General features: G+C 35.7%; 6 protein-coding genes, 1 non-coding gene and 3 pseudogenes across 14 annotated transcripts; 7 read left to right on the top strand and 3 right to left on the bottom strand.

Moving 5' to 3' along the window:
• Positions 1-9,564: 9,564 nt before the first annotated feature.
• Positions 9,565-10,200, top strand: LOC147940786 (F-box/LRR-repeat protein At2g43260-like; annotated as a pseudogene).
• A 2,964-nt stretch (positions 10,201-13,164) lies between these two features.
• On the bottom strand, positions 13,165-17,485 carry LOC104704245 (uncharacterized). 7 transcript variants are annotated; one of them, XM_087458236.1, is made up of 10 exons: positions 17,194-17,485; positions 16,644-16,777; positions 15,970-16,108; positions 15,543-15,875; positions 15,313-15,460; positions 14,256-15,224; positions 13,913-14,151; positions 13,747-13,820; positions 13,555-13,663; positions 13,165-13,462 (listed from the first exon to the last, which is right to left on the bottom strand). In XM_087458236.1, exons 2-10 carry the CDS (start codon positions 16,697-16,699, stop codon positions 13,427-13,429), a joined length of 2,103 nt encoding a protein of 700 aa, XP_087314362.1. In that variant the 5' UTR covers positions 16,700-16,777; positions 17,194-17,485; the 3' UTR covers positions 13,165-13,426. The 7 variants fall into 7 exon arrangements, with proteins under 7 accessions (XP_087314362.1, XP_087314364.1, XP_087314366.1 ...); XM_087458238.1 differs by having other exon boundaries at positions 15,543-15,870; positions 17,194-17,447; XM_087458240.1 differs by having other exon boundaries at positions 15,313-15,456; positions 17,194-17,426.
• A 1,717-nt stretch (positions 17,486-19,202) lies between these two features.
• LOC147940785 (uncharacterized) lies at positions 19,203-20,386 on the top strand. Its single transcript, XM_087458269.1, has 3 exons — positions 19,203-19,463; positions 19,570-19,652; positions 19,801-20,386. The coding sequence occupies exons 1-3, from the start codon at positions 19,203-19,205 to the stop codon at positions 20,384-20,386; spliced, it is 930 nt and encodes a 309-aa protein (XP_087314395.1).
• A 2,563-nt stretch (positions 20,387-22,949) lies between these two features.
• On the bottom strand, positions 22,950-25,287 carry LOC104700154 (AUGMIN subunit 2). Of its 2 annotated transcripts, none has more exons than XR_015560876.1 (6): positions 25,069-25,271; positions 24,600-24,725; positions 24,366-24,470; positions 24,089-24,157; positions 23,559-23,942; positions 22,950-23,467 (listed from the first exon to the last, which is right to left on the bottom strand). XR_015560876.1 is itself a non-coding variant. In XM_010415619.2 (6 exons), the coding sequence occupies exons 1-6, from the start codon at positions 25,189-25,191 to the stop codon at positions 23,126-23,128; spliced, it is 879 nt and encodes a 292-aa protein (XP_010413921.1). In that variant the 5' UTR covers positions 25,192-25,287; the 3' UTR covers positions 22,950-23,125. The 2 variants fall into 2 exon arrangements, 1 of the variants encoding a protein (XP_010413921.1); XM_010415619.2 differs by having other exon boundaries at positions 23,829-23,942; positions 25,069-25,287.
• Positions 25,288-39,316: 14,029 nt separating this feature from the next.
• On the top strand, positions 39,317-39,422 carry LOC147940784 (small nucleolar RNA R71). Its single transcript, XR_015562966.1, has one exon. It is a non-coding gene; the product is annotated as a small nucleolar RNA R71 (small nucleolar RNA).
• A 5,604-nt stretch (positions 39,423-45,026) lies between these two features.
• LOC104700153 (endoglucanase 11) lies at positions 45,027-48,237 on the top strand. Its single transcript, XM_010415618.3, has 4 exons — positions 45,027-45,530; positions 45,897-46,310; positions 46,412-46,666; positions 47,381-48,237. The coding sequence occupies exons 1-4, from the start codon at positions 45,282-45,284 to the stop codon at positions 48,047-48,049; spliced, it is 1,587 nt and encodes a 528-aa protein (XP_010413920.1). The 5' UTR covers positions 45,027-45,281; the 3' UTR covers positions 48,050-48,237.
• A 119-nt stretch (positions 48,238-48,356) lies between these two features.
• On the top strand, positions 48,357-50,808 carry LOC104700152 (uncharacterized). Its single transcript, XM_010415617.3, has 5 exons — positions 48,357-48,873; positions 48,987-49,032; positions 49,271-49,677; positions 49,866-49,968; positions 50,253-50,808. The coding sequence occupies exons 1-5, from the start codon at positions 48,401-48,403 to the stop codon at positions 50,580-50,582; spliced, it is 1,359 nt and encodes a 452-aa protein (XP_010413919.1). The 5' UTR covers positions 48,357-48,400; the 3' UTR covers positions 50,583-50,808.
• A 6,438-nt stretch (positions 50,809-57,246) lies between these two features.
• Positions 57,247-59,306, top strand: LOC147940783 (uncharacterized; annotated as a pseudogene).
• Positions 59,307-64,908: 5,602 nt separating this feature from the next.
• LOC147940782 (uncharacterized) lies at positions 64,909-65,788 on the bottom strand (annotated as a pseudogene).
• A 1,288-nt stretch (positions 65,789-67,076) lies between these two features.
• On the top strand, positions 67,077-69,486 carry LOC147940781 (uncharacterized). The gene is made up of 5 exons (XM_087458268.1): positions 67,077-67,751; positions 67,857-67,929; positions 68,201-68,727; positions 68,838-68,943; positions 69,163-69,486. The coding sequence occupies exons 1-5, from the start codon at positions 67,099-67,101 to the stop codon at positions 69,433-69,435; spliced, it is 1,632 nt and encodes a 543-aa protein (XP_087314394.1). The 5' UTR covers positions 67,077-67,098; the 3' UTR covers positions 69,436-69,486.
• Positions 69,487-70,517: the final 1,031 nt, after the last annotated feature.

Below are 70,517 nucleotides of genomic sequence, written 5' to 3'. Positions count from 1 at the left end.
TTAATTTCCTATTTAAATCTGATTTTCTGATTAATCGCTAGACTTTCATTCACCGTCCAACTAACGCCAAATGATTTTTAAACGAGGGCTAGTAGCTAATTAATAGTGTTACAATAACATAATTAAATTTTATGAATGACCTACACGTAGCTAGAATACTGTCAAGTGTCAGTCGTTGATGAAGACCAGAGCCAATTTTAAATGTGATTTTATATGTAAAATACATAAACACTTCACAATCAGTATATATATGCGTATGCGAATACTGAAAACGTGCATGCATACTCAATATTGCGTATGCGAGTACTATTGCGATATCCTTGATGTCACCACTAGTGAATGGCGGAAAATTTGGAAACCAAGTCGTTACAAGGTTGATCTTAGAAGAAAATCTGCGTGGGTCAACGGGTCAATCTACTGGTTATGAATTTATGTCAGCGGCTCAATATCCTACAAAATACTAGCCTTAAATCTTCACACGAAAGAGTTTCCATGCTGTCCCATGTCCGCCTCTTCTCAAGGGCATCATCATGTTTGAAGCACAGATTGTCAACATTAGGGATCATCTTGCCATAGCCATGCCCGTTTCCCATCCTCTTCACCAATACGAGCTAGGGATATGGAGTATGGATGCACCTAGTAAAGAAACATGGACCAAGACTCACTCCATTAGTTTAGCTTCACTTAATATGGTGGAGTCTAGGTCGTTCACACCCGTGACTCTCTCTAATCAAGGGGATGTTGTCTTCTGTGACAATGACAACTACCTGTTCAAAGTATATTTCAGAGACAGACAAACTCCATAGCCTCCCTGATGACATATGTGTCATATCTCCTTACGTTGAGAACTTGGTCCCACGTCCGGCTCAACAAGTCGAGTTAAGGATAGGAATCACGTGCCTCCATCCGGAGACAGAAACAACGGTAATGAAAGGAAGGAAGTGTATATATTTACAACTCGCTAAGTAGAGTTATTGGAAATATTACCAACTATTCGTCTTACTAATTTTTTTTTTTTTTTGAATAATTTTGTGTGTAGGATTGGATTCAAGTTCAACCAAGAATTGTTGGCGAGTATCTCCTAAAAAAAATCAGAGGTCAGATAATCTTCCAAATCTGATTCACCAGATTTTTATTATTATTATTATTATTACATGTACATATGTTCTTTTTGATCATGCGGTTTGCTATATATGTGATTGAACTCTAACAAGTCTAGGTACTTGGGCTATGGAGAAACAAATTCGAAGTCCACATGCTTTTTCTTTACTCGCATGGCTCGATGCTTTTTCTTTTCTCGCACTCGCTGCCTCTGCTATGCCATCTACGTTCTGAACCTGTGGAGGTGACATATCAGACGTCACTTTTTGTCTGACTGTAGATTTCATCCGCCGCTTTATGTGAAAGGCTGAGTCGGTCCTTAAACTGTTAGAACATATAATATAAGTATATAACACATGCGTCTTTCAAATAATATATATATATGTATTTTTTAATTTGTAACATTTACACAAATTTATATAAACAAAAAAAATAAAATAGATATGTTATTTTGTTAACATAAATCGATATCAAAAACCGCAAGCAAAACACTGAACAAAATCAGCTGTTTAAACGCTACTCTTTTTTACGGAAGGAGGAGCCAAGATAGTCTCCGGTTTGAATTGTTATTACCATCTTCATCTTCTACTTCTGCTTCGGTTTGATCACTGTTTTGTCTCCTTGTGGTCTGAACAGCTAAGTCGTCGAAGCCTTGACTCTATTATCCCTTGCGGTGGAGTCGCACAAATCTGGGTCCCTATGCGTCATTTCGTGATCTCCTCGTGTTGTTGGTAAAGAACTGCAGAGTGATATATCATGGTTTTTACGGTTTTTAACAATGATATAAGTGTGCTTTTGAGTCTTATGATTTGTTTTCTATAATGTTTTTGAGTTTTAACAGGTTTTCTAGGATTTTGGCATAGATGAAGCAAAGTAGAGCAATTTGGATCGTTTTGTAGCATTAATCCGGAGGAAATCAATTTGGAATCGATTCAGAGAGATGGTGTCGATCGACACTACTCTTGGTGTCGGTCGACACCCCAGTAACCCGACAGAAGAAGACCCAAGTTTTGGAAGTTTTACAAATATGCCCCAAAATTTTCCATAATTGCATCATAAGTCCCTGACGTGTTTTAGGACATATATATAGTATTTTTAGGTCTTACAAAACCTTGAAGTTATTTTTCTAGCAGTTTTTGAGAGAGATATTGAGAGCTTTTGGGAGAGAGATCTGAACTCCTTCGAGAGAAAAATTCCTGAACTTCTTTTTACTTTTAATATCTTTTGCATGTTATTCAGAATTATGATTTGTTCTTCATTAAACATGTATGAGTAATTTGCTTGTTAGGTTTAGGGTTTTTCACCGGGTTTTTATGACTTATTAGATCTGTTATTTTTAGGGTTCTTTATCTTTTATGATCTTCATCCTTGGTTGTTCTTCTCAATAATTCTTGATTGATCACCTAAAATTATTATCTTAGGAAAATAAATTGATATGAGAATATAATTGATTTTCTTGATTAAACCAATGATGAGCAAAATTAATTTTTACAAAGAGATTTGATTTAGTAATTTTGTGAACTTATCTAATCCCGAATTTAAAGCTGATTTTTAACCTAGAATTTTACAAAGAGATTTGGATTTTCTGGTTTTAAATTTAAATAATATTTGCAGTGATAACTGATTTATTTTACAAATTGTGTTTAAAGTTCTAGATCTTATTTTAATTGCTTGAATCTTAATTAATTTATTGATTTAATATTTCCTAATTACCTAAGAAATTCCCTAGGCCTAACTTTTTGATTTTCTGATTTCACAACCCTTTGATTTAATATTCTTCTTTGTCTTCTTTCGTTTTTAATGCAACTTAATTCGTTTAGTGTAATAACAAAACTCTACAATCTATTGTGTTTGATCTTGAGTCTCTGTGGATTCGACCCCTAAGTACTACAGTGATCTCTTGTTTGAGAGAGTAGCTCCAGGGATTAATTTGAGCTTATCACAGAGTAACCTACTCGAAGATCTTGAAGAGAATTTAACATTTACACCCATAAAAAAGAAGAAGATCTTGAAGAGTCACAAATGATTCTCTCATCGCAGACATGGCCTCAAAGAATCTCGTGCATGACACTCGTGCCACAAGTACTGGACGAAACATTCCTGTGAATTTGAGGGAGAAGAAAAGTAGAGAGACAAAAATTATAGCATGTGAAACCAATAAAGCTCAGGACTGGTCCAAGACTCCAAGTATATAGTCATGTTTACGATGAATGTTTTTTTATCTCTATTTAAATTTATAATGAATAACTAAATTGTCTAAAGCATTTTCATAAATAACTTCTATTTTGATATTTTATATTGTCCTAATGAATGATTGTAAGTTATTTTATTGCATAATATGGTTTATAATACAAGACTTAAAAAAAAAAAAAAAAAAAAAAAAAAGCTGGAGAAGAATAAAATTTTTTTTTTTTTTTTTTTTTTTTTTTTTTTTTTTTTTTTTTTTTTTTTTGAGAAGAATAAAATTTTCTCTCTATATTTTACCAAAAACACACTATCCGAATAATCACCTCTTCGGGACTATACAATCTTGTGGTCAAAGTTTCCACTCCCATGATCCCCAAACTCCTTTGACTATCTTCTCTCAATCGGGCCACTCACAATCCAGAAACAAATATTAAATCACTCCTTCACTCATCTGAGTCATCTCCATATATAATTATAACCCCCTCCTCTGCTCCACACTCTCTCAGACCCCTAAATGGCAGGAAGAAGAGTTGTGACGGTGTACGGCGAAGGAGCCATGATTAGAACCAAAGGTGAGGCATGTGAGGAGTATGAACGGAGCGACTCGTTTTCTCCGTAACATGGACGGCGACGAGGTTTTCACTTTCGCTAAATAGATCGCTGCGCCGTATGATTTGTTCGGTGCTACATACAAAATATAAACCATAAAAATACGACTACGTATGAACTTTTGGCCATAGGGGTTGGCATAAACGGTTGAAGAGTCAAGCGTCGTGCGTGTCACGTATAAATATTTGATTGGAGACGTTTGGGTCTTTCGTTATCGGCAATACTTGTTGCTGCTATTAATTTTAGGATTTCACTGGACAATTCGATCGGCATAGCATATAGTGATTGGAATTTTTTTGATACCATTACTAATTTGGGATGTAATTAATATTTGATGATGGAGACCAATGTGTATGATCCTAAAAAAAATTCATGTTTGTCTAGCTAGAAAACATCATAAGACCAGCCAGAATAGTTTATCTAAACACTTTTTTATTTAACACACTATTAAACCCACAAACTTGAAGAATCAATACAAAGACATGTCAATGATGTCATGCTTTTTTAATTGGTGAGGATTAAATAATTTGCTAAAAAGAACATTTCATAAATTGTCAGAAGTTGCTAGCTAGCTAGTTACTAACGTTTTGATCTTGGAGAAGAGGTGTTAAGCTGTTTAATATGCATTTGGAAATCTACTTTTATTTGGTTATAAGTTATAACCACTATTTTTTTCTTATATTATATATATTTAAAAAATCGATAACAGTTGCATGTGCTACATTGTTAGTTGTTACGTTGGGATACGTACGCAGAGAAGCTCTAGTCTTCAGGATCAGTATCACTAGAAGAAGAAGAAGAAGAAGAATAGTCAACAACATCTTGTCCTTGTGAGCTTACGCTTTGGTCCATAGGCTTTCCTCCATCTAATCGGGTTGTACATTCAATTATCGAGCTTGCACTACAAAATAGCTTTTCTGATACAGTCTCATCATCATCAGGACGTACTTATAGAACATTGCAACCTCTAGATTTAAAATAATATTGAAAACACCCATTTAAGAAGATCATCCATTAATAAAGAAAAAGAAGCCTAGCTAAGTTACAATTATTTTAATAAAAAAATTAGAGTCTTTTTTTTTTTTTGACGAATATTGATTCTCATTTTTTTATTTACTATTACTATACTCAAAATACCTGTTTGATTTTAGAATAAAGGAAATTAACTGAAAAAGTCCAATCGTAAAGTATCAATTAGGAAACGTACGTAGGCCTAGCGTGCTAGTGTACAAGACTACATGGGATCTGTAGTGAAACCAACGCCCCTCCCTCTTGAATAGTGATGTTAAAATAGGCTTGCCCTGCCAATTAAAACCCACCCCATTAAAACCCTGCTCATTAAATAATATACCCGTTTGGGTCTTGCCCATTTAACAATATACCCGTTTGGGTCTTGCCCATTTATTTTTAATATTGTCTTGAAGCCCATTAACATAAACTGTTAAACAAGTCCTAGAACATGAGCTGGTGGTACTTGGTTAATGTAAATGAACCAAGAAACGAGTAAAGGGGTAACATTACATCAACTGGTAAAACCCAAATAATCTACTAGAAACATGAACACAACAAGGAAGTAGTAGCAAACCCTGAAACATTCTTCTTCATCATTCTTTAAGATCCGTAGTCCATATCAGCTGAAACACACACAAACAGAACTAATGGTATTAGCAAAGATTAACAGAGACACCAATGGTATTACCTAATACGGTAACATCGTTTAATAAAAGGTGTATACGGTCATGAGGAGATGCTAATACGCAAAGAACGATGTTAACAAACCTATCATGAGGAGATGCTTGAACAGCTTCATCACTAATCCTGATTACTCCCTGTGTTTTGAGCATCTTTTTCATCTTCTTCGTCTTCTATGTTACCTATTAAAACTGTGAATTAGTTGCTAAGTCACTAAATTAGATACATAAGTTTTGTGGTAAGTCTTACTCGTAAGTTACCTTCATATTCTGCAAATCCTCTTAACCAGTTACGAGTACACAATAGAGCTTGAACGTTCTTTGGAAGCAACCGGTTTCTGTATGGAGTTAACACTCTAGATCCGATGCTGAACGCCGACTCTGAGGCAACTGTAGTGATGGGTATACTTAGCAAATCACGTGCCATACATGCTAGATCACCAAGTCGATGTTGGTTGTCTTTCCAATAAGACAAAACATCCAAATTCGGGAAAGACTTCCTCTCTAATCTTGGCTCATCTAAATAGATATCCAAAAGTGTCTTTGTATTGTCCACCCCAACTCCAATGTTTCTTTCAAGCTCAAAAAGATCCTGCAGAAAGATTCACATCATCATTATCCTTAGTCAAGCTACAAAATTATGATACAAAATTATGGCAAAATTAGTATTGTAAAGAAAGTACACTTACGTAATCGAAATCATCATCAAGTGGAGACTCAGAAACTAACTCATGTGGAGTTGGAGCTACTGAAACACCTGAAGCATTTGCCATAGACTTAGCTTGATAATCTTTGTAGAGCCTAACCAAATTTGCTCTAAGCTCATCTTTTTTCAATTTAGAAGTTGTTGGATCCACTTTCTCATAAGCCATTTCAATCATCTGCAGTTTCATTCTTGGATCTAAAACAGATACCATGGCCAAAATTATGATGTAAGCTTTCCAGTACTTGGAGAACTTTTTTTGCATTTTCTGAGTCATCTGTTCAACAGCTTCATCATCACAAGTTGCATATTTCCTCAACAACAGCTCAATTCTCCATACTTGTGTGAAATAGATATTGGCAGTGGGATACTTTGATCCTGAAAAATGTGTAGTGATGACACTGAACGGTTTCAACAATTCACATATTTTTTCTCCACGATTCCATTCATTTTCTGACGGCAATGTCTTGTAATTTGTGTCATACCATTGCAAGCTAACAAATGCTTTCCTAAACTTTACAGCCCTTGCAAGCATCTCATATGTAGAGTTCCAACGATGAGGAACATCAAGTGACAGACCAGCTCCACTTTTAATACCAACTCTCTCTACACAAGCTGCAAAAGCTTCTTTCCTTGAAGAAGATGTTTTAACATATCTAACACTCTCTCTAATATTGTGCAAGATATCATTCGCTAGATCTAAACCAGCTTTTACTATGAGATTCAAAACATGAGCACAACATCTAACATGCAAAAAATCACCATCACATAAGAGGCCACTGCCACTAATCATCTGAAGTTGACCCTTAAGTATCTTCTGCATACTATCATTATTCGTTGCATTATCTAAAGTTACAGAAAATACCTTCTTCTCCAGACCCCATTCTTTCAAACACTCCACTATCTTAATGGAAATTTTTTCGCCAGTGTGAGGAGACTTCAGTTCACAAAATGCTAGAATCATACAGTTTAAGTTCCAATCATCATCGATGAAATGAGCCGTCAAACAAATATAACTCATAACTGTGGCACGAGCAGACCATAAAACTGAAGTGAAACACACACGACCTCGATGTCTTGCAACTCTTTTACTTTAACCTTTTCGATCTCATACCTTCTATAGACATCGGCTCCAGCAGTTTATCTACATATCGGTTGGCAGTCCGGATTAAGATACTTGTCTCTTGCTCTCACTTTTTCATATTCCACATAGCGAAACGGCAGATCATGATAGATAATGATCTCGCTAGTCATCTCTCGATCTTTCTTCGGATCATATGGAGGCATGTCTTCCTTTCTAGGCTTCTTTGGACACATCAACAAATGGCGATGCAAACTCTTTGTCCCATGTGTTTTTGTATTAATCACCAACTTCTTACCACAATGGATGCATTTGCCTCTCTCCTTTTTATCTTTTTCTATCCCGACTGATACAAATTCCTTCCAAACTTGTGAAGTTAAACGTCTCTTTCGTGTAGCTTGAGTTGTTGCTTGAGACACTGTGTCACTTTGCTCTGGTTCTTCAATTTCTGTTTCTCCCTCATCCATCTCAATGTCTTCATCTTGAGCATCTTCCTCATTCATAATGATATAGTCATTCTGAGCATTAAGCAATGCCATTGTATATTGAGACTCTAAGTCCATTCTGTAAAAACAGAATGGACATATATAAACCTCCATCGTTTATACTTTATAGCTATATAAGAGTATCCAAACCGAGGACTTGAAACAAAGACTATATAAACTCAACAAAGACTTGTTGAGTTAAAGCATTAAGCAGCAGAACAGTGAACAGAGAAAAGTTTTTAAATAATTTTATTAAATTTTAGAAATCTGAGGATAAGAACAGAGAAAAGTTTTTACATAATTTTATTAAATTTTAGAAATCTGTTTCCAATTTTATTAAATAAGACTCAAGTCTGAAAGACTGAAACCATGAACAATAACATACCTGAGGATAAGAACACATGAACAATGACATACCTGAGGATAAAAACACTCCCGTAGCTTTCTAGTTGGAGGAGTTAGTCCCCACCGGATACAGTATCTGAAAAGAAAACCAATCAAAAGTGTACCAAAATCAGTTTTAAGTATGAAGTATTGATTTTGTAAACAAGATTATTGAACTACAATAACATACCTCAGAGGATAAGAACTTGAGGATATGACGAAAGAGCTCAGTAGGAACACTGCTGAAAACTCCACTCTCTATTCTCTATGAATCATCTTTGTTACCATCTTCCTCTACCTATAACAAAACCCAAAGCATCAATATGAACACACCCGATATGAATGAACACACCCAATATGAAAGCATCAATATGTTACACACCCGATGCTTTGTTATCTTACTATCTTAACTATTCTTCAATTCTCGTTTCTTCCCCAATGTTCTGCAAAAACCTGCAAATACACACACAAAACACTATAGAATCAGCTTTTGATTCTTGGAAATATCTTCGAGGATCTGCAAATAGAGAGAATAAGAAGAAGAGAGCCCAACAGATCAACACACACATCAAATTAAAAAGCTAATTTTGGCTACACTTAACATCACACACATCACACATGCCTCAGACTCCGATTTCGATTTCAATCAATCAAAAGCTACAATAGACTTCCGATATACACATGAAAGACAAAACCCACAAAGCCAAATGAATCATAAACACAGAACGTGACAGTGGAGATGGGTTTTGAATTGAGGGATAAGAGAGAGACCTCTGAAAGTGATGGTGGAGAATCTGGAGATGATTCGCTGTTGAGATGATCTCGGAACGTGACGGTGGAGATGATTCGCCGTTGAGATGATCTCGGAACGTGACGGTGGAGATGCTGAAGATGACCTCGGAACGTGACGGTGGAGATGACCTTGGAACGTGACGTCGTTCGAGTTCAGAGAAAGTGAATCTGACCAAACGTCGTCATTTTACTTCAAAAAGTTCAGAAAAAAATAAATAAACGGGCTGTCCAGTTTAAATTAATTACGACCCGTTTATAAACGGGCTTAAAGAGATATACCCATTTAACATTCTTTGTTTTTTAAATGGGCTCGGGTCTAAAAATAATATACTGAACCCATTTAGGCTCGCGGGCATACTACCCATATTAACATCACTACTCTTGAATACCCGCCCGAACTCCGGTACGTTTGGGAAGGTACAATCTATTTTTTTTTTTGCTTTTTTTTTGTAGGATCATATAGGGTCGATTTAAAGCTATGATTTCGAATTTTCAGAATTATAGACGACTTATTTCCTGGAATATTGTGCGATGGGATTCGGTAGAGACAGTGTTAAGGGTTGCTGTAAAGTAGTTTGGATCTAATTCCGTAATCCTAACTATTGCGATATCCTTGATGTCACCACTGGTGAATGGCGGAAACTTTGGAAACCAAGTCGTTACAAGGTTGATCTCGGAAGAAAATCTGCGTGTGTCAACGGATTAATCTACTGGTTACGAATTCTTGTCAGCGGTTCAATATCCTACACGATACTAACCTTGGATCTTCACACGGAAGAGTTCCATGCCGTCCCACGTCCGCCTCTTCCCAAGGGCATCATCACGTTTGAAGCACAGATTGTCAACATTAGGGATCATCTTGCCATAGCCATGCCAGTTTCCCATCCTCTTCACCAATACGAGCTAGAGATATGGAGTATGGATGCACCCAATAAAGAACCATGGACCAAGACTCACTCCATTAGATTAGCTTCACTTAATATGGTGGAGTCTAGGTTCTTCACACCCGTGACTCTCTCTAATCAAGGGGATGTTGTCTTCTGTGACAATGACAACTACTTGTTCAAGTATATTTCAGAGATAGCCTCCCTGATGACATTTGTGTTATATCTCCTTACGTTGAGAACTTGGTCCCACACTTCCTGCTCAACAAGTCGAGTTAATTAAGGACAGGAATCACTTGCCTCCATCCGGTAATGATTCAGTACTCTTTCTTCTTAACAAACCTGGTTGTCATTCAAAAAGAATTATTTCATTCCACATTTTCAATACGATTTCTTAAACTTAAGTTTTCTAATTTACCTAATTTAACCCAAAACCATTTTTATTGAATTTCATTTTTTTTTAAATAGACATACATGATATATAATTCAAGTTTCTTTTACTTTTTTTGAAATGTGTCAAAAAAACACTACTTGTGAAGTTACAAATAGACATACTCGTTAAGTGAACTTATTGGAAATATTATGAACTAGTCGTCTTACCGTTTTTTTTTTAAATGATTTTGTGGCAAGTATCTTCTTAAGAAAATCAGAGGTAAAAGAGAATCTTCCAAAAGTTTTCAACTTATATGATCGACCAGAATTTTTATGACATATGTATGGTTTTTTGATCATGCGGTTTGATATGTGATTCAACTCACAGATCCAGGTACTTGGCTATGGAATAACAAATTCGGCGTCGGCATGCTTTAACGACACACTCAAACTGGAAAATACTGAAAATCCTTTAACAACACAAACAAATTCTCCTCAGACACTTTGCTTCATTTTCAAAGGTCTTTCTTTATACACTCAAACCTGAAAAGGTGCCAACATAGTCCATAACTCAGAATTAATTCACATATGACAAAATCCAACACTCAAATGATCCAAAGTGCAAGAGCGAGAATTTGAGCCAAAACTTACCAGATTATGAACCTGGAGGAGTAGACTATTCAGAGCTTCAACGGAATGGAATCTGACCACTCGAATATGTTGGAATGCACTCGAGCATTACCTAAATCAGATATGGTTGCTCCAGCAGCAGCTCTCAACACATCTTCCAACATCTCAAAATTTCGCATTATATCTATGTGGTACAAACTCCCTCACATAGACCTTCATGCCTCACGGATTAAATCTGGTTCTCCCTCTCCATCTCTTATACACCTTTCTTCGTCATGCTCCGCACTAGATATTTGAAAGTGGATGCAAGTATCCTTAGATTCATACACGTATCATATCATTGTGTATGATTTAGCAAACATAAATCCAATGTATAAATTCAATATAGTTCATTTGTGCATGAATGAAAAAGACGATTCGTTTTAAGAGTTTTTTTTCTTGTCTTATATCTCAAAAAAATAAATTCCTTTTGATACGTAATAAATAAGATTCTATAAATATTATACTTCCTAGGATTTTCACATAAATTAATAAAAATATATAATTTTTAGCTATAAATACATTATTTATTCATAATAACATATTTTTAGAATTATTAATCAATAGTTATTAATCAAAAAATTTAAATTATCAATTAATGATTCTTGAAATTTAGGATTTCCTAGTATCAATTGATAAAAATTTACAGCAAAACAATCTTATGATACAAGAAAAAAATCATAGAAAGTCATATTTTATAATATAGTGGCATTATTGTATTTGTGTGTTTTTAAGATCAATAACACAAAATTTAGAAACTCAGAAAAAACTAATCTGCACAACCACCAAGACCCATGAAGCTGAACAAAATATATATTGAACTAACTAGTAAATGTTTAACATATACTGTATAATAGTAACAAAAAAATGGTTCATTATATTGTAACTTGACCAGCATATATGGCTTATTATTGCTGAAAAACACACCTCCTTAAAAAAATTTGATCAAATAAGCAACTGCCAAATAGGATTCAATAAAATAAAAGATTTTTTTTTTGAGAAAAACAGTTTTTTTAAAGAAAATTAATGTAGTTATACCTTCTAAAAGAAAAGTGAACAATGAAGGTAGTTGATACTTGAATTTGAGATGATAAGTTTTGCTTTTGGTAATTGATAATTATCTAAAATACTAACACAACAACAAAAAAGTTCATCTGAAATATGAACTGTTTGCTTTTGGTAATTGATAATCATCTAAAATATTTTTTGCTTTTGGTAATTGATTATCATCCAAATACTTTTGCTTTTGGTAATAACTGAGAAAAGTATTGGTATGTATTTTTTTATATGCAGAAATCAAAACGAATTTGAACAAAAAAGACACTTAGATGGCGAGAAAACCAGACTTAACTGTGTTAATTTTCCGTCCTACGTGGTAAAATATGTATATATACAACCTGTTGAGAAGTGTTCACGAAAGTTTTGGTGTGGCTTGTTGGTATCTCATGAGATGGCTGTCCCTCGAAACCCGGGTTCAATTCCCCTTTCCCACTAGTTCGAAACTCTTGAGCAAGAATCTGAAGCTGTGGAATCAACGTGTGTTCAATTACTTTGACAATTCCCTTTCCCACGATTTTTTTTATTTTATTTTAATTGCAGAACTCGTGGTCTCTAGAGAAAAAAAGAGAAATAAAATTAGCGTTGTAGAGGTAGTCCGAATCTCTTGAGCAAGAATCTGAAGCGGTGGAATCAACGTGTGTTCAATTACTTTGACAATTTCCTTTCCCACAAATTTTTTTTATTTTATTTTAATTGCAGAACTCGTGGTCTCTAGAGGAAAAAGAGAAATAAAATTAGCGTTGTAGAGGTAGTTCGAAACTCTTGAGCAAGAATCTGAAGTTGTGGAATCAACGTGTGTTCAATTACTTTGACAATTCCCTAATATAGTAATATTCAATGATTTGATAGATCCATAGATAAGAACAACAAACATATTCTCAAGTGTTTTCATTTTACTCTGTTTTCTATTTGTAAAATCTTGAATCGATGAACTGTCTTGCAATGAAATCCATTCAAGTATACAATTTGATATATACTCGTCTGCACGTAAATGTTGATCTTCATGTTTTGTTTTTCTAAGAATCCTTTTGTGTGGTTACTTATCCTCTAAAACTTGAAGTTACATGACTCATGTATAGTGTAGCGCAAACATCTACTCTCTTTGATTATTGTTTTAGCATATTGTGTTACATGTGCTGTTCATGTATTTACAGGGCAATAAATCGTGTGTATTTTAGGTACCATGTTCGGCTTGCGGACGTCAAAGAGAGTCAGTGTGTGTGAGTTTGTGACTTTCTTTCTTATATACAAATCATTTGGCAGATTTGGGACAATGCTAGCTCTTGACGTATGCGACATTGAAGTATAAAACCTATCTATATACCCTAAGAACCTATCATATCCGGTAAAAAGAGAACAAAAAAAAAAAAAAAATTGAAAAGAATTAAGAATATGGGTTTTGATCAGTTCTATGCAAGGTGCAATTTCCTTCTAGTTCCGTCTCCCTGCAAATTGCAAAACATGATCAGAACCGGGTATGAGAAACGCAGATACGTCAAGTTGAGAAGAACATTAATTACTTTGAGAGAAAACTTACTGTAGGTTGATTGTTCTTAGCAGACTTGCCATGTCTTGAGTCTACAGATTCTGGTCTCGTGGTTCGTCTGTGTAGTCTCTCCATAAAGTCTTGTATGTGATTATAAGTACTGCAAAGAGAAACCAGATCACAAAAATATGTCAGAACTACTCATATAAAAAAAGTGTAAACGTGTGTGGGATAATGCTTTACCTAAGCCGATGTCTGTTACAGGCAGCAAAGAAAGCAACAAAACCGTTCAATATACTCCTGACAGCACGAAAAACCTGAAAAATGCAGCAAAACAAACACATTTAGTAATGTATCGAAGTAGCAAAAGATTCAGATACTTTTGATTGTCTTCAAACTTTTTACTGACATGAGAAAAGAGGTCGTTCCAAAGTGTACGCCACATGGAGACTTCATAAGTCTTCACAGCTGCTTGAGAATCTGATGCAAGCTGAAGTATGCTGCTCATATACCTCCATAAATCTCCAAGAACATCGAATATGTATGAGAAGGATAAAGCTAAACAGTTGGCCAATGCAGCAACCACTCTGATTGGTGCATATACCACTTCCCATATGATCCAGAAAAGAGGCAGTAAAACAGTATTTGCTGTAGCATCGAAAAGACAAAAAGAAAGAGATCATCAGTATTATGATTATTTTCTTAAAAGATAAGAGAATAGTAGTGGGCAAGGAGACGGTTAATATACTTACTGACGTTCCAAACTAGTGAGACGATAAACAAAATGGGCAAAAGCACCAACTCTACCACATCACCAACAAGATTGCAACCAGACTCGATCACTATCCAAACTACTGAAACCAAGCTCGCCACTGTCTCTGCCAATGAATTCCATAACGGTAGGAGCAAACCAAGAGCGTCTAAAAGAGGATTCACCAGAGGCATTATGAGTAAAGAAACAAATGGCTGCATTGCACGTGCCATCGTTAGAGCCCACTTGACAGCTTTCTGAAAATTGTGAAGAAACAACATCGTTCCCAAGTACTTTATCCGTGATACCATGTCCCAAGTTTCAATCCAATCAAAGAGTGGGCCGCATAACCGAGATGCAGTGGCCTTCAGAACAGGGACATTTTTGTAGAGGTCATAAAAACCAATCACAACGGTGACGACTGATATCATCACATATAATGCTCTGGCGAAAAGGCACATCCAGGGTCGATAAAGATGACAGAAACCGGGATAAGACTGCAGAAACAAGACCCATGAAGGGAGACCAGCTTCAAGTAAAGTAAGCAAGCGTATGTCAGCCATTATAACCTCTCGTAATTTGAATGGAAAATGACGGTCACCACACCTAACAAGAACTAGCACATCCTTATATTGGGTTGCTTCAATGATGTTTTCACCATCATCAGGCACATGGCTTTCCCAGTGGTCTACAGAGTTATTTTTTCTTTTGGGTGTCTCCTCCATATAGTCAATATCTACTCCAGTACTGATTGCCTTAGTTACTCTTCTTCTCTTGTACGGTCCAGTCAGAGGCGGTGTGTGAGGCTCGTTTTCATCATAATCTGCAGCAGAATGATTAACGTTGAAGACACTTCTGGAGCAGCAAGGAGACTCATTTTCAACAGAAAGATTGTCGCTGCTGAGGATGTCATCATCATCTAAAAGAGACGTTTTTGAGAATTCTGCTTCAGCGTCATGAAAAACATCTCCTGCAAGAGTTACAATACTTTAAGTTTATTTAAGCTAGGGACTCATAAAGGTGCAAGGTTAAAGCATGCAGATGTATTATAATAATACCTATAGTTGAGTTGAGATATTCCCTCAAGCAAGACTTTTCCGCTTTTGATCCAGAGAACCACTGAGACATGCTTTTTACAGCTTGATCAATACTCTCAAACTCCCACCTTCGCATCAACTTAGCTTCTATAGCAAGAGACGTGTCTGTCTACATAAAGATATAGATCAAGTAAGAAACAAGAAAAACATACAATGACAGACCAAAACAATGGACAGTTGCAAGGGGGTACCAGTAGCTCATTCAAGTAGTTGACACCCCTGACGTTGGCCCATTCAACTTCGAACACGATGAAACCGTACAAGGTCTTGTGCAGCTGCTTGTTTAGAAACAAAGAGCTCTGCAGTTTATTTGCAGGTATCTTCTTGTTCGAAAAAGTTGTCGCATCTATCAATGAGAACCACTTATTAAGCTTCTTCAATTTTTTATCGTCCGGCTGAGGCTGAGCACACGTCTCTTTAGGCTTTTCTTCCTCGTCCTGCTTTAGCTTTTTCTTCTCTTCCTCCTGCTTCTGAATTTTCTTCTCCCCTCGAGCTTTCGTGTTTGCAAAAGGTGAGAGTCTGGACTGCAAACAAAGATAGATGGGTCACTAACTCATATCTTTTCACCCGAACAACAACAACAACAACAAGAAATAAAATTGAAGCAGCTTTTACAACCTTTGTAACCATAAGTTGCCAGAAATGAGCAGATCTGGTGCCAGGATTCAACCATGGCCGGTTGTCCACCAATATGTAAATCTTTTTACTCTTGTTACCCAGGAAAATACTGAGATCAGAAAGATACGACTGCAAGTCTCTGAAACAAAACAAAACAAAACAAATCTTAAACCAGATAAGCAGAGAACATCACGCAAATAAAATGTGACAACATAGTTTTAACTTTTTGAAACAAACACGCAAACTATAATCTCAACCACAATATCATGGGAATTGCTAAAACAAATGCTTCAACTAATACTTGATTTCACAGGGGAATGTTCACAGACATTAACAACAAGAACATATCTTCAGATTCAGGAAACGAATCTACGCATTCGATTCAATTTAAAATTCAAAAGAAAAAATAGTAATAAAGTTGTCAAAACCAAAAGCGATCTTTGTTTTGTCTGAAAGTACAAGATGATATGTTTCCTTTAAAAGGTCCAACAATGGCTGAAAACAAAGCTTTCTATAATAATGAAAAAAAAAAAAAAAAAAAAAGCAAACACAGAACAGGAAACTATATATATATATCTGTACTTGTAAACTGCAGAATCATTTGATTTCTAAATATACAAAAATATTCAAGCAAAAAAAACGCAATTGCGAGCAAAGAGATAAAGATAAGATACCCGATCTGGAGACTGGTTAAGGGGAAAACACATTTGGTTTCATCACCATTCCCCATTGTCTCTTTATTATCTCTCAATTTCGCACTCTAATTCTCAATTAAACGTCGGATTGACCTCAAATTTGCTAAATATCACTGAAAAAGAAGAAAAAAACGAAACATAGTTCAGGAGAATTCGTCATTATCATCCATAAGAACTGGAAATTTCTTAGAAATAAACCGATGGGGGAGATTTTGGTTTCAAATTGTGATAACTTAATAAAAAAGGAAACTCTTAAATCTTAGGTATAATAATAATGAGGGAAGCTTAAAAATCGAACCCACCGGCGAACAACAACAATAGACAGGCCGGAGAAAATTGAACCACACACGGCGATAAACGGATCAGATAATAATAATAATAATCTAAAACCCCACCATTAATGTCCGTCCCCGCAAATAAAAATTAAAAAAAAAAAGAAAAAAAACAGAGCCCCGATGGTTTATGACCAGAGAAATCAATTTATTTCAAATTTAAGAGAGAGAGAGAGAGAGAGAGAATTTGGGTTTACTTGGAATTGAAGAAGAAGAATAATATCTCCAAAAAAAGACGTCTCAGGGGGAGGACAGAGAAGGGGTAATACGGTAAATTTGGTAGCCGAGGATGACGGAGGTTTGTGTTGTTATGGCTTCCCCCCAGGGTCTCTCTACTCGGTTTGTATCTTCTTCACCGGAGCGAGCACGTAGAGAGAGAGACAGGGAAGAAGATACAATATATATATATATATATGTCAACGCGTGGGATAAGGTCCTTCTTTCTTTGGGCAAGCCAGCGCGTGTATTCTTCCTTCTTTTTTCTTTCTCAGATTTACATTAAGGTCCTTTAAGTTTTTATTTCTTCTGAAAAGAAATCAGCAAAATAAAAATAATGGAATTTTTTCAATTAAATGAGCATTCAATGGTATTTATCACATCATTGAAAAATATCGGTATTGAATTTAAAAAACCAAAAAAGAAATTTGCATGATGTGTCAAATAGTATTTTTGCAACTGTAGATAATGGATATATATGAATCTTTTTGGTTGTATAGAATATTATTTTCGGATTCTATTGTACTTGTCATTAATGTCAACAACTATTCAGATAAATTACTAAGTAAATGTTTTCTTTACACAAACATGAATAAAAACTGTTGGCAACAATGACAAAAAACATTAAAAAAAAAAAAAAGTGAAGCAAATAAATCGAAACTTTAAAAAGATGAGAATAGGTGTCGAGTGGGAGTGGAATTGACGCATGGAGGAGTCATGGACAATGAAATGAAATGTGACATTTAAGTTTATGTATTAGTAGTAGAAGTGCTTTGAAAAGTGTATCATCGACATTTAAGTTGCGAGAAACACGATTTTTTATCATCACCTATGTCGACCAAATACATAAATTGCTTTCAGATTTGATTTATAGTATTCGGTTAATTTAACTTCACGCATCCGGAATTTAATACTACTACAGTATATTCTTGAAAATTGATAAACTTCCAATAAATTATCTCATTTTTGGGAAAGAAAGTAATGTAAAATTGGAAAATTGCTTTTGAGAAATTGGACGAATGCGTTGAAACTACTTTATTCAGTATTTTTTTACTATAAAATTATTTATCGTTTCTGTTTCACTTGCTAAACCGAATGTACAACTGGGACTTTTGGTCTGATATTTTTGGGTTTTTGATATGTTTTGTAAAAAGGACACGCGCTTGAGGTGCGTGATGATATGGAGTGGGCCAAGTCCAAATTTTGGACGTATGTGATCGATTCTGTTTTTGAAATACAAATAACCATTATAGAGTGAGTGAGAGATAGCTCGAGCTCGTGGGTAGGTCCTCCTATAACGCCGCTTTATAATTTTATCTATTGGATTGGAACTAGAGAGAAGCAGCTGCTACGTATTAATTGAGATAAACCAACGCAAGTGTTGTCTCTCAATTATTATCTATACTAGTATATCCGGTATGACGCATTATTGCAAATCCACGTTACATGCATTATACGATATCATATAACAACAAAAAGTTGTGTGTTCCTCCTCAACTAGTTTATTTGATATCTATAAGAATAATTTTCGATCAAATCACTTCGAATTGTTATAATATCCTTGCATGTGTGTATATTAACTTATTGTATAAATAACTTATTGTACACACTCAAACTTGAAAAATCTGAACATCCTATTCCTATAATGACACAAAATAAATTTTCCATCTACATAAATTTTGCTTCATTTTCAAAGATCTTTCACATATTACGAATAAATGCATTATTTATTTGTAATAACATATTTCTCATGATTATTAACTAATAATAATTCATCAAAAAATTGAACTCTCAATTAATTATTTTTGAAATTGATAAAAATTTACAAAAAAATCAATTTTTGTAATATAAAAAAAAATCCTAAAATATATCCTTAATAATACTATTATATTTGATCAGAGTTTGGCAGGATCAGTGGCTTGATAACCCACCACGCCCAGCTAGAACTCTAAATAATACTGCACCTGATAATCTAAAAGTTGCAGATCTCATGTTGCCAAATCTTCCTCTATGGAATAAAGACAAGCTAGAGGAGTTAATCCATCCAGAAGATATCAAGATCATTCAGAAAATTCGGCCAAGAATCATCAAATCTGCAGATGAACCTACCTGGATATTTACTAAGGATGGACAATACACAGTCAAATCTGGCTACCACCAGCTATCTAAAGCCTCCATAGAGAATTCAACTGAATCTTCTCAAGCTAGTGTAGTTTGGAAATCCCTCTGGTCTATTTCGGCTCCACCTAAAGTAAAGCATTTCTGGTGGAGAGTCCTGCACAATGCTATCCCAGTTGCGGAAAACCTATCACGTAGATGTATCCACACCTCACCAGATTGTATCTTTTGTGGAGAAGTTAACGAATCCACTTTGCATCTTTTTTTCCAATGTCGATATGCAAGAGAAATCTGGGAGTTTCACCCATATGCACACCCTCAGGTCAGTTTGCTAGTCAAAATTCCATATTAGACAACATAAAAGACCTACTCTCTAGCAAAGATCATGTCGATCCAATGGTATATATATTTCCCTTTATTGGATGGCGCATATGGAAAGCTCGTAATGATTTAGTTTTTAATAATAAAAGATGGGCAATCCCAGAAGTCATTAATCAAGCTATAGTGGATTATCGAATGTGGAAGGAAGCTCATATAGCTACACAGCGTGATCTTCAACAACATAAGGAGAGGAATCAGTCAGCTAGTCCTTTACAGAGACATAATTTATATAACACCTCCTCCTTTTATTGTTATACAGATGGCTCTTGGATCAACCCTAATAACAAAGCTGGATTTGGATGGACTCTTCATGACGCACAAGGAAGGTGTGTACTCAAGGGTGCCTCTTTGATAGAGCCGGTCAACTCTGCCCTTGAAACAGAAGCAATAGCGATTAGGGAAGCTATAATCCAGATAAATAGATTTGGTTATAAAAATGTCACATTTTGTGGAGATTCGTCTATTCTCTATCATTATCTGGAGTCTGCAACAAAACAACGATTTCTATCTCTGGGTGCCTTTGAAATCCAAGGATATTTGGATGATATTCTCGCTCTTACAAAAGGCGACCATTGCTTCCAATTTATTGGTAGACAAGGCAATATAATAGCTGATACTTTAGCTAGGGAAGCTAGAACAAAGAGTTTTTCTTATGTTATCTCTTGGGTTCAATAGATGTAACTCTAAACATTATAAAATATTTTTATTCTAATGGAAAATTGGCCGACAAAAAAAAAATAGTAATACTATTATATTTTGTTTTTTTAAGATCAACCTCACAACATCTAAAAACTCAGAAAAAAAAAAAAAAACAATATTCAGGCCTTTTAACGCCGTCCAAATGCACAATCCACTGCCACCAATGAAGCTGAAAATATATCTATATCAAACTAACTAGTAAATGTTTAACATATACTGTATAATAATAACAAAAAATAGTTCTTTATATTGTAAGTTTGTAACTTGACCAGCATATACGGCTAGTTATTGCTGAAAAACAGAGTAACACACATCCATCAAAAATTTGATCACATAAGCAATTGCCAAATAGGATTCAATAAAATAAAAGAAATATTTTTGAGAAAAGCAATTTTTTAAGAAAATTAATGTAGTTGCCTTTAAAAGAAAAGAGAACAATGAAGGTAGATAATTATCTAAAATACGGTATGACGCATTATTGCAAATCCACGTTACATGCATTGTCAATAAATTCTCCATCTGCATAAATTTTGCTTCATCTTTACAGGTTTTTCTTTATACACTCAAACTTGAAAAGGTACAATAGAGTCACATATGAAAAAATCCAACACTCTTTTAAGTTTCAAATGATCCAAAATGCGAGAATTTGAGCCAAACTGACCAGATTATAAACTTGGAGGAAAACAATATTTAGAGCTTCAACGGAATCAAATCTAACCACTCGAATATGTTGGAATGCACTCGATCATTACCTAAATCACATCTGGTTGCTCCAACAGCAACTCTCAACACATATTCCCGCATTTCAAAATTTCTCATTATATCTACGTAGTCTCCACTCTTTGTTCCACGTCACCACTTAGGTTTAGTGTGTACAAACTCCCTCACATAGACCTTCATGCTTGACGGATTAAATCTGGTTCTCCCTCTCCAAACTTTATACTTTATAAATCTTGCACTTATCAAGAACATAATTCCATCACCATCAACATAATATACTCCATCTCTTAGACAACTTTCTTCGTCATGCTCCGCACCAAATATTTTTGATAGGGGATGCAAGTATCCTTAGATTCATACACATATACTCTTTTCGTGTATGATTTAGCACACATAAAAATCTAATGTATAAATTCAATATAGTTCATTTGAGCATGTATGAAAAAAGTCGACTCCCTTTAAAAGATTTTGTTTTTTTTGTTTGTCTTTTATATCTCAAAAAAATAATTGTCGTTTGAAAAGTAAAAAAATAAGATTCTATGAATATTATACCCCTTCTTTATCATAAATGATGATTTCCTAGGATGTTCGCATAAATTAAGAAAAATGTTTGATATTTAGCTATAAATGCATTATTTATTCGTAATAACATATTTCTCATGATTATTAACCAATAATAATTCATCAAAAATTTTGAATTCTCAATTAATTATTTTTGAAATTTACAATTTTCTAGCATTAATTGATAAAAATTTACAAAAAAATCAATTTTTGTAATATAAGAAAAAATCCTAGAAAATGATTCTTAGTAATACTATTATATTTTGTTTTTCTAAGATCAACCTCACAACATCTAAAAACTCAGAAAAAAAAAAAACAATATTCAGGCCTTTTAACGCCGTCCAAATGCACAATCCACTGCCACCAATGAAACTGAAAATATATCTATATCAAACTAGCTAGTAAATGTTTAACATATACAGTATAAAAATAACAAAAAAAATTCATATACGGTATAATGTTCATTATATTGTAACTTGGCCAGCATATATGGTTTGTTATTGCTGAAAAACAGAGTAACACACGTCCATCAAAAATTTGATCACATAAGCAATTGCCAAATAGGATTCAATAAAATAAAAGAAATATTTTTGAGAAAAACAATTTTTTAAGAAAATTAATGTAGTTATGCCTTCTAAAAGAAAAGAGAACAATGAAGGTAGATAATTATCTAAAATTCTGTATGATGCATTATTGCACATCCACCTTACATGCATTATACGATATCATATAACAAAAAAAAATGTGTGTTCCTCCTCAACTAACTTATTTGATATCTATAGTAATAATTTTCGATCAAATCACTTCGAATTGTTATAATACCCTTGCATGTGTGTATATTAACTTATTTGTTCATAGGCTGAATAATTTCTTGTGATACTTGCCTCTAATACTGTGATTGGTTTTGCTAAATTCACGATCTACTTTTAAAGACCAGACCGGGCTATGTGACTAGGTTGCTAAAAATATGCTTAGGTGCGGTTCTCAATTAAAGTTGTCTTAAATACATGGTCTACACACTCTACACTATTATTTAAAGTTTAGAGTTTAGACCATACGAGTTAATAAGTGGAGTTTGTACTTATGACTATAATTTAATTTATAGACCCCCATCTTAAAGTAGATTTAGCATTCTCGACTAAACCAATCCCGACGTCTATGTAAAGATAGCCATTAAATAGCCCATGTCACACTTCATAGTTCATAGTTCATAGTTCACACACACCTCTCATTTCATGAATGTTGAAACCCAAAACACTTGCTCAGTAACAATATATATACTTGGAAACCCAAGGTTAACCAAATATACACTGCTATGTTTCACACAAAGATTTTCAAATAGATTCAAATTCATAAGGACACTAATGCTGATAAAAACAAAACACAAATCGATATTAAAAACCTTAGGCAAAAGACTGGACAAATGCAACTGTTTTAAACGCTACTCTTTTTTACAGAAGGAGGCCAAGATAGTCTCCGGTTTGAATTGTTATTACTATCCTCGTCTTCTTCTGCTTCAGTTTGATCATTGTTTTGTCTCCTTGTGGTCTGAAAAGCTAAGTCGTCGAAGCTTGACTCTATTCTCCCATGAGGTGGAGTCACACAATCTGAGTCCCTATGCATCATTTCGTTAGCTCCTGGTGTTGTTGGTAAAGAAACTGCAGAGTTACCTACTCGAAGGTCTTGAAGAGTCGCAAATGATTCTCTCATCGCAGACATGGCCTCAAAGAATCTCGTGCATGACGCTAGTGCCACAGGTATTGGACGCAGCATTTCCTATGAATTGGGGAAGAAAAAAAAAGTAGAGAGATTGAGATTATAGGGTGTAAAACCAAAAAAAAACAACTGTTATGCAACACATTCCTACCATAAAGTGGCAATCTCTTTCTCTCTTATTGCAAAGAGATTAGAAACAGATAAATCTAATTCAAGGTCCTGATGAGTGGATGACACAGTTGATCTATTTTTCAAAGTTGCAGAGAGAATTCTTCTGCAATGTTAATACAATTTTTACTATGAACAACATATTAGATTCCAACTGAGATGAGTAAACCAATATATGTAATGTGGGTTTATGTTATGACTGAAAGATGTAAATAGAAAATCGTAAAACATGTAAAAGAGAATAAAACCATACCCCCCAGACAGAAGGAGGTTCTTTAAAGTTCTGGCTCCATTGAAAATCAGACACTGATGCTGTTAAGGCGCCATAATCACTGGCGGCTTTCATTAGTAACTCTGAAAATTGTTTCTGGAAACAAAAAAGAACATAGCCATTAGACAAAGCACCTTTGTTTTCCATCTGTTCAACTTCAGATACGAATCAACTTTATAATAACTAGAGCAAGTTATAGTAGGTCCTCAAAGTAGCAAATAGTATCAGATGACATGACTCACCTGATATTCTGCTTCAACTGGAATGCAATCTAGCGAATAAGGTTGTTGGAGACGAGCAATGATGCGATCCTGTTATGAAAACAAACAAATGATGTAAGAGACTTCAACTAGAGGTTCAAGAATCGCAAAAAAGATAAGACGGCCTTATGATGTCCTAAGGAGCTAGTGTCTCTCAATTTTCAGAACAATAAAGTAAGGTATCGAATAAAAGGGATATCGCCTAAACGCAGAAAAGATTTAGAGGTATGTAAAAAAAGGAGAAATTCTCTTTCTCTACCTTGTTTTGTATAACATCTTTCAATATATGAGTAATCCTTGACAGAGTCTCGATTTTCTTTTGCATTTCACTCACATGAGTCAAATGTGCCACATTTTTATCATCCTGCAAAACAAAGAAGTTATATACAAAACATCCAATAATAAAACCAATCAAGCAATGCAAATTTTATGATCCATATCTTTTTTATCCACTTTGAAAGAGAAAGAAAACCCTGAAAATATATACATATACCTTCCTCCCTTGAAGCTCGACCTGTAAGTCTGCAATTTTCCTTTGAACAGCAGATAACTCTCTTAAAACCCTAATTAGATCATCACCTCTTTCGCCATTAGACAACGCCAAGCTTTGTAATTCTTCCTACATTGGAAAATGATAGAGCTCATAAGCTCGATTCAGTATCCATCACAGCTGACCACTTTGTAAATCAAAGCAGCTCATTGATACGAATACGAATTTTCACAAAATGTAGCCAATCGAACAGAAAAAATTCCATTAATCTTTTCTCTAATTCAGGACAAAATCAGATTCAACATAGTAATGCCCAGAGATCAAATTCAAGATCTCATACCGTTTCTTCTACAAGTCAAATCTAATAGCAACAACAACCCAGAGTAGTAGACACTATTACTCAGCTAATAAAAGTAAACGGAGAAAATTTCCCGATTCAAGTGAAGAAAGAGAAGCGAATGGTTAAAGTTACCTGAGAAGGAGGAGGAGCGACGGTGAAACCGAGATCGGAGGCGATTGAGAGAGCATCAGACAATCCGCCGATGCGCCTGATCGGTTTCTTCCCAACCCACGTCGTGTCGCTTCCCATCGACATCTCTCCACCAAAGCTTTCCGGTGACGACTGTTGCGAAAATAATAATAACCAAATTCAAAATTATTCAAAGTCTTTTTGTTGGATGATTAAATCTTCTTTTTTACTTCATAACAAACTTCTTCTTTTGAAAAAAAAAAAAAAAAAACTACAACTTGTTTTTTTTTTTTTTTTTAAAAAAAAACAATGGGCCTAGCCCAGATATTTGTTGAAGATAGCCCAACATGTTATACGGAGGAGAAGAACCATAAAACTGGTTTGAAATTGTTAGTGGTATATTGATGTGTATCTATTGAATTTAAAACTTAAATAATAGAATGTTGTTGATAGAAGAAACGAATCCAGTGTAACTTTTGTTTTTGTAGGAGAGAAGTAGTATAATGTATAAGAGTCTTTTAAAGTGTAAGAGATATATAAGACTAATATATACATCACTCGTTACCAATAATCAAGTTGGAAACCATTCACATTTAATTTATTCGTCTCAATTTTAATATATGTATACAAGAGAGAAGTTTTGATGTGAGCAAACGATACCAAATTACGAAGTAATCAAAAAAGATTGCACAAAGCGACAAAAACAGAGTGAAGGAAACTTAACAGTTAAGAAGCCATATGCATATCAGCATATGCAATCTCCTTGCATTGGAGTTTATACCCTTTTAATCAAAATAAACAAACACACTCTAGAATTCAAAAACAAAAACAAGATTAAGAAACTCAAGTAAAGAATATCTCTCTTTATTGCGTTAGAAAAACTAACTCAAAACTAAAGTTCTCAAACTCTTAATCCCTCTTAAATTGTGCAACAAGTCTGCACCTCTTTATATAAAGAACACTTTGACTAAAATCTAAACACATTAGGAAATATATTTAGATAACTCCTAAATATATATATCTCTAGATAACTCCTAAAGACATTGGTTCTTATCTCTGTATTAAACCATAACTCGGTTGGCTTTTGACTAAAGCCATCTCAAGTTTATCCAACATTCACTTACTTAAGCTTGAAATCAATCTTTGACAAATTATGAACTCCAACAAGGTTCCTCATTTCCTTGAACTTGATCCTTCCTAGAGAATTAGTGAGTATATCAGCCTTTTGCTCACTCCCTGGAACATGTTCCACTTCTATAAAATCATTCTCTACACACTCTCTTATGAAGTGATACCTAGTGTGTATGTGCTTGCTCCGGCCATGAAATACAGGGTTCTTAGTGAGAGAAATAGCAGATCTATTGTCAATCTCAATGAAAACCTTCTCACATGGTGACCCCATGATTTCTCCAAGCAAGTTTTGAAGCCATATGGCCTGTCGTGCAGCTTTGGTTCCCGCCATGAATTCCACTTCACACGAGGATAGAGCAATGGTTTCCTGCTTCTGTGAGCACCAAGATATCGGACTTTTCCCAAGGTAGAACACATGTCATGTTGCGCTCTTTCCATCATCAGGATCAACATTGTAGCTGCTATCACTATAACCTACAAGTCTCGAAACTCTAGGAGCTGAGTGCTCAAACACCAACCCGAATGCAGTTGTTCCTTTAAGGTATCTTAGGCACTGCTTCATTGCGCCTCCATGAGATAGCTTTGGATCTAGCATGTAACGACTCAATACGCCCACACATAATGATAAGTCTGGCCTCGTGTGTAGCAAATAACAGAGACAACCGACGTTTCTCCTGTAACTTGTAGCGTCGATGCTTCTCTTTCCTTCTGACTTAGCCAATTTCAAGCCACAATCCATTGGAATGTGGACTAGGTTGCAGTCTATCATCCCTGCATCTTCAAGTATCTTTAGAGCATATCATTTCTGATTAAGCATTATTCCTTCTCCGTACTGACAAACTTCAATACCAAGGTAGTAAGTTAACCTACCTAAGTCACTCATCTTATAGGTCGACGACATCTCCTCTTTAAACTCACTTATAATCTTCACGTTTGTCCCAGTAACAAACAAATCGTCTACATAAACCGCACAACCAACTATTCGTTCCTTACCATCTTACGATACACCGAAGGCTCTTTAGATTATTTCCCAAACTTGAGATCTTTGGGAATCTGGTTTATATTGTTCCAGGCTCTAGGTGCATGTCTCAAGCCATATAACGCTTTATTAAGTTTGTAAACCTTGTCCTCAAGTCCCTTTTCTTCGAATCCTTCAGGTTGTGTGACGTAGACAGTTTCCTTCAATTCGCCGTGGAGGAAAGCTGTTTTGACATCCAAGTGATGGATCTCCCACCCATTTGTTGCAGCAAGATTGATGAGCATTCGAATTGTCTCAAGTCTCGCTACTGGTGCAAACACCTCATCGAAGTCTATTGCATGTCGTTATACGTAACCTTTGGCAACCAGTCTAGCCTTATGTTTATTGATACTTCCATCAGAGTTACGCTTAAGTTTGAATACCCATTTCAAACCAATCGGCTTTGCACCGTCCGGAAAATCCACTAGGTTCCATGTGTGATTCTTTATGATCGAATTTATCTCATCCTCACAAGCGAAAATCTAATGCTTTGACTCTTTAGCTTCCTTAAAGGTCCTTGGTTCATCGTTTAAACACATAAGCAATCTTTCTCCTTCCTCCTCTGCGAACAAAACATAGTCCTCGAGATGTTTAGGCTTGACACTTACTCTTGATGACCTCCGCAGAACAGGAGATGACTCCAAAGCTTATGTTTCTTCCCTAAGTCTTTCTTTTAAATCGCTTTTCTCAGAGTTCTCCACAACCTGCTCTGTTTCGTCTTGCTCTATCTCAACCTGCTCTATTTCTTCATTGTCACCATTAGATCAAATGCCATGGTTTCCAAATTCTCCGAAGACGATACTGAAACTCTCATCAGGTATCTGCTCATTGTTTCTACTCCAGTTCCATCCCTTTGTTTCATCGAATACCATATCACGTCTCAATACTATTCTCTAGATTTGTGGATCCAAGAGTCGATATGCCTTCGATAGTTCAGTACCTAAATGTATCAGCATACGTGATCTATCATCAAGCTTTTTTAAGTGTGGCATCTCAACTTTTGCGTATCCAATACATCCTAAAACTCGAAGATGATCTATGTTAGGCTTCTTGAACCGTAAAGCTTCATTAGGTGTTTTCTCCTTGAGAGCTCTTATAGGAATCCGATTAAGAAGATAGGTTGTGTGTCTGATAGCTTCTCCCCATAGGTAGTTAGGCACACGCATATGCTTCATAGTGCTTCTTGCCATTTCCATCATAGTCCTATTTCTCCTTTCCACCACTCCATTTTGTTGTGGAGTATAAGGAGCAGTAAGGTGTCTTTGGATAACCAGAATTTTCACAAAAGGTATTAAATTCTTGTGACACAAATTCACCACCTCTGTCTGTTCTGAACACTTGTATCCTTTCTCTTGTCTCTTGCTCCACAATAGCTTTGAACCTTTTAAACTTTGAAAAAGCATACTCTTCTCCTTTAACAAGATGGTCCACATATACCTGGAGTGATCATCGATGAGAACAAACACATACTTATTACCTACCGACGTGCTTGGTGTTATAGGTCCGCAGAGATCACCATGGATAAGCTCAAGTCTCGTGGACGCACGATAAAGTGTAGCTTTGGGAAACACATGTCGTGTTTGTTTCCCGAGTCAACATGATCCGCAGATTTCCTTTTCAATGCATACTTGTGGAATTCCATCAACAAGCTCCTTTTGTATCATGTTTTTAATCGTCGCATGGTTCACAAGTCCTAGACGAGCATGCCACCTGCTAGACTCACTGAATGTTGTTAACAGCAGACGCGATGTATCCTATATTCTCATACAAACATTATAGAGCATATTCTGTGATATACTTGCCTTTACCAGCAGCTTTCCATCTTGATCATACATAGTTAGATAGTTTCCCTCCATTTTAATGTCGCAGCCTGATTCAGTTGCTTGCCCCAAACTAATAATATTGCTCCTTAGCTCGGGAATGAAGTAAACATTCGTCATTACCCTTGAATCACCGATTCTGTCAATAAATGATGTCGAGCCTTTTCTTTTGATATCAATTCTTGAGTTGTCACCAAATCGAACTTTGCCGGTAATAGAGCGATCAATCCTTGTAAAATACCTCTGATCTCCTGTCATATGGTTACTAGCCCCATTGTCGAGATACCAGACATTCTCATCACAATTGTTGGTCTCGTATTTGCTTAGTATGCAGTTATCTTCATTCAAGTACACTAATTCATGCATCAAGAGTTCATCCGCATCTTGTGTGTCTTTGTTGTCTTCTTGAGCTTTCTGAAGTTTCAGCAAACGATATGGGCAGTTTGAGGCATAATGACCGACCTTATCATAGCGATAACAAGTGATTTTTGACAGATCTTTTGCTTTATTGAAACGTCCAAGACCTCTTCCCCTTGAGGAGTGAGGAGAATCGCCCACCACGTCCTTTGCCTCTGAAGTCACCTGCAAATTCTCGGTTGCTTGTTATTCTTGATGCAACGTCCATGTTTGCATATAATAGCTTACTTTGATCATCGTTGATCTCTTCTTCCTCTTCCTTGATTCGTTCCTCATAGGCTTTAAGACGTCCGATGATGTCTTCAAAACTTGTTGTATTGAGATCCAACACTTGTTCAAGGGAGGCCACGATCTGTATGTGCTTCTTCCGAGGGAGACACTTAAGAAATTTCTTGACCAGCTTCGACTCCTCAACAGTTACTCCCACAGCCGCAGATTTTGAGGATATCGCCGATAACTTGCCAACGAAGTCATCGATAGACTCAGCTCCCTTCATCTTGAGGCAGTCAAACTCAGCCATTAGTGTTTGAAGTCTCGCCTCTTTAACTCGTTCCGCACCCATGTACCTTGCGTTGATCACTTCCCAGACTTTCTTCGCTGTATCTAACTCTCCAACTTGCAGAACAAGCGCTTCAGGTATTGATTGGAACAATAGTGCTGTTGCCATGTTGTTCTTCTCGCCATCAACAATTCCTTCTTATATGATGTCACACACCTTGTGAACCTTAAGACATATTCTCATCTTCATAGCCCAAATCGTATAGTTTGTTGAGGTGAGCATGGGACATTGAATAGAAGAGGGTCCTCTTCCTTTCTTAGGTTTTTCCGTCACTGGTATGAGATCACCCATGATTTAACAATCAATGCTCTTATACCAATTCTAAAATTCAAAAACAAGATTAAGAAACTCAAGTAAAGAGTATCTCTCTTTATTGCTTTAGAAAAACTGACTCAAAACTAAAGCTCTCAAACTCTTAATCTCTCTTAAGTTTACAACAAGTCTACACCTCCTTATATAGAGAACACCTTGACCAAAACCTAAACACATTAGAAAATATATTTAGATAACTCCTTAACATATGTATCTCTAGATAACTCCTAAATACATTGTTCCTTACCTCTTTATTAAACCATAACTCGGTTGGCTTATCACTCAAGTCATTTCAAGCTTATCCAACACACATTTTTTATTACTCAATTAGAGTTAGATGGCTTAGCTCTTTCTTTCGACTGAAAAATTGCAAATTAGAACTATGCAAACAAGGATTTCAAAGCAATACAAGGTTTCATAACATCTGTTTATCGAAATCCTGTTGCGGCGGTGGATCAAATAGGTCGTATAGAGTGGGTTTCGAAGCATATTTATCTCGTATCGTATATTTAGATATATAGGTACCAATTAAGAGATGGTCCGTGATTCATGAATGAAAGCAATTTCAATGCCAATGCCATAATAGTAAGTTATGAGAAGGTAGGAGGAACGTACTCACTCGGTTTACAACAACTCGAACACTAAAGCTCAATGCTTACGACACGTTTTTGATATGTGAAGTCCCAAAAAAGAAAAATGTGGGACGTACCGTCGGTGGGAGATTATTAAAATATGGAACGTATAGAAAGATAATACATACTATATTTCTATACAGTAAAGTTTTTCACTTTATATAAATATTCTTTATATAAAACTAGATAAAGGCCCGCCTGATGTACGAATTTAAAATATTATAAATAAAATTAAATATAATAATAATATATTAAAATTTACTGTACATTATTTATATTTTCTTTTTGCTATAATACGTTAATTTATATCCATATACAAATCTTTCATGTATGTTACTATTATAAATATATTTTTTATACCTAGATATAGTGTATGTTAAAAATATATTATTTACCACCACCTAGAAAATGTTTATATAAACAAATTAAGCAAACTATTATATGTCTTTTTACGTTCACTTTTGCATAGTTTCTTTAATCACTAAAATTGTTGGCCCAAAAAAACATTTTAAATAAAAAGTAAACTACATCACAATACATATATGGAGAGAACCTCGGTTCCGTCCTCCTCCCTTATGGAGAGATGATAAGATGGTTTTCACCCATGGTATCAATTCCCTATGCAGTTGTAGTACAAAGGGTTATCAATCCAAATGGTTGTTATGCTAGCAGATGAGATATGATCAGAACTATGCAAGTCAAGTCAAGCAAGAGTTGGGGTTTGATCTAACAATCCTAAAATAAACAAAAGAAAGCAAATAAACAAGAACCATACGACCTAAGCACTCGATGCAAGCATTCGAGTACAGGATCAGGTGGGATGATCGAGTAAACAAGATGAGTATGAACAGCTCAAAGGTGTACTCGAAGCAGGTGATCGTGTACCTGTTCGGGTAAGTGATTGAGTTATGAATGAAAATGTAAACAATCAAAATGCGAAAGCTCCTAAGGATGGGGTAATCGACTCCTAAGCGTTCCTGACCAGTAGGAATGTCCTACATGCCTCAAGCAAATATTCCCTAGACAATGAATCTCTAAAATCTTGTTAAAACACTCTCGTGATAGAAACAATCAACCTTGATCACTCTCCTACCCAACACTCGTTGGAGAAACATGACCAAGCAGGCAATACAAACTGATTCATTATTGTCAATAAACTCCTTACACATCTAATCTCTTAGGCTAAGTGAGTAAATCTCTAGCATTGATTGATTCAAGCATTTCATCTACACCTCTCGATGGTAAAACACCCTAGATCTAATCTCAACCTCTCAGTCTGTTGATAGCATTAATAACACCAATCTAGAAGGGAATTTATAAAACATAAACAACCAAGCTAAGATATCCTAAGCGATCAAGAACACAAAATTGTCTATCTCATCCCTAGAAACTTTGTTACACTACTCAGATCTCATTGCAGAAGACACAAAAGCATAGATAAATGAAAATTGCATTGTATGGAAAATAAAGTAAAGAGGAAGAGTGTAGAATAAAAAATGCAAAAGAAAATAACAAAATGAATCCTAACAAAGTGGAAAAAGTGTTTGAGTCACTCAAAATCTCTCTCAGAAGCTCCCGCTCTCTGGTTTGAGTGTATGCGGCGTGTTAGGGCGAGAGGAAGAAGAGGGGAATTTATATATGGAAACCCTTTAACCCTAGCAGCCCAGTCCTGCCCCAGGGTCTGCTCGATGCGGTGTTCGAGGATGTGGTCGTGTAACTCCTCGGATAGGTCCTCGGGTTGTTTTTCCTGCCCTTGAATCCTCTTCGATCGGGTTGAGGTTCGGACTGTTCTTCCTGCTCCATAGCTCCTTCGGGTACATGCTCGGATTTGACCTTGTTTCTTCCCATTCTAGGCTCTAAAGCACATGTTTTCATCCAAAAAGTGCAAATGCAAGAATGCAATGGCCGAAATGTGGATTCCTACAGTAAATGACCTAAAAATGCTAAGGTTAGGGTAAATATTATGCAGAATATGGACAAAAAAAGATGCTTAAAACATGTAAATTAGAGAGTTATCAGACTCCCAAACTTAAATTTTGCTAGTCCTCTAGCAAGGAAGTAGGAGGAAGAGGTTAAAAATGGGACTCATAACCTTTTGAGCTAAGCGAAGGATTCAAGCTATAGGCCTTAAAGATAGTTTAATGGTGCTAAGATCAATCAACATACTTACAAATAGTTTTCTATGTTTATCACCATGCATCGATCTAGTTCAACCTCCAACTAACAACAAGGACTTGCAATTCCAAAGAACATCTCTTTCACATTCATTAAAGTGTTTGGCGAATTCTTGCAAATGGAAGATGAATCGAGCTCAATCGGTTTCAAGGGTAAGACTTTTTGGTAGGGTGGTTTCAAACAATATCTTTGGGGTGGTTTCCTCTCAAAAGAAGGAATGCTAGACAGTTGTGAAAACTATCTAAGATTGAGAACAGTTAGGGCATACAAAGCTTAACTCATGATAATCTACCCTTTTATCACTCACTTTATTTTTATCAAACCCCCTAGAATAAAATTACTCACATCCTTGATTTTAACTCCCCTTTTTTTATAATCCCTAAGGTCTAAACTTTAAACATTTAGCTCTTCTCTTTTTTTGTTTTGTTTTCTTTCTTTGCTAAACTCCTAATAATATTCCTATATATTTTCTTTTTCTTTTCTAGGAGACTATAGCAAGATCTTTTTCTCTTCTCTTTTTTTTTACTTAGAGACTTAGAGCTAATTGAATCGAACCTTAGGGACTTTCTTCTTTAATTTCTCTTTTATTCCTCAACCCAACCCCAAATGATCATGCTAACCACCTATCTTTCAAAATCGATCATAATAGCTAGTTCAAATGATTCTAACTTAGCTAAATCAAGATCCAGTTCTTTGTCGTTCTCAATACTCTCAAGGTTTCACAACCAATAGCACAATGAAAAGGCCTCACTCAACAATTCAATACAAGGTCTAAAAGGAAGGTTTGGGTTCAAGGGTAGGGAAAAACGAATCGGGTTAAACGAAAAGATTGGTAAAAATGGAGTGTTAACCCAAGATTAGAGTTATCATGAGCAAGTATTCAAATTCCATAAGCAAGACAATTTAAGTTCAGGTTAAGTCCAATAATATAGAGATGATTCAATGTTCAAGCAAGTGGAGGAAGCTTTCAAAAGACACAAGGTTTTAAACAAATATTTTTCATTTTTTCCAAAGATTGATCTAGCAACAATGAACTGTGATTAAGGGCTATAGCTTCAATCCTAAGGTTTGGCTTTAAACAAGGTAGGTTTAATCATTGTCCCCTAAAATGCATATGCAACAATCCTATATGAAGCAATCTAGAATCAATCCTAATATGGAAATGCAACTACATGAACACTCTTGTTTTTTTTTTTTTTAGTTTAAATTTTTCAATTTTTTTTTGGGTTTTTTATGCAAATAGATGCAGACTCAAATGAACAAAACTATTATGCAAAAATTTTGAAATCAGAAAATAAAACACAATGTTATATACATTCTCAGACCCTCCCCCAAACTTAAATTACACAGTCCCTTGTGTAAATAAAAGTCTGAAAAAGAAATCTGAGAATTACACAAAATGAAACAAAATAAAATGCAATGGTATAAACAATGGCTTGGATGAAAGTGGTACCTCATGGGTTGGTGAAGAAGGAGGTTGTTGCAGCCTCCATGCTCGCCAAGTTATACCCAGGATCGTCACCGGCTTCAGCAGGTGCCGGGGTTTGCTTATCAGAGAGCTCGGTTATGCGCACGGACGACCTGCTCGGACCAGCATCCGAGGGGTTGATCGGGTAAGGCATCGCGTAGGTCATCGGGTAGGTCATCAGGTAGTACGAAAGGTATAGTGGGAGAGGTTCGGAATGGTCACCTGTGTAGCTGCTCGCAGGGTGCATTGAGTACGACATTGTGTATTGCATCTGATATGTCGGAGGGAAAGGACCCGAGTGATCACCCGGATGTGTGCTCGATGGTGGCATCAGATACGGCATCGTGTACCCCATCGGGTTAGGCGTCGGATAGGCATCTGAGTGACTTTTCCACGATCTATCGGGTCTGGTGACATCCCCCTCTGGTTGGGGCTCGTAAGATGATTCCCTGCGGGGCTCTGGAGGTGTGAATCTTCGGATTCCTCCTAATGGGCCCATCCATGTGGGTGCATAAGCCGAAGTGAGAGCTGAGGTACAACTTGCCTTGTCTTGCAGCTCCCTGATATGTCCTCCCATTACCTTCACTATGCCAATAAGGTCTTTCACTTTCCTAGCCAGGAACTTGTTCATCCGTTTCAACCATTCGATCCGCTTGTGAGCTTCCCTCACTCCAACTGGTTGCTTTTGAGAGCAAACATACTCCTCAAAATCATAGGCCTCCGAGTTTTCTCCCTGTCCCTGCCCAGTTGGCCCTCTCTCTTCAGCTGCGGATTCTTCCTCAGGGTTGTACCGCTCTTCCAATGGTGGCACAAAGTCGATCTTCTCCCCTAGCCGGATTTTTGTGCACACAACGTTGGGCAGAATGATTTGAGTAGCTCCGACTGCTGGATGAACGAACTTGAAGAGTGACATGTCATTTGGCCTCTCATAAGCCAAGAATCTTGCCAATGTGAGGTAGTCCATATCAAGCCATCTCGACTCATGCCCCACTCCTTTTAGGGGCACATCACAAGCTACCAAAATTGGTGTGACCAATCCTCCTATGGCGATCTTTCCAGCTCCCTCTCTTCTTTCGGTTTTTATCGCCCAAGATTTCAGATAGAGGAACTGATCCAGCAAAACAAAGAGCATGCTAGTGTCCGTTACATCCCCTACTAGCGGTCTACCGTCCCTAGCATTGTCTAATACTACACCCAAGGCAATGTCTAGTAGTTGGAGCTCATGATCATTCACATTCCCAGTCTCCTTCCTAGCGAATAAGGTGCAAGCTAGAGACTTGTGAAAGTACCTCAAAACAGGGTTCCTTATTTGAGCAGATTTGGAGCTTGTAGACTTGTAGGGAAGCTTGTCTCCTATTGTCAGCCATAGGGACTTCATCTCCTCCTTGCTCACTTCCATTTTTTCTCCACTCCCAGCTTTGAATCCATACAGCTCCTCCATTTCCTTGTAGGTAAGTCGGTATTCCTTGTTGCACACGGAGAAAGTGATGAACCCAATCTCCCCATCGGGTAGTAGGGTCGGGTGGTCTTCAAAGTAGTGTAACCGCAGCGTGGAGAGGAAGTGAACTGTCTCCTCCTCATAAGCTTCGAGGTTGGTTTTCATCATCTTACCAGGTGGCACATGTCGAAAAGGAATTCGACATCTCTAGCGATCCCCAATTGTTTCATTGTTTCGCGGTGGGGGTAGCGGGTTCCTACAAAGCTCATCTTACAAAGGACCTTGAAGAGCTTGGCCGGAGTCTCCACCTCTTTCTGCTTTAGCCTCCGTGAAGCCAGGCGTGTGTGTTCTCTCTGCTCCTCCTCTCGGTCATGGCTTTCCTCCTACGTGTCTCGATTTTCTTCTTCTGCTGCCCTCTCAGCTACCTTCTCAGCCCTTTCAAAAGCTGGTCTCTTTCCCCTCGCCACTGCAGCTCTGCCTCTCAACCTAGAGGATTGGATCTCCTCCGGTTCCCCTCCTTCTGCATCTGAATCGACCTCCATTGGGTCAGTAACGGTTCGCTCGGACGTAGACAGGTCCCTACGTCAAGGAGATCGGCGGATTGTAACTGCTATTGGGTCAGGATAGAGAACACGGGTATCTACCCGATCAGGTGCTCGAGTGCTAGCATGGGTGGATGGTCGGGTTGAGCATCGGGTTGAGGAGGCGAGACTTCCAGCCAACGGTTGGGAATGTGGAACGTCTCCTCTTCCTTGAGAATTGTGAGGTTCGACGGGTTCACCTCCAGTTCTAGCAGCGGTGGAGGTTGATCTTCTCCCCTTCTTTTGGTAAGTCTTCATCTTTGGAGCCATTGTTGAATCCTTGAAAAGAGAAAAAGCTAAACTTCGAGATTAATAGGGTTAGTTTCCAAGAGATTAAAGGCTCTTGATTCCCTTGAGAGAAGAATAGAAAGTAGGAAGGAAAAAAGCTTTTAGGGTTGAGAGACTTATCGATTTGTGCTGCTGAGGGAGAAGGGTCCTAGTCCCTTTAAATAGAAGAGGGTTAGCTACTTGGGCTTCGCCGAGAGTGGGCTTGGGATTGTGGAATTCGGACTCCACTCGCCACCCGAGTAGGAACACGATCAGGCACGTCGGTACGGATTTAGGAACACGATGGGCTTTTTCTCTCTTTTTTTTTATATATAAATATGTCAAAATCTAAAATATGACAAAATAAATAAAATTAAAATAAAACAAAATAAAAGGATACATTTGAGACTTCCTCCCAAGTGAGCTTGTTTTAAGTCACTAAGCTTGACTCTTCATGCTCTTTAAGCACATGTTTTAGGAGGGAGAAGTTCTGAAATCCTCTCCACTGTAGCTAGCTGATTTAATGGATTTTTCAGGTCATGTCCAGGCTCCACAACAAATGTAGTATTGACTTATTTGTGGTGCTTGAATCTTCTTTGCTTTGTCTTGGTGGAAAAGACTTGACCATCAATGGTTGGCCTTTTAATTCCTTTCTTGATGCTAAATTCCATTTTGAAGTGCTCTCCATGCTCAATTATGATATTCCCTTGCTTCACATCAATCATGCTCCTACAGTTGCCAAGAATGATCTTCCTAGGATCAGCGGATCGTTTGGTTCCTTATCCATATCGAGGATCATGAAATCAGTAGGAACTTCCACTCGCCCAATCCTGAGAGGCAAGTTTTCCAGAATACCAATGGGGTGTCTGATTGTTCTATCAGCTAGATTCAAATACAGACTACTCGGTTTAAAACTGCTAAAACCCATCTTGTTGGCAACTGATAGTGGCATGATGCTGACTGAAGCTCCCAAATCGCACAAACAGTTGTCGAAAATCCGAAGTCCTATTGAACATGGCAATGTAAAAGAGCCGGGATCCTCCAATTTTTCCTCAATTCGCATTTCAGGATCTAAACAGACTCCACTTCTCAGAATTGCATTACCAATCTCTTTGACAGCTTCCTTAACCTCAATCTCCAGTTGAGCTGTCTCATTGACGATTTCCTCTCGAAGTTCGTGTGGTGGCAATAACTTAGGAGGTGGGGCTTTTCGCTTGGACATACGCTCTGCAAACGTCTCTAACTGGATGTCAAGAGCAGCTCTGAACCTTTCCTCTAATTCTCCTTCCTCAGCCGTAGGTAGTTGAGGTTAATCTGTCATATGAACGTCTACCCGATGGATCATCCGATCACCATCATCGAGTATGTTATCGGGTTCAGCCTCGGGTGGTTCATCGGTTTGTGATTCTCGAATAAGTGCTCGATCATTAACTCGATCAGTCTCCTCGGGTGAAAGCTTGAGTTCATACTCGGATATGTAGTACTGATACTCATTCATCTCATAGTGATCCATATCCTCCCCATCTTAAACATCGCTGTCCTCAGTGAGGTTGTCCTCAAAATCATCATCAAGAAAGATGGCTTGGGTGTGGCATAATCTTTTGGGTTCTGAACAGCTTTACCTGGAAGCTGGTTTATTTTCGGAGGTGGTTGGGTGTTGTGGTGGCCTTCTAGGTATCTCAGCTTAGTGTCGAGAGAGTCATACTTGGTAGTTAGGTCATTATATCCAGAATCGATCTTGTTGCTCATCTCCGCGAATCGTTTGGCATTGTCCATTGCAGCTAAGGCTTGACTCTGTATCATCTGCTGAATCAGCCGCGTAAATCACCTTCTTGAGATAGGTTTTGTGGACTTTGTTGTTGTTGGAAACCAGGTGGTGCAATTGGGTGATTGTAATTACCAGAATACTGCTTCTTAGGAGCATAGCCTTGATTGTATTGAACAAAAGGCTTTTGCCGGCCTAGGTTCCCTTGGACTGCAGATGGGTAGACTTTGTCTTGAGGATTAGCAACATTGGGGTTACGATATGACAGGTTCTGGTTTGGTTTGTAGTTGTTGTACCCTTTGTTGTAACATCTTTGGTTGTTGATGTAGTTCACATCCTCTAGCTGAGCATTCTCCCCATCTTGTTGCAGAAACTGCTCTTCCTCTGAGATGGCATGTACATGCTGCTGCTAGCTGAGGAGCTTATCCAATTTGTCATTGAGTGCTTTCATGTCTCTTTTGTACTTTGCTTCATCCTCTCCAGTAGATCGCACAATGCGATCATACTCCTCATCGTAGTGGCCATCAGATTGAGCCAAGTTCTCCACGAGATCCCAACCTTCATCGACATCCTTGTTGAGGAAGTTATCATTGCTTGCGGTGTCCAGCAACATCCGTATCTTAGGGACCACACCTCGGTATAGTGTACTTAGAAATGAAGCATTGCTGAATCCATGATGAGGGCATCTGGTAGTGTATCCCTTGAAACGTTCCCAAGCTTCACTGAACGTCTCATTGCTCTTCTGAACAAAGCTGGAGATATCATTATGCAACCTTGCAGTTTTGGATTTGGAGAAGAATTTGGCTAGAAACGCCTTCTTGCATGCTTCCCAAGTGGTGATGGACTCCTTGGGGAGTGATTTCTCCCAAATGTGTGCTTTGTCTCCCATAGAGAATGGGAAAAGCCGGAGTTTGAATCCATCTTCACTAACTCCATTTATATTCGTTAGGCTACAAAGGCTATCAAACTCATCCAAATGGTCCAATGGGTTCTCCATTGACAATCCATGAAACTTATTGCTTTGTATCATCTGGGTGAGACTACTCTTGATCTCAAAGTTGTTGTTCTGGACAGCAGGTGGCACAATGGCATTTCTTTGAGTGTGAGTTAGATGGAGCATCTCCTACTCCGATGTTGGTCCTTGCTTGAGGAGCTGGTGGACCATTCTGGTTATTCATTATCTCCTCAATTGTGTTTGGTTGCGGTTGTTGAACTTGTTGTGGTCGGAGTAACCTTGGTATGTCAATGTTGTCGATGAACGGACTCCAGTTTTGCTATCCTTGGATCGTGTTTGCATGCACAATCAGTTGACCGAGTGAGGACACGAAGGTCAACTCGATCCAGGTGATCGAGTGACGGGTCGGGTGGGTACTCGGGTTGTACCTAAAATGCAAAACAAACAAATACGAAAGTAAACAAGTCAATAACTAACCAAAGTATATAATAGAACTTGATCTAGCAAGTGCTGAAATCTTAACCGTAGCAAATCAAATTCAACCAAATGGCAACGACGCCAAATTGATAAGATGGTTTTCACCTAGGGTATCAATTCCCTATGAAGTTGTAGTACAAAGGGTTATCAATCCAAATGGTTGTTATGCTAGCAGATGAGATATGATCAAAACTATGCAAGTCAAGCCAAGCAAGAGTTGGGGTTTGATCTAACAATCCTAAAGTAAACAAAAGAAAGCAAATAAACAAGAACCACACGACCTAAGCACTCGATGCAAGCATTCGAGTACATGATCGGGTGGGATGATCGAGTAAACAAGATGAGTATGAACAGCTAGAAGGTGATCGTGTACCTGTTCGGGTAAGTGATCGAGTTATGAATGAAAATGTAAACAATCAAAATGCAAAAGCTCCTAAGGATGGGGTAATCGACTCCTAAGCGTTCCTGACCAGTAGGAATGTCCTACATGCCTCAAGCAAATATTCCCTAGACAATGAATCTCTAAAATCTTGTTAAAATACTCTCGTGATAGAAACAATCAGCCTTGATCACTCCCCTACCCAACTCTCGTTGGAGAAACATGACCAAGCAGGCAATACAAACCGATTCATTATTGTCAATAAATTCCTTACACATCTAATCTCTTAGGTTAAGTGAGTAAATCTCTAGCATTGATTGATTCAAGCATTTCATCTACACCTCTCGATGGTAAAACATCCTAGATCTAATCTCAACCTCTCGGTCTGTTGATAGCATTAAGAAAACCAATCTAGAAGGGTTTATAAAACATAAACAATCAAGCTAAGACATCCTAACCGATCAAGAACACAAAATTGTCTATCCCATCCTTAGAAACTTTGTTTCACTACTCAGATCTCATTGCAGAAAACACAAAAGCATAGATAAACGAAAATTGCATTGTATTGAAAATAGAGTAAAGAGGAAGAGTGTAGAATCGAAAATGCAAAAGAAAATAACAAAATGAATCCTAACAAAGTGGAAAAATTGTTTGAGTCGCTCAAGATCTCTCTCAGAAGCTCTCGCTCTCTGGTTTGAGTGTATGCGGCGTGCTAGGGTGAGAGGAAGAAGAGGGAGGTTTATATATGGAAACCCTTTAACCCTAGCAGCCTAGTCCTGCCCGAGGGTCTGCTCGAGGCGGTGCTCGAGGATGTGGTCGGGTAACTCCTCGGATAGGTCCTCGGGTTGTTCTTCCTGCCCTTGGATCCTCTTCGATCGGGTTGAGGTTCGGACTGTTCTTCCTGCTCCATAGCTCCTTCGGGTACATGCTCGGATTTGACCTTGTTTTTTCCCATTTTAGGCTCTAAAGCACATGTTTTCATCCAAAAAGTGCAAATGCAAGAATGCAACACCCTAAATGGCCGAAATGTGGATTTCTACAGTAAAATAACCTAAAAATGCTAAGGTTAGGGTAAATATTATGCAGAATATGGACAAAAAATGATGCTTAAAACATGTAAATTAGAGAGTTATCAAGAGAACCTTGTGTCCAACTTCCTTCACCATGGAGAGAACCTTTGCTCTGCCTTCCTCCCTTGGGGAGATAACCTTGCGTCCAACTTCCCCCACCTTCCTCCCTTGTGGAAATAACCTTGCGTCCAACCTCCTCTACCATAGAGAAAACATCGGCTTTGCTCTCCTCCTATGTGGAGAGAACATGTTCACGTCTTTTAGCTATCTCAAAGTGGCTTGCTCCAGAAACTAAAGACCCTTTCTAACGTTACAAAATATTTTGATAGTAACTATTATTAAATTTTCCAATGTATTCATGAAAGTTTCTTTGACACACCATGATGTAGCCTCTGTCTCCAAGCTCCTATGGATCTATCAACAACGATTTATGTTTTTCCAATCTATTTATGTTTGTTGTAGGCTTGTGTTTGATTAACCTATTTTATCCAACCATTAGGTTGATGACCTTCTCCTCTTTATCTCTTTTTGAGATTGAACAAATGGTAACAATTATGTTTGCACAAAAAAAAAAATCTATGACCAACCAATCAAGTTTGATAAATTAGAAGAAAATTAATTTGATATAATTAATAAAATAATATAAAATTATAAACACGTTAATATATGAATCTCAAATAATTCAAAGATGAAAATATAAATTAAATAAAACAATCTAAAACTACTACAATTAATGTTAAAATACAGTATTAGAAAAGAAGATGCATATATTAATCTTCCATTTTTTCTAGGTCAACATACTAATCTTACCTATTCCAAACTGAAAAGGTAGAAAGTAGGAGTATATTTTGGTTTAAAAAAATAAGAAAAATTTGTCTTTCCATTAAAAATGTTTGACCAATAGAACAAAGTTGAAAACAATATTTTTAAATAAATTATTTTGTTAGATGAATAATATGAGACGATCTAATAAGATACTAAATTTAAAAACCAAGCTTTATATAATAAGATATTTACGAAGTATTAGTAATACTAATTTAGTATAGTTAACTAAATTAGATTTGATTGTTACATTTATTAATTTAATATATTGCATTTAATATGCTGCATTATTATGGATCACCAATGATTCTGCATGAATTTAAAAGAGAGTGAGAGAGAACACCATAGAATTTTCATCAATTGACCTTGAGTTGTCAACTTGTCATGTTATCATGATCACTCTGAAATATTCAGGGGAACAAACAAAAGGTAAAAAAGAACTATATATAGAGAAGAGTTTGATTACTTGGTCATCTAAAGTCTGAAGAAGCTTTACCAATGCTAACGACTTATTTGTGAACATATACAGACAGTATATAGATTACCTGAATTTTGGAGCTTTAAGCAAAAACTAGAAGATTCTATTTTTTGAGGCGAAACAAATACGACTTTACGAGAACATCGATGCATACGAATATCCTTTGAGATTCTAAAGTATGAATTAGAAAGATCATGGTGTATATATATATATATATATATGGTCTATACATATATATGTACACTCGAAAATATAAACCATCATTTCCTAATGAAGATTTGAACTCATAAACAACAGAAACAAAACTCAATCCTTCCCATAAGGGATATTTTATAGTATTTAGTTTACAGAGGTTAAAAATAAAATCACTGTACTCATTTCCGACCAAAAATAGAATCACTGTACTCATTACTTAATCAATACAAAGTTAATTGATATGTTTACAGTAACTTTATAGTCTCGTAGTTAGTAGTAGGGTAAGAATAGTGTTAGTGAGTTCGTCGGTGATGGGCTGGCGTGAAGAAAACACACGTGGCACCCAATCATTTGAGAAAATTTGAGTTATTTGGGAATGATGATAGGACCCATCAAAGAAGACAACATTATTAATTCCGTAGATTTGGAGTTAATTTGAGCGGGTTGGGTTGCACGAACCACACCACACACCAGAAGGTCCAGCACCAGATGGTGATCAGTTGTCTGGGTACCCCAAATAATTCATTCAAATTAGTTTTACACAAAAACACTCGAAACTAAACTGTGATTACAAAAAAAAAAAACAGGCACACACATTTTAAAGGAAAAATTGATTTGTAATGGAAAATATGTAATTTTAACATCAAATCAAAAAGATACAGTAATTTTAGTTTAGTTTGTCAACAAGAGCTGTCGTAATATATATATATATATATATATATATAGTAAATGATAAAGAAATGAACACATGTTCCCCGTTAACAACATATCAATTTTTACGTCTCCATGCTTACTTTTTTGGTTACTTAAGTCAAACTATATTGACCAAGTTGTCGGTCGAGAGTAACAAAATAAAATGGGCGAGGCCACACCTCAAAAATCAAAATGTCGGTGCTCGGACATAAAAAAAAAAAAAAAAGATAAACCGCTTAAACCAGCGATCATGAAACTCCGGAAAACCTGAATTACTGCGAAATTTATGGTTGTAGGAACTACAAGCACACGTGTAGGTGTCTTCTTTGTGGCCATTGTCATACCCCTCAGTTTTTATTAGTGGTGGGCAACAAACCTATATTAAGGAGATCCAGCTCGATCGATCTTTAAACCCGATTTCAGTTCATCATAAAAATTTAGAAACATTTGGAGTTTCGGTTACGATAAGATCAATAGAGCTAGAGGAAATCAATCAATATCATTCATGCTTCATAGCCACACGGATACAAAAAATTTGGTATCGATAATTCATGATTATTTTGGGAAAGAACTAATCAATTTATTTTAGTGTTGTATAAATGTATAATTTGTCACAATGCAGACAAAAAACAAAAGTTATTGAGAAATTAGGTTACTATTCACGAATATCTCATGTCTCTCTGCCAAACACACTTCCACATGAGCCTTACCTAACAGTAACGATTCTCTGCCTAGCAAGTTACACTGTACGTTTTCGAACAATCATTTTGTCTTCGTTCATCCCAATTAATTAGTCTATTAATATTCATTAATTGATTGAAACCGTTTCATGGAAACTTGTAATAATATATACTATAATAAACTCTCTGATTAATGATTATATACGTTAGTCAGAGAAGCTAAGTAGCTAAATATGATACAAAATCCGTCAAATACTCCTCTTTAAACTGTTATTACACTGTCGACACTAATGACTCCTCTCCTTCTTATATCTTTTTAAAAATTCCACAATATCGCTAAACAAGTTGAAATTATTACCACCTTTTGTAACATTTTTTTTAAAAAATCATTAGGAAAAGTCTCATAAAACACCTTCACAATACAAATCCAAAATTCTAACGAGTGCGTTATATCTAAATTTACTTTTTTTTTTGAAAAAGAATATCCAAAATTTACTTTATAAGAACTTTTTAATTTAATTCGTCTACAATTAGCACAACAAAAGCAATAACTAGCTGCATAAATTACGGCCATTACATTACACCACTATGTGGAATTTAAAAGCAAAAGTCTACTACACATATTAATTAATTTTCTCAAGTGAAATATTTCAGATTAAAAAACAAAAAAGTTACAAACAAGAAAGTAGAAAAAAAGTCACGTCATCTCTTTCTCTCTCTCTCTTCCACTACTCCACAGAGCTTTCAAATAAAAACCTCTCCTGCGAGAGCAGAGAAAGAGAGAGAGACTTAGTGAGAGAAGAGTCCATCGCTTTCTCTCTCTCTCTCTATATCTCTCTTCATTCTCCAACAGAGACTTAGAGAGAGAGGTCTTCTATTAAAAAATGACTGTCAGATATCACCGACACAAGCAATGTCGTCATTCTCTCCTCCTCCTTCTTCTGATCATTACCATCATCTCCGCCGCGTTGGATAGCGTTTCGTCGGAGACAGACGTCGGAGGTTTTGACTATGGCGATGCATTGTCTAAAAGCTTACTCTACTTTGAAGCTCAGAGATCAGGTCGGCTTCCGTACAACCAGCGCGTCACGTGGCGTGATCACTCTGGTCTCACCGACGGTCTTGAGCAAGGGGTTTGTTTGTTTTCTCTATATAACAAACTCAAACCATTTTATTTTTATCACTTAATTTTCTTTTGAAAAATTCCTACTAATTTTACTTTACTACTATTATTAGTTTGAACTTTGAAAAAGAGTGTTGAAAATATCTCTGAATAAACAAAAAATTATATAATTAATACATTAAAAGCTAATTAGCATTGATACTTATTTTATAATTAATACCAAAATTAATTGTTGTTTTCCATTTTGAGAAATTATTCTCTAGTTGAAATGATCTAGTCAATTAAAATTGTAATACTAGAGAATTTAATTATTGAAATTGATTATTGATTTTATATAGTGATGTGCCTTTAATTAATTTATTTTTTGGTTATAAAGGTGGACTTAGTGGGAGGATATCACGATGCCGGAGACCATGTTAAATTTGGACTTCCGATGGCTTTTACTGTAACCATGTTGTCTTGGAGTGTGATAGAGTACGGTGACTCACTGGCTTCCACCGGCGAGTTATCTCACGCGCTAGAAGCGATCAAGTGGGGAACAGATTACTTCATCAAGGCTCACACGAGCCCAAATGTCTTATGGGCCGAAGTAGGCGACGGAGACACTGACCACTACTGTTGGCAAAGACCGGAGGACATGACGACTTCAAGGCGAGCTTTTAAGATCGACGAGAACAATCCGGGATCAGATATCGCCGGAGAAACTGCCGCGGCTATGGCAGCAGCTTCGATCGTGTTCCGTTCAACAAATCCACATTACTCTCACCTTCTCTTGCACCATGCCCAACAAGTAAGTACATACACATTTTTAATTTTTTAGTAGTGTTACAGTTGGAACCGACATTTTATTTATTTTTTTAGTTGTAATGGTTATGGTTTAATTTGGTGTAGTTGTTTGAGTTTGGAGACAAGTACAGAGGAAAATATGATGAGAGTCTAAAAGTTGTGAAAAGTTATTATGCCTCGGTGAGTGGGTACATGGACGAGCTTTTATGGGGAGCCACGTGGCTTTATCGAGCCACCGACAACGAGCACTATATGAGTTATGTGGTTGACATGGCTCACCAACTCGGTGGCCTGTCTTGGGCCATGTCCGAGTTTAGCTGGGACGTCAAGTTCGCCGGTGTTCAACTCCTCGCTTCCATGGTTAGTAACTATTTAAATACTATATTAGTTGTATAACTTTGTTTTGGTTGTTAAGTAAAAACATTCTAATTTCTAACATTATGTGAACCCGCACGTTACATACAACAACTATTCAAATTTTATCTTTCTATGTATGCAACAAATAAATTATATACTTCAAAACTAAATATTAGTAGCATTTTTTTTCAATAAGAAAGTTAAGTATGAAGCAGAATCAGAACTAAAGGCCACGTCACGTGCTTCTGTTCCTCTAAGCGGGTACGTCTCTTTAAATGGTTCTGTTTTACGGCACGTGATTCTAAACCTACTTGCTAATTCACCAAAACAAAAAAGAGAGGGAATACTATTTGCTGCTTTATAGGCCTAAATCGTGTAAACCTAATATAAAAAAGTTAAGTTAGCTGGCTGAAGATTCCATAAAATCAGTGCTAAATGGAGTATTGATTTGCATTTAAAAAAAAATTGCTTGCTAACAAGTAACGATAAACAACAACAAAAATAAAAACTGACGTTAGTAACAAAGTCAGTAAAATAGCAAAACGTTGAAGTTGACATGTGTAAGTGACAAACACTTGTCAATTTGGCTTTAAAAGCCAAAATATGGAGTAGGTGTTAATATTTTTATTAGCAAAACTACTTTTTCAAATGAACATTAATTACCTTGTTTTGCTTTGAAATTTATTTATGGTTTAAATTGTTGTCTCATTTTTTCAGTTGCTAAAAGAAGAAAAGCACAAACAACATTCTAAAGTCTTACAACAATACAAATCAAAGGCGGATCATTACCTATGCTCAATCCTCAACAAGAACATCAACGGCACAAACGTCCAGCGAACTCCAGCCGGTTTACTCTACATCCGGCAATGGAACAATATGCAATACGTATCCACCGCATCTTTCCTCCTAACCGTATATTCCGACCATCTCCGAAAATCAAACACCGATCTCAAGTGTCACCAAGGAACCGTAACTCCTGAAGAGATGCTCGGGTTCGCAAAATCTCAAATTGATTACATTTTAGGATCAAACCCAATGGAAACAAGTTATCTAGTCGGGTACGGTCCAAAATACCCTACTAGGGTTCATCATCGAGGCGCGTCTATAGCTTCTTTTAAAGAACACAAAGGGTTTATTGGATGTACGCAAGGATATGATAATTGGTACGCACGGTCCGAGCCTAATCCGAGTGTTTTAGTCGGGGCTTTGGTAGGAGGACCTGATCACCGGGATGAATTTGATGACCGGAGAGATAACTACGTGCAAACCGAAGCTTGTACGTACAATACTGCTCCTTTGGTAGGTGTGTTCGCGAGACTTATAGAGCTTGAAGAGCTGAAACTCGAAGAAGAAGATGTGAGCTTGGTTGCAACTTATAAGAGATAGTATTTTAGTTTTTTCTTCAAAAAAAATCCATACAACAAAAGAAAAAGAAAATGTGGTTTTATTTTGCACCCATTTTTCCATTTATATATTCTTGGAGTTTTTATTCTCGACAGTTTTTTTTTTGTTTTTAAATAAAAAAGTGTGTATAAATAGTATTAAATATCGATACAAATTATGGTTTTTTTACCCTTGATGTTTCGTTTCGTGGATATATTTGCTCATATATACGATGTCGTTTTAAACTGGAATTGAAACGACGTTGTTTTGGTACAAGAAATATATCTTTCGTCTTCTTGGCAAAAAAAAAACTCAGGGCAAAAAGAGAGAGTACAAGTCCCGCCCAAATTGGGGATGACGACGATGATGGCTGATCCGGTGAAACGAATCTGCGATGAACTTGGAGTGTGTAATGAAGAAGTAATCTGTTACCTCGACGGATTCCAGTGGAATTTGGATTCGGCGATGGAGGCTTGCCGCAGCCAAACCTTGCCGGTCCCGTTACTCACGGTTCAATCTTTGCCGGTGAACGAGAAATCCACGTCGAAGGCGTCGTCTACACCGCCGATAAGGATCGATTCACTTCGGAGTTTGAATCTTCAAGATGAACAGTCGAGAAATCAACTAATCAGACGATTTTGCGAAGCGGCTGCTGGAGCGGAAGTAGAAGACGCATACGCTTACCTATCGCGCAGCAATTGGAATATAGACCTAGCCATCGTCTATTTCTACGACGAGCGCCGTCCAACGCCTCCTCAGGGGAAACGTCGAAGATATATTTCAACACCGCAGTTTAAACAACTCAGAATCGGGAGCTCTTCTTCTGAGTACGGATTTGGGGGGGGGGGGTTTTTTTTCTGATTCGAATTTTCATGTGGTGAAATTTCTTGAAAATTTAGGGTTTTAGTGTATTCCTTTGAATGTGATTTCTTGGTTACAGTTCGATGGAGATTGACTCGACAGGAGGACATATCCCTGAAGCGAAGGTAGTATAATCTTCTTCTCTTTCTCTGCACTTATATGGCTAAGATCTTGAGATGTGTTTGCTAAAAAGCTAAGCTTAGTTTTTACAAATTAGACCTGGCAATGAAAGAACGGGAATCTTAGTTTTACATATGGAGATAAGCAACCTTGATGATCTGTCTGTGGCTTGGCCTTCTTTGTAACTCAATGTTGATGCATAGGCTGCTTGCATTTCTCCATTTTTTGATTCAAAATATCCAGGAGAAAGGTAGTGGTTGGCCACCGGTGGAGACTTGGATTGATCGAGCCTGCAATGAAACCAAAGTCTCCCGAGAAGAAGCACTCTTTTACCTTGAGGGATTCATGTGGAATTTGGGTCCGGCTGTGGAGGCTTGCCGCACCAAAACCTTGCCGGAGGTTTTGGTGAGCGAGGAATCTGCTGAGGCGCCGTCGAATTTTCCAGAGCAACCGTCTCAGTTGAATGATAAACTCATCTCCTCATTCTGCGATGCGGTTGGTGGAGCGACTAGAGAGAAAGCAATCTCTATCCTTCAACTCTGCAACTGGAATATAGACCAAGCCGTCGGCTGTTACTTTGATGGGTTCTCAGAGGATGACATTTCCACGGCAATTGATATGAGAATGATAGTCACCAGAGGTCTGCCTAGGTGATTTCCTTTTCTTTTTCTCTTTGTTAACACTTCTTTACTTGGGATTTTGTCTCCAAGAAGTATGGAATAGTCCCGTAGATGCTGGTTTATGAAGTATGCTTAGTAGGTACCTCTCTCCTGTCCTGTAAAGGATCTATAAACTTCCATTTCTGAATCTTTTTTCCGCCATTCACTTGCTTGTACAGTTTGATGGACGTTGATCCGACCGAGCCAGAAAGGTTGCTCAAAGAGGCTGGTGTAGAAAACGCCGTAGTAGCTATTCTTGGACTGGCGTCGTCTCAAGTGGATGTAAGTAACCCTCTCTTCCTCTGCATTTTCTTACTATGGTCTTGCTTCGAGCTGTGTTTGCTAAAAGCTAAGCTCAAAACAGAAGCAGGCAATGTGGATCTTAGTATTTCATAGGGAATTAACATTCTAGCATGTCTTGATGGTCTTTCTTTGGCTTGGATTTACATGTTTTCTTAAGATTTATGATAGTTAAACAAAAAAAAGGGAACAAAACATTGATATATAGTACTGCTAGCATTTCTCAATCTTCTCTTCTTAGTATTTTGTTTTGTCTTAACTTTAAGGGTAAGGCTGTTGAGGAAGATTCAAGCACTGAGACATTCCCTGATCCTGTTGCCGTCCAAGACAGAATAGTTTTGGGGCCTCGAGCTGCGCGGACTACTATTACAATAACTATCATCTTGGCCGATGGTAGGTCCGTAAATATTCCTTTTAGATCCAACCAAACCGTCAGAGACATCCGCGATGCCATTGACGAGCTAACGCCATCCAACGACAAAGACTACTTTTTGCAATCAATGGCTGGAGTAGATTATATGGACTCCAATATAACTGTACACGAGATTTCTGCTGGTCGGTCCACAACTCTCCTCCAGATCTACCTTAATCCGTAGCTTTGGTTTTGCACAGTTTCCATTGATTGATGTAAGAGAGTGGAGAGAGAGAGAGAGAGAGATTATCATAGGACTTTGGAAATGATTCTTGCCTTGTATAGAAAAGAAAAAGCAAAGCATACTTGTTTTTTTTTTTTTTTTTTTTTGTGAGCATATTTGTTTCTTATACAGTAGCTTCGATTAGTCAAACATAAAGAGATTTGAAACAGCCGTTGTTTCTTTTAAACTTTGCTAGGGATCATAATTGAGTCGCGTCTATCAATTCTTTTAGAGAACACAAAAGGTTCATTGGATGTACGCAAGGATATGATAATTGGTACGGATGATCCGAGCTTAATTCGAGTGTTTTTAGTCGAGGTTTGGTGAACCGGATCACCGGATGATTTTGGGGGACATGATGGATAATTTACGTGGAAACCGAGGCTTCCACACATACGAATACTGTTCCTATGGTAGGTGTGTTTCCGAGACTTACAAAAGGTCGAAGAGCAGAAACTTGAAGATGAGACTTGAGAGCTTGGTTGCAACTTTTAGAGATACAGTATAAATTAATACTCACTATAAATTAATAAATTCTTCCAGTATCATAAATTAATTTTGATCTCATTTATAATCTTTCCAATTAATTTTCCATTTTTTTTTAAATTATAGTTTATAAATTCTTTTAGTGTAAAAAATGACATAATTCGATAAAATAATAAGATAATATTTTTTGGAAATCATATGAAAATATATAGTCCCATCAATATCACTATTCACTAAATTAATAATGATATAAACTAATATATATATATATATGTATATATCAAAGAATTTTTTTGTGAAATATGACTCTAGTGTTGTTTATCTAATCTTGAATTTGCATTATTGTTGGAACTCAATTCTAATATTTCTTATTGCATCAAAAATTTATAGTGTTGTCTTCTCAAATCGCATCAAAAAATTGTAGAAAGACTATATTAATAAAATAAAATTTTATTGTTGGATCTCATTTCTAATATTTCTCATTAATTTTCAATTTTTTTTTGAAAATTATGAAAACAAAAATATATTTTTATAATATTCGTTTATTAGTAATTAATAATTACTATTTTATCGATAATTAAAACCTCTATAAATTAAGAAAATTCCATGGTCTCAATATTATAGAGGTTTTACTGTAGGTTAAAAAAACTTAGATGGGTTAAAAAAATCAAAAAAAAAAACAAAGAAAAACGTGGTTTTATTTTACACCCATTTCTCAATTTCTAAATATATTTTTGTAATTTTCAACAAAACCATAATGTTTTTTTTCTGATCATCGGTGTACACCCTTCTTGTAGTCAATCCACAAGGACAAGGGCATCACAAACATTAATACTACTCAGTCCAAATTCGATACTTTTGTGGTGATTGAGCAGCCTGTCCAAAGTGGCAATACATTGGCGCAAGGAAATTTACATCAGCCATAAATACCTTAAACCAGTGAGACTATATTATTAGTATTTTTCCAGTGTTAAAAAAAGCGCTAGGCGGTATGTGGGCATTGACCCAGCGCCTAGCGCCTAGAACGCATAGTCGGAGTTTAGACGCTTTTAGGCGGTTTAAGCGTTTACAATATAAAACATTATATATATAATATTATATATAAAATTATGTAAAAATATATGTTAGAAAAAATAAAAAATAATAAATCATAAACTAAAATTAGAAAAATAACATATGAACATTATATATAACATATGAACATTTATAAATATGTATATGAATATAAAACTTAAATTTTCAAATAGATGTAGTTAAAAATTAAAAATATATATTAAAATAATATTATGTGATTTTAGGCGGTCGCCTAGACCGCTTTCTTGAACACTGGTATTTTTTTATTTTTCCCTGGAGTTATTCCTCTATTATTTTTATTAGGGATCCATAAGATAATAATCCAAAATTTTAAAATATAAATGCTTTCATTAAATATTTGATTGCATGAATGAAGAGTTATTCTCATTACTTTGGATTTACATGAACCGATGGCTAGCGTATGTTAAAAGTTGTAATGAAATGATAGCGTATCTCACCGCAGCAGCTTTGGCATATGTATCATTCCGCTACATTATCGACGCACAAAAGAAATATGGCTCCCAACTTTATCGAGTTGATTTCATGGAGATATTTTTCACATTTTTTGAAGACTTCACTTTGATTGACCTGTTTATCTGCATTGCTTTGGCATATCGATATACATGTGCAAGCAGTGTTCATTTGCACTAGGACCATATTAAATTTACATAAAAAGTAGTTTATTTTAAGGTCTAAAATTTGTTTTTTTTTATGTAATTAATGCCTATTTTTTAAAAATTGAACAGGGATTGTAGTTTTTTTGGTTGTTTTAAAGTCGGCCCTGGCTGCAGCATATATATTTTCTTCAGCTTCCGTCAGTCCTTTTGTGAAACGTATGGCTGAGGCGTCATCCATTGCGATCGGGTTTTGTATTGTTTTTTGGGTGATATTTTATATCTCACATTTAACATGTTACCTAGGCCTTGGTTTAATCGGCTTATCTATTGGAGTCCTCACATTCCGAGAATTCAAAATTGCTTGAAGAGGTGGTATCCAAAGCTCTTGAGAGAAGACAATATCAAGAAAAGGTTGTGAAGGTCCTCTGGGTGTAGTATGTTTCTTTTATTCATTGTTGCTAAGGAAATGCATAGATGTCTTTTATTCATTGTTACTGAATGATTCTATGTGGATTATCCAGAATACATTTCTTCCCACCTATTTACTTAGACCTTGGGATTCTCAAGAACAAATTTAAGTTTTGTAAAACAAAACATGTATGTTATTGTTTGGTTAAAACAATACCTAGGTATATACCAAAACAACACATGGTTGCACAACACATGTGAGGACTCCAATATATATGCTACAGACAGGGCCAGCACATGGTTGCACAACACATATATATTTTGGTTAAAACAAACAACAAAAAGAAACAACACATGGTTGCACAAGGTATGAAACAAGAATACCACTTTCACAAGAGCTTTGGTTCGGAGAAGATGCTTTGTTTGACAGAGAACATAGCTTTGTTTGACAGAGAACAATGCTTTGCGTGACAGAGAACAGGGCAACAAGATGAATGCCCTCAAGCAGCTCATTCACCATTTAACTTTACTGGTTCAGAAAAAATCAACAAGATCAATGGGTTAACCAACAGTGCAGCAGGGGAATAGTTAGATTCATCAAAGGTTTTGTTTCATGCATATTATGACCTGAGATCTCATACTACAAGTACAGTAACGTTAATTTAGTAGATTCATCAATTTACACCTTGCATTATCATTTATTCCGAGAACTAAATAATCCTTAGTTGTACATCTTTTCTTATCTATTAATTTAGTAGATTCATCAATTTACACCTTGTTCTTTGTGTTGTACTTTGCTGATCCTAATACCCTTTTACTAAATTAAACAATCTAAATTAGAGAATCAAACAATCCTAAAAAGCAAATATCAACAGGATCACTAAGGTACAATATACAAAATTCATCAGCTTATAAGAAACTTCATAGAAATTTGATATTTCCGCAAAATCCAAAGGATTCGAATTTATGAATTGAGATGATCCAATGATTCAGTGTGAAAACAGTCCCTCGATAGTGACTTGCATTATATTTATCACCAGCAAGAAATACATAAAATGTCTTTGTTCTAGTTTCATGTTTAGCGGACCCATCTTGCTTTTAACAAGATCTAGATAGATTCTGAATATAATTTAGAGAGTTTTTCATATTGGATTGTTGTAGTGTGTGTGGAAACTTCAATAAAATGATAAATTCTTGCAACTAATGATATATTTGGGTTTCAAAAAAATCGTAAAGAAATAGTAAATTTTAAACTAATGGTTGGGTTAAGGAGTCGTCTCCCAAAAGATGTGGAAGACAAGTGGAATATGAAACGAAACGAAAACACACCATAATAATAATAATATTCTTAGCAAACCAAAGGCCACAGCCTCAACATGATTTAATGTAACCATGTATGGGGTGAGCAAAATACATCCCATCAGAAGGGTGGCATGCCCAAACGCTGTGACACACATCTGCATCTGGTCATCCATAGACGTCGAAGCTCTCAGTGCAATTTCTCCTAAGCCTAACATAAGGTAAATGTAGACGACGCCATATGAATTGATAAACCTGTCGAGATCAAATCCCCTTGTATAGATAATATGAAATATCAGCAAAGTGTATGACGTGATGAGCAGAATATGCATCACTATCGAGTAGACTACTCCCGAAGTCATCCTGCCATGCATATTACCCAAAATTAAGACGTGTATAAGAATCAAACGAAGCTTGCTTCTAAAACGTAAATATAAACAGAAGGCACTCACTTTAGGATGAGTCTTAGTCCACGTTTCCACAACATCTCTTGTCCTTTTTTGAGCATGCCTTCTTCCATCTACAACACAAATATCGTTCTCATTAATAAACTTATTTTATTAGCTAGACACAAGGATACGAAATAATATTTATCAAACTGGACGAATAACCCAAGTTAAAAACCACACATAAGAATCTTAGTTGCAAGAATCAAAATTTTCTTTTTTTTAGAGCTGCTCTAAGACTAGACATTGTAAGTTCGAAAGCATATATTTTTTTTTTTCTCCCTTTTCTTTAATGATTAAACGTCAAAATTATAATCATCTTTCCCCTCCGTCTATGTTTGAACCCTAAAACTCCGATGAAACCCTAAGATAGTTTGTGATATACTTTTTACAGAATTATTATCACAAGACCCTTAAATCAACCCTAAAATCATAAGAAATTAAACCCAAAATTCATCTTCCATTGGTCCGCACATATCTAAGCTAATTTTTTCCACAAATTAAAAGAAGCAATCTTCAATCAAATTCGGAAGAAAGATAAGAGTTACATCAATAAATTGGAGAAAAAGAAATCAAATTCCTAAAAGTCACCGGAGCGAGTTTGGGGACATCAGCAATCATAATAAGCAACGTAAGACGTGCAAGTCCTTGTTCTGAGATTTGATAAATAAATAAAACTACGTATCAGTATCATGCATATATATATGTAGATAAATATTTGCATAACAAATCCAGACAGAAAAAGGAGTTGCCGAACCGACATAATGGTATTCACTATATGTTTGAAGAGGATTCTATCTTATCAATAAAAAATAAAATAAAAAGAATATAGAGGGGGTGCACAAAAAGAAAAAAAGAAAAGAATATAGAGGATTATTTAGGGTATTTTCATAATTATTTTGATATACTTAATCACCACAATAATTGCATTTTATTTATTAAATCCTGTTGTCCCAATCATCTCCGATCATCAAAGAACCGTAACACCCGAAATGATCGGACGGAGCAGCTTCATACTTGTTTTTTGAAATAGGAATGGATAAGGAGAGGGTTCTTATTATAGCTTAGATTATATATGCACAGTTGTTACTGCGATAAACTGAAACAGCTATTATTCCTTTTTAATTAATCACTTTGCTCTGCTTTTCCCTCTCATCTCCTCTGTTTCTTCATTATATACTTTAAAAAAGAGAGCAAATTCTTAACTTTTTTGGGACAGAGGAATTGGAGAAGACGCAATGGTAAATCAAACATTTCCAGATGCCATCAATATAAGATTTATCCAACTACCAAAAAAGTCCAGCATTCTTACTTTATTGTAAAGGAAATAGAACAAAGCTTCACATGAAGATACAAAAAACATAAGGAACCCCTTCATTACAAAACCAGCTAACGTTTTGATATAGATCATATTCATACGTAAAAGTAAAACCCAAGTCATTCCCTCTAACGGTGTTTGCGCTTTTCAGGACCAATAATATTGCAATCTTGGCAAGCCATTCGGGCTTGTATGAGTTGTGCAATTGCCAATCCAAACAAACAACATTCCAGGAGCAAATCCTATAGCCACTGCTTTCCAGTTCAACACCTCCCTCTCCTGCTTCTTCCTTCGTCTCCTAATGAAAAGTCTTGGTTGTGGAGATCTGGGAACAAACTGCATGTTTGCCAAAGAGGAAGATCTGAAGAGGAAAACTACTATTTATTGGGTAGATTAAATTGGAGTTTTACAAGGAAAACGAAAATAGTAAAAAGGAAAAAGTTATTTTCTCCTATGGTGATTAGGAAGTCTTGATGGATGTATAAGGAGGTGTTGGGCACGTCCTAGAGAAGCAAGAGAGCTGAGACATAAAGAATAAAATCCTAGAGAGCTTTCTCATTGTGTGCGGCTTAGTTTCGTGGTTTGGTGCTTGGGTTGTTCAAGCTTCTTTGTTCGTCGGTGTGACGTGTGTGTGAAGGTTGCTCAAGAGAGTTGAAGACCTGAAGTCTAGACTCAGGGGGAGTTTAACCCAAGGTTAGGTTATCTTGGTTTAAATCTAGGCTTGGTGTTAGTCTAGTTAAGGGTAGAGAATTATCCTTAAGATTTCATGTTAAGAACGGAGAGGTGAATTAAGAGGGTTGTGCTTAATTTACGCGTTTGCAAATAGGTTGTATTTGCTTTCTTGTTTTAGTGGAATCGAAATCTGGAGGTGGTCCCTGGGAGTAGGAAAAACTGAACCTCGTTAACAAAGTTCTTGTGTTCTTTACTTTCTACACTTTATTATTGCCTCATCCGCATTTACAAGTGGTATCAGAGCGGGTTCTCGATAGAGATTAAGTCTAGTTTCGGGTAGATCAAGGGTGAGGGTAGTTCAGGAAGTAAGACAAAGCTTTGAATTAGTTGTGATGACTTCATACAGAGAAGGCACGTCTATGTCAAGACCACCGTTGCTTGATTCAACGAATTACAGTTATTGGAAGGTTCGTGTGCAAGCGTTTATTTGTAACCTTGATGAAGATTGTTGGAATTCGATTGAGCTTGGTTGGGAGCCTCCTAAAGTTGTGGATGAGAAAGGGGTTGAGAGTCTTAAGCCTAGGGATAAGTGGACTGGTGGAGAGAAAAAGCTATCAAGTTGTAATTCGACAGCCAAGACTGCGATTTACAATGCTATTGATTCAAGCCACTTCAAGTTGATTTCTCAATGTGTATCAGCTCAGAAAGCGTGGAAGTCATTGGAGAATATGTTTGAGGGTACTTCAAGTGTTAAGAGAACAAAGCTGGATATGTTGGCATCACAATTTGAGAATCTAAGAATGGAAGAAAAAGAATCTGTGGCTGAGTTCAGTGCTAAGTTATGTGATATATCTAATGAGGCTTTTGCTCTTGGAAAGCAGTACAAAGACAAAAAGCTTGTGAAGAAACTGAAGCGATCTGTTCCTGCAAAATTTGGGTCAAAAATTTCTGCAGTTGAAGAAGCTCATAATTTAGATGAGATGACTTTTGATGAGTTTGTTGGGATTCTTAAAGCTTTTGAATTAAGCAAAGCATATGAAGCTGAAGGAGTTAAGAAGAAAGATGATGAAGTTAAGGAAGCAATAAAGAAGGAAGTTGACATTGGAGTAGCTCGTAAGGTATCATCTTGTGAAGATTCAATGGCTATGTTATCAAGACAATTTGCTAAATTTCTGAAGCGTGAGGGCGAAGAGAAGAAAAGTAGAATGGGTGAAGAGATGAAGACTTCATCAAAGAATGTTCAATGTTTTGAATGAAAAGGATATGGTCATGTACGGTCTGACTGTGCTAATCTACAAAAGCATAAGAAGAAGGCTATGAATGTTGTTACTAGTGATTCTGAAACTGATTCAGATAAAGAAGAAGAAGAACTGAAGAATTTTGTGGCGTTTACAACTTTTGAAGATAGTTCTAAATCAGCGTCTGCAACAGTCTCTGCAACTGCTTCTGAATCTGCAACAAAACTTGCAACTGCATCTGAACATGAATATGATAGTGATATTGATGCAGAGGATATGAGCTATGAAGAACTTGGTAAGAGCTATGAGAAGTTGTATTCACATTGTCTTAAGGTAGTTGAAGAAAATTCAGTTTTGATTAAGGAGAAGCTTGAGTTAGAAACTAAAATTGTTGAAGTAGAGAAACATGCAACAGAGAAGGAAGAAGAAGCATTACAAGCTAAAGTGCAGCTTGAAGAAACTCAAAAGAATTTGAGGATGCTTGATAAGGGTACAGAGAAGTTGGATCACATTCTGAGTATTGGCAAGACTGATAAGTGTGGCCTTGGATATGAAGGTAAAGTTTCAAAATCGGATATGGTGTTTGTTTCAAGTAGAAAAATTACGTCTGCATTAGTAACTACAATGGTAACAGAGACTGCTTCAAAGAATGTTTCAAAGGGTGTTTCAGAGACTGTATTTTTGAAAGAGCATGGTAAAAGAATTTCTGAATTGCAGAATGCACCTAGAAACATTTTTCGACATGTTTGTCATCATTCTGGTGTTGTTGGGCATATTAGGCCAAGATGTTTCAGATTGTTGAGAGAGAGGAGCCGAATGGAGAATGCTTTTGATGTAAGGTTTCATGGTCCTACATGTTATCATTGTGGAGTTCAAGGACATATTAAGATGAATTGTTTCAGGTTCATTCAAGAGGTCAATCATGGAGGTCTGGCGCAACAAGATTTGGGTTAGAAAAGATGAGTTTTATGGAGGTGGTGTACTAGGCTATCAACCACGTATTGCAAGGCGGGGAGAATTTTCCAGTTAGTTTTACCCATGTTTTGACTCATTCAGGGGGAGAACGAAGATATGTTTGGTGATGTTGTTTAGGAGTTTAGACTGATGAGTTCACAAGCATAGTCAAAAAGGGGGAGAATGAAGATGTATTGGTCTGTCTGAAGTAGTGTATGTGTGATACAAGTGTGATACAAGACGTGATACAAGATTGCTGTTGTTTTATGTGTGTGAGAAGTTTCTAGAAGGTTTGAGAAGGCGATATTGAAGGAAGATTTGAGGAAGATTTGAAGAGGAAAACTATTATTTATTGGGTTGATTAAATTGGAGTTTTACAAGGAAAAGGAAAATAGCAAAAAGGAAAAAGTTCTTTTATTATGGAATTTGGAAATCTTCTCCTATGGTGATTAGGAAGTCTTGATGGATATATAAGGAGGTGTTGGGCACGTCCTAGAGAAGCAAGAGAGCTGAGACATAAAGAATAAAATCCTAGAGAGCTTTCTCATTGTGTGCAGCTTAGTTTCGCAGTTTGGTGCTTGGGTTGTTCAAACTTCTTTGTTCGTCGGTGTGACGTGTGTGTGAAGGTTGCTCAAGAGAGTTAAAGACCTGAAGTCTAGACTCAGGGGGAGTTTAGCCCAAGGTTAGGTTATCTTGGTTTAAATCTAGGCTTGGTGTTAGTCTAGTTAAGGGTAGAGAATTATCCTTAAGATTTCATGTTATAGAACGGAGCGGTGAATTAAGAGGGTTGTGCTTGATTTACGCGTTTGCGAATAGATTGTATTTGCTTTCTTGTTCTAGTGGAATCGAAATCTGGACGTGATCCCGGGGAGTAGGAAAAACCGAACCTCGTTAACAAAATTCTTGTGTTTTTTACTTTGTGCACTTTATTATTGTCTCATCCGCATTTACAATATTGGGTATGTGAATTCCTGCTGCTTCGTAAGCGTTCGCAATTGCTAAAACATGCGTATTCCGGAACATGGACGATTACCCAATCCTTAAAGATATGCCTAATATGATTTATTCAAATATTCTTTCAGCTCTAGAGAGAATGAGTTATCGTTGTACGGATTTGGAAATCATGGCTTATGGTGAGAAGATAAAGCAAGACGACGTCGTGTTAGAAGAATGGTTCAATGCGCCGGAATATGGTACCACACACACAACTGTAAGCGACTTCTCCTTAATTTGTTCTTTACTACTCTCTACTCTCATCTTTTCTTTTACTTAAAGCATTAAAGTGAAGTAAAGAATTGATGCGAAGTCAGTAATGTGAAGTAAGGAATAAAGTTTGTGTATAATATAAAGTAAAGTATAGAAATAAAATATGAAAAGAAAGAAATCCCCTATATAATAAAACGGAAGTACACAACAACATTGTTACAGAATAAATGATATATTCATTGTAGACTTTATTATTTTCATAAGTTGGTTAGAAATCGGTTATAGATTAAATGATATATTCATTGATTACAAAATAATAACTGGGTGCAACCTTAATTATTTCCGAAAATCATGCTAGAAATATATTCCAAATTGTTAAATGAATTTGTATCATCTCTTACAAACTTTATTTTCGGAAGATTTGTAAGCTACAACACATTCTTTCCAAACATCTAAAAACACAATATTACAAATTTATTTTTGGCAGATTTGATTGCTATACAACATTGTTAATATACTTTTAAAAGAGAATAAAAACATACTCTGAAGCGTAAAAAAGGAATAAATTCTGCGCAAGATGATCACATCTCCGAGATCTTATTCTGAAATTAAAAATCAAATCTTAACGACAATTTTCCAAACTTACAATATAAAACATGCACATCTCCTTTCACCAGAATACATTTTTCATATTCACAAAAATATAAAAATGACAATGGTTTCTCAGTATACAATGCTAAACCGTCTCAAACCCTACAAAAATTTATGGTGTATTAGAGTTAAGATTATGACTCCTGCTAGAGCACATATTTTGTCGTTAATGACACTTATTTTGTTAATCTAGAATCATTAACAATATAAAACTTACAAAATAAGTGTCTTTTTTCAAGCCATCATATTTAGCATATAATTTTATTGCATAATGTTTTCTCCAAAAACTTTTAAAAATAATCACATAAATTATATTTTATATAAAAATTACAATATAAATAAAATGAATTTCAACCCGTGCTCTAGCACGGGTCTTAATCTAGTATGTTATGTAATATTCCTTAAGAGATTTACTATATATACGAAAGCTTGGTGAAGATAAATCTTCATAACTTTGAGTGTCTAAAATCCTAAGAGTCCTTTGTATCCTTTGAGTACTTAATAAACTAAAGTTTTCACTAAATTTGAATCGATTCATTTGTTTTGTTTCGAACCCAATTCTTGGAGTTTCAGTTTTTAACTTTCGAATTCCTCTGTTCGGATCCAATTATGGTCGTTTCGTTGTTGATTTGTTTCTCTCTTTCCCAAAAATTTTCGTTTTCTTCTTCTTTGTAAACGTCATCAATAAACACAAACACACACAAGCCTATCTCCTATATTAACACATACAAATTTCTATATAAACACAAACACAGTCTCTATACATAAACACAAATACACAAGATGATTAAAAAGTATGGAGTCACTATTTTTTGGAATTTTGAGAATTTTGGGTCGACGAAACCGATAATCTACGTTAACGTTTTACTAATATTGGTGTTGCCTTAACAATACTAGATAATCGTCTATTCATCCATGTTAATTCAATGGGGTTCGGCAAATGCAAACAAAGTAATTTCGAAACTGTTAACATTCTGACTAATAGTGGATTCTGTTTAGGATACATATAAAAGGACATCCTCTTTTCAAGTCGTTTTCCAAAACCATATACCATTTCCCTATGTCTTGAGAAGGGATTTGATTATAGATAATGATAGCAATACCTAACGATAATCATGGAAGGCGAGAATCAAGTAAATGTTATATGGTTTTGGAACAACATGAAAATAGGATGTACTTTTATAGATAGTCCAAAAAGAATCCACTATTACTCAGAATGTTAACAGCTGCAAAATTACTTTTTTTTTGCATTTGCCAAATTCCATTGGATTTCCATGGATGAACAGACGATGATCTAGTGTTTTTAAGGCAACACCAATATTAGTAAATAGTTGATGTAAATTATCGGGTTTTTCGATCCAGAAATTCTCAAAATCCCAAAAATAGTGATTCCATAATATTTAATTATACGTATGATTAAGATAGCGTCTTCTAATCAGATGCTTTCATTTGAGGAGAGAAAAAAAAAGAAATTACTATCACAAGAAATTATTAGAAATTAGAGGGACATAATTTTATGGACTTTTCTTACATGGTATTTTTTTTTTTAGGATGTCAAGCAATAATAATTGAAACTGACTTAGCTTGTGTGTTGTTCATGTTGTGTATTTGTATTTATGTATAGAGAGTTGTGTTTGTGTATATATATATATATATAGAAGTTAGGCGTGTGTGTGTTTGTGTTTCTCAATGACATTTATATAGAAGAAGAAAAAAAACTAAAATATTTTGGAAAGAGAGAAACAAATCAAAAACAAAACGACCATAATTGAATTCGAAACTAGGGGAGGAATTCACAAGTAAAAACTGAAACATCAAGAATTGGGTTTGAAACAAAACAAATGAATCGATTCAAATTTAGTGGAGAATCTCGTCCTCTCTTCCGGTGGACGAAATCATTTGGGGGCAAGCAATGAGAATAGCATTCCCTTGTCATACGTTGCATATTTTTACAACAGTCACCCACGGTGTGTTGTGACAATAATTGACTCGCTAGTAACTTGTATTGTTTATCACCAGTAAAACGTACATATATGTCTTTATTCAAGTTTCATGTTTAGTCGATCCATCTTGCTTTTAACAAGATCGACAAGATAGAATATGAATCTGTTTAGAGAGCTTTTTCATATAGGATTGTTGTAGTGTGTGGAAACTTCAATAAAAGGGAGATTTTTATAAGGGCAATTATCATAAATACCACTAAAATAGGTTTTTGTTCTAAAAATACTACAATTTAGTTTTTTTCCCAAAAATACCACTAAAATATATTTTTTTCCAAAAATACCACATAATTGAACTAAAGAACTAATTCCTAAATTCTAAATACTAAACACTACCCCTAAAAACTATACTCTAAAACTAAATGTGTCAACCCAAACCTAAAAAAAAAATTTACATTCTTAAAAATCAATTTTTTGTGTTTGTGGTAATTTTGGAAAAAAAATCTTTTGTGGTATTTTTGGAAAAAAAAACTAAAATGTGGTATTTTTGGAAAAAACCTTTTTAGTGGTATTTAAAGGAATTTCTCTTTTTATAAATACACCAAATCTTATAAAATTTGTGAAAACTACACTTAATCTTAACATAGTCGATTTCTTTAATGGTTGACATATTTTTTTAGTTCATTGATTTATATTTGTTTTTTGTTGATTTGTTTACTTATTATTGACTTATTATATTCTACGTTGATTTATTAATAAGGTCGATATTTTGAATTTGACTTAAGTTTAATTTTTGTCGACTTATTTATTTTTCCATCAATTTATTTTAAAACTGTCGACTTTTTTTTTGTTTGATTGTTTTTTTACATAGTCGACTTTTGATGATGTTGACTTGTTTGTTTTGTTTGTTGACTTATATTTTTTTCCCGTGGATTTGTTTTGTCTTAATAGACTTATTTCATTTTAGGTTGACTTATTAATACGATTGACTTTTTGAACTGTAGACTTATATTTTATTCCTGTTGATTTATGTTTTTACTTTGTTGACTTATATCAACAAAGTCGATTTATTTTTTTATTAATTGATTTGTTACATAGTCGATTTTTTGAACCGCTGATTTATTTTCTAAAAGCTCATAATTATTTTATTATTTTATTAAACTTGATAATTATCAAAATAAATTGAAATATATAATTATTTTTCAAAACTTTTTTATTAAATAAAAAAGATTGAATAATTATCAGTGATTTATATATTTATTCAAAACTAATATTATCTAAAAGTATTTACTAAACATAAATCGTAAAAGAATAATTCTAATTAATTTTATTTTAGTTGTTATATAATAATTTTTTAAAATTAAATTACTAAATAATACCAGATTTTTAATCACAATTAAGTAACAATTGAGTGATCCACGATCATTTTTATTTCGTTTATCTGAATTTTAATTTTCGTTATTGATTAATATTATCCATAATAAACTACTTCATCATTATCTAAAATTTTTCAATATCTAATTTATAAAAAGTGATTTTTAAAAATAATTTTCTAACATAAATTAATTTAATTATTTTGTGTTTATTTTTTAATGTTTAATTAATTATTAATTAAGGGAAGATTTTATTTATTTTATCTGAATTAAATATTTTTAGTTATTGATTAATATTATATATAATCAATCAATTCATCATTTTCAAAAATAATTTAGCAAAATTCCAAATATTAGTTTACACAATGTTTTAATTTTTTTTTATGAATTAACTTAATTAAATTGTATTTATTTTTAATAATTTGTAATTGAGGACAAAATAGTCATTTAGTGCAATACATAAGGTACATTTCAAAGAGTTAAAAAATTTAGTATAGATTCCAAATTTCCTATTAAGTTTAAGGTATGTATTAAAAAAATTTCTCAATAAAATGATAAATTCTTGCAACTAATTATTTGGGTTTTTTTAGGGAAAATCCTAAAATTTAACATACATAAATAGTAAATCTTAAAGCAATGTTTGGGTTAAGGAGTCGTCTTCCAAATGAGCTGGATTCTGCTGGAGTACAAGTGGAATATAAAACGAAAACACACCAGAAAAATAATAATACTATTAGGAAACCAAGGGCCAAAGCCTCAACATGATTTAATGTAACCTCGTATGGGGAGAGCAACATACATCCCACCATATATGGTTGAGATGACCAAACATTGTGACACACATCCGGTTCCTCAGTAGACGCTCTCACTGCAATGTCTGCTAAGCCAATCATAAGGTAAAGGTAGAACTAGAAGAAACCAAACACATTGATAAACCGATCAAGATCAAAAGCCCTGTTGATCTTTGATTCTGAAAACAGAGTATATATGAGAGCAAGAGGAAAGAAGAAGAACAGAGAATGATAAACAATTTTCTCTTTTACTCAAAACACAACTTCTAGATTATGAAAACTGATTGTGTTACAATACAAAGCCAACGTCTTATATCGGACTTAACCGACACGACCGAAACAACACAAACAGTTAGAGTTGTAACTCTTCACTCATCTAAAGATACCACACTTAATGTATGAAATTAATAAATCTAAGTAAAAACATTACTAAGAAACTCAATTCTCTTCCAACAAGTCCCTTGTATAGAAAATATGACATATTAGCAAAGTGAATGAGGTGATGAGCATATATGCATCACCAGGACTGTGCATCACTATTGACTAGACTCCCGAAGTCATCCTGTCATCAGTGCCATGCATGCATTTACCCAAAATTAAGACGTGTATAAGAATCAAACGAAGCTTACTTCTAAACTTAAATATAAACAGAAGACACTCACTTCAGGATCAATCTTAGTCCACGTTTCCACATCTCTAGCTAGTCCTTTTTTTTTTGAGCATGTCTCTTCCATCTACATACAACACAAATATCGTTCACATTACCTTACTTAATATTAATTATACTTGATAACCAATATTATAGTACTATACTACATACAAGCATGAAGATATCATATTTGGACGAATAACCCAAGTTTAAACCACACATGAGAACCTTAGTTGCAAGACTCAAAATCTTCCTTTTTGTTGTTGTTGCTCTAAGACATTGTGAGTTCGAAGCCTATATTTTTTGCATATTCTTATATTTTTTACCCCCTTTCTTCAATGTTCAGGGGTTAAACGTCAAAATTATAAATCATCTTTCTTTCCCCACCGTCTATACTTTTGAACCCTAAAACTCCGATGAAACCCTATGATAGTATGTGATATATTTCTACAGGATTATTAACAAAAGACCCTTAATTAATTCGATCCTAAAATCAAAAGAAATTAAACTCAAATTCCTCTTCCATTGGTCCGCATATATAAACTCATTTTTTCCACAAATTAAAAGAAGCAGTATGAAATCAAATTCGGAAGAAAGATAAGAGTTAATAATCAATAAATTGGAGAAAAATAAATCAAATTCCTAAAAGTCACCGAAGCGACTTTGGGGACATCAGCAATCATAATTAGCAACGCAAGACGTGAAAGTCCTTAGTCCTTGTACTGAGATTTCATAATTATTTTGATATACTTAACCACCACAATAATTGCATTTTCTCAATTAAAAACTAGTCTGTTATTTTTCGATGTTTTCTTTATACTTTGCCAAACTAATGGTTTGTTGCCTCATTTCTTAGTTGCTAAAAGAAGAAAAACACAAGCAACATTCTTAAGTCTTCCAAGTTACAACAATACAAATCAAAGCTATGGGTCAGAGGACACACCCGGATCATTACGTTCAAAACCTGAGCTTGGGTGACAACTTATAAGAGATAGGATTTTGGAAATGAATTATAAATATCGGAAAAAAAAAATAGTAAATAGATTATCAATATCGACTTAATTAAGGGTGTATATAAATGAATTATCAGTAAAGTGTTTATTATTCTTAAATCATTTGTTAAAAAGGTCTTCTAGTTATTTACTATTTTACCCCTCGGGTTAAGTTGATGTAATAAACTAATAATATAAGGCACACGACGTCGTTTGGGAATGTACTATAAAAAGTAAAAACGATCGCAGTACATTTGTTTGTTATCATCAAGAAAATAATCAAAATTCGTCAGTCTTGCAAAAAAAGATTCTGAGAAAGAAGAAAAAGTTGGAAAGTCCCGCCCAAAATTGTTGACGACGAAGATGGCTGATCCGGAGGAATCTAACAAAATATGCAATGAATCTTCGCCGGAGGTTTCAGTTACTGAGAAATCCACGGCGGCGGAGTCTTCATCTACTCGAGAAACAACGATCAACAATCCACCTTGTTTGAATCAGGTTGATCCGTCAACACCGTTCGATTCAAAATCGAACCAGAATCCTTCGACAGCGTCAATAAGAACGATCGATTCTCCTGAGAGTTCGAATCCGGCGACGACGACGGAGATATCTTTTGAAGTTAAGAAAAAACGCATCGAACAATTCCTAGATGTGGCTCCTGGAAATGGAATGTCTCTGCAAGAACTCGTCACTTTCCTCGAACGCTTTGATTGGGATGTAAACGTAGCCATAAACCACTTATATGATCCCGAGCAAGCTCCTCCACCACAGTCGTCGTATTCTTTTGACGAGGATTATGATCACGATGATGATCTTCAGGTGATGATTGATCAGTCGGTTTCACTGGAGCGGATTTCTGAGGCTTATATCCCTGTAACTGCGGGAGATGATATATCGACGGCTTTGGCTGCGGAGAGGATGAGTCACAGAGGTCCGCCTCTTCCACCGTTACATTTACCGTCGTCACTATCTTCACTTGGAAACTATCAAATCGGGAGCTCTTCTTCATCTTCTCGGTAATTTTCATTTGCTTTTTCTTGTTATTTCTTGATTTAGGGTTTAGTTGTGATTTCTTGATTTAGGGTTTTTAATTTTCATACTCCTTTTGTCTACTTGTACAGTTTGATGGGCGATGACGTGCATGACACGGGAGAATTACACGATGTACCTATAACGTCTTCATCTCAAGTGCAGGTACTAATCGTCTCTTTCTCTGCATTGTTCTCAAAAACAGAACATTTTAGTGCAGAGTTTGAATCTTAGTTTAATCTCTAGATGGTGGTCTTTAATTCTTTGGCTTTGTTGTTTACTCTGTTTTCTTATAGATCGTTTTATAAAGTAGGGAACTGTTTAACATTTTCCCTGATCGTTTTACTCTGTTCCGATCGTTTTATAAAGTAGTTGATGCACAAAGATTTGTGTTTGCTTTATGATGAAGGAACTGTTTACATTTTTCTCCATTTAGATTCAGGAAAGTAGCAGGAGTTCTGCTCAAATCAGGGAAGACCCTCCTCCGCCATATAAGGTTGATACAATCTGCAATGAAACTGGAGTGTGTCGTTCTGAAGCACTCTATTACCTCCAAGGATTCGATTGGGATTTGGCTTCTGCGATGGAGGCTTGCCGGAAAAAAACATTGCCTTACCCTAAATCTTTGCCAGTGGTTTCGGTGAATGAGATATCCGTGGCGGCGCCAACATCGAGACCAGTGGTGATGAGCTCACGTCGGATTTCGAATGCGTTGCGGATTCAGCCAGAGCAAATTCCGCCAAAGGAAGATGAAACAAATAATGAAAAGATCAAAAATGTCTGCGATGTCACTGGAGCGCCTCCATCAGTCGCAGAGGCTTACCTCAATCGCTACAAATGGCATGTAAATAATGCCGTCAACTCTTTAATGGACGAGTGCTTTGAAAATCCGAATCCGCAGCGTATCTCAGAGGATGATCATTCGACTTCACAGTTTCAGGCTTCCGGGAGCTCTTCTTCCAGGTGACTTCCCGTATATACTTACTTAGTACGAGTCTCTCTCTTTGCTGTTATTTCGATATCTCTGAACATCCATATCTGAGAATCTTTTTATTTTTCTGCTATTCACTTAGTTTCATGAACGTTGCTGACCCGACTGAGACAGAAGAGTCACTCAAAAAAGCTAGTGATGAAGGTGCCCCCGTAGCTATTCCTCCATTGGCATCGTCTCAAGTGGATGTAACGTTTCTTCTCTTCCTCTGCACTATTTTACTATAGTCTTTGCTACTTTCTCTAGTTGTGTGTTAGCCTGCAAGCTTAGCTTAAAAACAGAACCTGGCAATGAAAGCATAGAGATGTTAGTTTTATCACCTGATGGTGTTACTTTGGATTGACCTTGTCTGTTATCTCCATTTCCTCTTCTGAGCAATTGAGTTTTTGTCATCACGATATTGTCAGGAAAAATTGAAGGGTAAGGCTGACGAGGAAGATTCAAGCACGGAGAAAATTATGATAACTATCATATTTCACGATAAGAAAGAGGCAGCTATTCCTTTTAGACCAGACCAAACCGTCAGAGACATCCACAATGAAATTGAAGTGCGAAGACCATATGACAGGAGCGACTACATTCTCATGTCTACAAATTTCGACGACTGCAAGGATTTGGATACAACGATCGAAAAAGTTTCTAAAGGTTCTACAACTTTCATTCAAGTCTACCGTGATTAGCTTTGGTTTTAAACAGTTTCGATTGATCGATGGAAACAGAGAGATATGGAGGGGGAGAGATAGATAGATGTAGATGACTTTAGAGAGGATTCTTGCCTTGTGTAGAAAGGTAAAAACAAAACAGATCAGCTTCATACTTGGTTTTTTGAAATAGGAATGGATAATAAGGAGAGAGTTCATTTAACTTTGGTTTATGTACAGTTGTTACTGCGATCTATGAAACATAGAGTGATAGAGACAACTGTTGTTCCTTTTTTTTCAACTTTTAATTCCTATTTGTCTAGCTAACCTCACGAGTCTTTTTGGTTGCCATTTCTAGTTTTCTTCTATTTCTCTTCATCACAATCTTCTCTTTTCACCTATGTAACTTATCCATCAAAAGTTAAATCATGATTCATGACTCTTATTTAGTATTCTCTACTACTATATCAAGTTTGAGTTTCATATTTACTATCTCTATGATTTGGCATTAATCTACATGTTCATTGTTTCATCCTCTGTTAGTCCTCATCTCTTTTATTGCATTTATGTTTTGAGTTTTAAGTTTTAAGTCGTTGATTGACAACAATAAAATTCAGCATTCTTTAGGGTTGTATATTATTGGAAATTGTTTGAAAAAATTTGAATACATACCTTAAACTTAATAGGAAATTTGAAATCTATACTAAATTTTTAAGTCTTTGAAATGTACTTTATTTATTGAACTAAATGACTATTTTGTCCTCAATTAAAAATTAATTAGAACTAAATACAATATAATTAAATTAATTTATTTGAAAAAAATATTTTTAAAAACATTGTGTAAACTAGATATTTGAAATTTTGCTAAAAAATAATGAATTAATTTATTATATATAATTGTATAAATAACGTGAACAAGTAATATTATAAATTGTTGAAAGGAAGTAATGTGAACAAGTTTCTTTGTAGAATCACAGTACAATCTTGAAATGCAGTTTCCAATAAAATATGGATTTTAGTTAACTGTTAAATAATATTTAATTATAAATTAATTAAAAAACGAAATTCTATGTTATTAAATCTTCTAGATCGTGGATGACAATCCAATAATCAGTTACTCA

Source organism: Camelina sativa, chromosome 7 (assembly GCF_030686135.1).
Source record: "Camelina sativa cultivar CO46 ecotype springtype chromosome 7, ASM3068613v1".
Classification (NCBI taxonomy): Eukaryota; Viridiplantae; Streptophyta; class Magnoliopsida; order Brassicales; family Brassicaceae; genus Camelina; species Camelina sativa.
The sequence above is the reverse complement of the archived record's forward strand: the minus strand, read 5'-3'. Positions and strand labels throughout refer to the sequence as shown.

What these genes read in the sequence shown, in the direction of transcription:
- LOC147940785 (XM_087458269.1), top strand. Translation starts at nt 19,203, where the DNA reads ATGTTGCCAAATCTTCCTCTATGGAATAAAGACAAGCTAGAGGAGTTA. An exon ending in CTATTTCGGCTCCACCTAAA is followed by an intron (nt 19,464 to 19,569) that starts GTAAAGCATTTC and finishes TTTGTGGAGAAG; the next exon opens with TTAACGAATCCACTTTGCAT. An exon ending in ACCCATATGCACACCCTCAG is followed by an intron (nt 19,653 to 19,800) that starts GTCAGTTTGCTA and finishes TAATAATAAAAG; the next exon opens with ATGGGCAATCCCAGAAGTCA.
- LOC104700152 (XM_010415617.3), top strand. Translation starts at nt 48,401, where the DNA reads ATGACGACGATGATGGCTGATCCGGTGAAACGAATCTGCGATGAACTT. An exon ending in GTCACCAGAGGTCTGCCTAG is followed by an intron (nt 49,678 to 49,865) that starts GTGATTTCCTTT and finishes TTGCTTGTACAG; the next exon opens with TTTGATGGACGTTGATCCGA. An exon ending in TGGCGTCGTCTCAAGTGGAT is followed by an intron (nt 49,969 to 50,252) that starts GTAAGTAACCCT and finishes CTTAACTTTAAG; the next exon opens with GGTAAGGCTGTTGAGGAAGA.
- LOC104700153 (XM_010415618.3), top strand. Translation starts at nt 45,282, where the DNA reads ATGACTGTCAGATATCACCGACACAAGCAATGTCGTCATTCTCTCCTC. An exon ending in CCGACGGTCTTGAGCAAGGG is followed by an intron (nt 45,531 to 45,896) that starts GTTTGTTTGTTT and finishes TTGGTTATAAAG; the next exon opens with GTGGACTTAGTGGGAGGATA. An exon ending in TTCAACTCCTCGCTTCCATG is followed by an intron (nt 46,667 to 47,380) that starts GTTAGTAACTAT and finishes TCATTTTTTCAG; the next exon opens with TTGCTAAAAGAAGAAAAGCA.
- LOC104704245 (XM_087458236.1), bottom strand. Translation starts at nt 16,699, where the DNA reads ATGGGGAATGGTGATGAAACCAAATGTGTTTTCCCCTTAACCAGTCTC. An exon ending in ATATCTCAACTCAACTATAG is followed by an intron (nt 15,225 to 15,312) that starts GTATTATTATAA and finishes TAACTCTTGCAG; the next exon opens with GAGATGTTTTTCATGACGCT. An exon ending in CTAAGAACAATCAACCTACA is followed by an intron (nt 13,463 to 13,554) that starts GTAAGTTTTCTC and finishes TGCAATTTGCAG; the next exon opens with GGAGACGGAACTAGAAGGAA.
- LOC147940781 (XM_087458268.1), top strand. Translation starts at nt 67,099, where the DNA reads ATGGCTGATCCGGAGGAATCTAACAAAATATGCAATGAATCTTCGCCG. An exon ending in AGCTCTTCTTCATCTTCTCG is followed by an intron (nt 67,752 to 67,856) that starts GTAATTTTCATT and finishes CTACTTGTACAG; the next exon opens with TTTGATGGGCGATGACGTGC. An exon ending in CGTCTTCATCTCAAGTGCAG is followed by an intron (nt 67,930 to 68,200) that starts GTACTAATCGTC and finishes TTCTCCATTTAG; the next exon opens with ATTCAGGAAAGTAGCAGGAG.
- LOC104700154 (XM_010415619.2), bottom strand. Translation starts at nt 25,191, where the DNA reads ATGTCGATGGGAAGCGACACGACGTGGGTTGGGAAGAAACCGATCAGG. An exon ending in TCGCTCCTCCTCCTTCTCAG is followed by an intron (nt 24,726 to 25,068) that starts GTAACTTTAACC and finishes TTTCCAATGTAG; the next exon opens with GAAGAATTACAAAGCTTGGC. An exon ending in AAGATGTTATACAAAACAAG is followed by an intron (nt 24,158 to 24,365) that starts GTAGAGAAAGAG and finishes TTTTCATAACAG; the next exon opens with GATCGCATCATTGCTCGTCT.